Genomic DNA, 72089 nt, shown 5'->3' with positions numbered 1-72089 from the left:
GTTACAAATCCAGAGATTGAGGAATGATGTGGCAAGCTACTCAGCCCAATGAATGAATGCCACGCATTCCTCCACCACACAAGATGGAGTGGCAATCTCACGTTCTAGTGTCGTGAGACGTGAAGCACAGATCGTCCACTAGAACTTGTTTTTTTTTCATTGGACGGTTCCAATCTCAAGGAAGGGTTGGAGAGAGAGCTAAGGAAGAATGTCTTCCTTAATGAGCCCAGCACCTGCAATTACGGGTGTCAACGAGTCGGGTTTGGTTTGGACTCAGGTGGAATCAGATTCGGACCAGTTTTTTTTATTATGGTATCGGGTCCAGACCCATTTTAATCGGGTTTAGACTCAGTTCTAATCAGGTCCACTATAAAAAAATAATCATACCAGACCTAATAAAAACTACATAAACCAAACTTGGACTATACCTGGTAATTTTTTTTTTTTTTATCATTTTTACATTAAAAATTTGTAGGTCTTAATGAGAACTCGGGTCGAGTTTGGTTCTGAAATAAAATTTTACAAACTATACCCGGATCCATATATTTATAACCAGACATTTGAGTCCCAACCTGAGTCTTAATTAGGTCTTCTTATTTATCACTATACCTGAACCCTATAGGGTTTGGTTCCGTTCGGGTCTAGGTAAACCAAGCCCGTTGACACCCCTACATGCAATGGTGCAATAGCGTAGAGAAAGCATCTTTTCAATGTTGCGTGCTGGCAAAGCAGACTGTGATGCATAAAGAGAAGGCCCCCCTTCAAGATCGTGCCAAGTCATCCCTTGCCTTTGCATCACAACCGTCGGCTTTCACAATCGAGCCCGGTGAGTTGTTGCCACATGTAGTGGGTTAGGTGATGGTTAGATGGGCTTGGTCGGTGGGTTATGCAGGACATATCACATATGAAAGGTAAGGCCTCTTTTTCACAACACGCTTTGGGCTCCAAAAAATGACTTTTTTGGCTGTTGGTGCCATGTGACCACGTCACTTTTTTTTTTTTACCTCAAAAAGAGTAATGATAAAAAAAATGATGATGGAATCACCCCCATGAAAAGGTGAACTTTGTCTTCCTTTGGCACGAGAGTTTCGGTGTGGAAGAGAACTTAGTGAAGAGCTACCTGTCCCATCGTTAAATCATGAACATTAATTACACCAGATTCCATCAGAACCCTAAAGTCAAGCATGCTTATGCCACAGCAGGGGTAGGGTATATCACCATCTAAATGGTCAGATCAAACATTTGGTGGCTAGATCCCTGCAAACAATAGGGTATATCACCATAATTCATACAGATGTTGAGCTGGGCCAGATCTGAAAATTCACCCGTGGATACTGCAGAAATGCTACACTGAATCCTTCATAAAATGGGTCCTTGTAGGTCGGATACAGGACCCAATGGGCCCAAATGACAATCGCACAGTGACCCGAGAAAGAGAAAATAAACAGTGAAGATCAGGTGCAATATCATTGCACACTTTTAGTGAGCTGTTGTGCTGTTGTAATGATAGAGGGTGATCAGGTGCATGCAGTACACTAAAAGTGTGCAATTACATTGCACCTAATCATTTCCTGATTTTAGTCAAATAAAAGTCAACGACAGCCAAGTTTTGTCCAGTTCTAAGTCAAGCTCTCCTTTTTTTTTCTTGGGTTTTTTTGCAAATTAGTCCCTGCCTTATAGATGATTTATAAAAATAATCCCCGTTTTATTTCATTTTACAAATAGATCCTTATCTTGTCTTTTTTTTTTTAAGGAAAGAAAATATTCATTTATTCTTAATAGCTTCAGTTTACAATTAAGCTGATTAGAAATTGCCCATCAAAACAGAAAATCAGATCAAGTGCATCTTTGAAAATGGACGGGGGGAGTCTACGCGTTACATCATAGTCTTTAGAAGGGCCCAGTACCAAATGGTAAATATCTACGAGCACCTTGTGCACGATAGAAGAATGTAGTGGATATCGATTAAGGAAGATCCGGTAATTGTTGCGCTCCAATCCGTTCTTGAGGTTAACAGTTGTAGGCTTTCCTCGTGATACCTGTTAATACACTAACAACTATTTGATGAAGGGCATTTTGGTGACCAGCTAACCATGGTCGTGGTCATGGTCATGGTGAAACTTGACAGAAGGATCAGTTTGCATTAACGGTGAGAAAGGCGAGTACTGATTTGCAAAAATGGTGCAAGTTAGAGACTATTTTGTAAATTAGTTATAAGGGAAGGACCAATTTCGCAAAACCCCTTTTTTTCCTCCTCACTTTCTTTTCATAATTAAATAAATCAAAATTTTATATTTTTGTATATCAGACAACTGTGCGGATGACGGTCGTCGTCATCGTTGATTCATATGAGAGAGAGAGAGAGAGAGAGGACGTGGGTCTCTTTATAAAGGGAGCGATTTCGGAAGCGATTCTTTCCCATCACTCTTTCTTCTTCTTCAGTTGCTGCTGACTCTTTAAGACAAGCCCACCTCTGCGAGAGAGAGAGAAAGAGAGTTGCGTGCGGAAGAAGCCAAGGTTCCGTGTCCGTCGGAGTCCCTTGCATCCGAAGAAGAAGAAGAACAAACAACAACGCGATCGTTTCGTTCTCTGTTAAAACCGGGGGGCGATCGTCTCCCTTCGACGATGAGACAGAGGAGAATAAAGGTGGTTGATTCCTTTTCCTTTTTTCTCGCTTACTGGTCCTCCTCATTTTGGTTCCTCTCTTCTTCTTCTTCTTTTTGCGCCTTTTTTCCACCGAATTTCGCGTCAATTTCGATGTGTCATCTCGTTTTCGAATCGCTTCGTGGTGAGTGACGAGTTTTCTTCTTATATAGAATCTATTTGTTTTGTTGTGGTTTTTAAGAGAAATTTTCTTTTCCTCTCTGTTTTCTGGAGGTAGAATTAACCATTTTTTTTTTTTACTTTGAAATGTTTTGGATGAATCTGACTTGATTGAATTCGTAATCTTTTTCCATCTTCATTTTTCAAACCTAATTGAAGAAAAGTTTCGTTCGTCCTCGCTCGTCTCTATAGTAGATTTAGACTACTTACTTTTTAAGAGCTTCGCTTGAGCTTTTCCATTTCTGTTATCGATTTTTTTCTTTCGTTTTTTATTTCGGTTTTCCCTGTTTGTATACTTTCTATGCTTTGACTTGGAAATTTCGGCTTTCTCTTGATGAATTTCTGTAGATATATAACTTTCATCAATTCTTAATTGGTCACCGTCTTAGTGTTTTCCATTGTCTGTTTTTCTTTTCCTTTTTTTTCGATTTAGTCTATTCATTTAAATGCCTTTGTTGGAGATCCTGCTTTCTTTCAGGGTTTGGCTGAATTTGATATGTATCATTCTCTCTTGATTAATTGATGGCGAGTTCCTTAAGTTCCTTTAATTTATCATGATGAATTCTCTTTCCTTTATTTATTTTTTTTATATTTTTGTCCCTTTTTAAATCTTATTTAGCGCATTTAGGCTTTTCTCCTGTAGAATTTATGGAATAATAAAAATCTGTGGAAGAGTGTCTGGAATTCTGAAAACCTAGGTTTTGTTTATGTTGACTTAAATATCCAAGATCTGTTGTTTTTCTGTTTCTTTATTTTCAATTTCAGCTCAGATATATCGTCATACGTGTATCCTTTCCTCTGTCCTCGCAGAATCCCTACTGCAACCAGTGATGCAATTTGATCTGTAGAGATCGTTAAACTTTTTTCTTATGTTAACTTTTCTAGATTTTGTAAAAATATAGCATATTTATTTTTATGCACAGATGCAGATCTGGCGTAAGCATGCTTACCTTTTCATGTCTATCGAGTCTTTGCGTTGCTTATGTACTGTTTTAATTTTTACTAGCATTTAATGAATTGAAGAGATTCACTCATGGGATTTCTCCAAATAGGTCAATCATTATATCAGTGAACCACTTTGTATTCGTGGGTTTCATTTGAAGTTTGTTTTTCTTTTAGGGTTGCTTGGTTTGCTTCATTTTTTACTCACTCATTTAGTGTCCGACTCTTCAACCAAGTATTTTGTGGTTGTTATAGGTGAGGACGTATGCTTGCTTATGGTTTCTAGTTTGGTGAGCATTTACTTTATTTAGGATTTGAACTATTTCTGATTTGGCAGAAAAGAGTTTCTTGTGACCACCTCTAAAACTTGTAATTGCATGTGGTTCCTCTCTCTTTCAATTGTTTTTTTCGAAAAGAAAACAGAAGACTTATATGTGTATAGTATTCTTCTACAGATTCAACCCAAGACCATCTCACATGAGATATTGCGCTCCATATTTGTTTGGCCAGGGGTTCTGCTATATTTGTATCTGATGTGTTCCTCGTGTATTTTCTGTCCCTGGTACTTACATATATTGAATAACAGTTATTTGACTTTGTGGATTGTAAAGTTCATCGACCAACTTGGGAAACATTAAAGCTTCAAATCTCCTATGTCTTGCTTATTTCATTGCCATTCAGTGTTTTCTCTGGTATGATGCCATATGTGGCTTTTGGAAATCTCTATACATGTTTTTAAGATAAAAGTTTTTTCCCCTTTTTCTCCTTTTCTATATGGGCAGCTCGACATGCATGCATTTATCACCGAAAAATGTGCTTTTCTTTAAGATAAAGCTTTTCTCCTTTTTTCTTTCCTTATATGGGCAGCTTGACATGCATGCATTTATCACCAAAAAATATGCTTTCTTTTTAAGATAAAGTTTTTCTCCTTTCCCCCTTTTTCATATGGGATGCGTGACATGCATGCATTGATGTTATTGGTTAGGTTTTGTCCCTGAAACATGTGCTTTGCTGGTCATGAATTCTTTTAACTTTTGGTTTGTTGTGGCTTTGGTAGGCAACTTTATGTTATTATGTGCTTTTCTTCAACTTCCATGATTTGGTTCTTGCAAATCCAATTTTGACAAACTGATATTGGTGCAGATTTATTTTAGCTGAACTTTCTAAGAAGCACACTGTGTATGCAATTGCCATGGATTCCAATGCCCTTGAGTCATCAATTTGATTATGGATGCAGGTATAAGATCCAAGATATGGGATGCCTGCTATCTACACCAAGTGTCAGTGGCGGGAATAGAAGAAGGCTGACGAATGTGGGAGAAATAGCTGCTTTTGTGCCGGGGCTCCGTGTCCCCAAATCTTCAGATTTTTCTCCATTACTAGCTGAACACTTGTCTTCAAACTTGGTCCAACGCCTTTCAGCTCTCCAGACTCGAATGGTTTTGCTGGCTGACCAAGAGGTACAAATGGCTTCAAAGTCTAAGAAGAAAACAGCTACCCTACATGGTTGGTCAAGCGCTCTCTCGTGTGTGATAATTCTTCTAGTGGCATTAAGTTGGACTCTATCATGTTGCTTTACTTGTTTTTTACTATCATCTCGTTACAAGAGTATTATTTTATTTCTTCAGGGCATATTTTCTTTGTGGAAATAGTAGTCACAAAAAAACGTGTTAGCTTTCTTTTTGGGAATCAATCAGCTTGTACTATCAAAGAAATGAAACTTACATAGGGCAAAAGCTGACATACTCTGTTGAAAAATTAATTAATTGATTAAGTAATATATTTCCCCTCAGCTGATATGACAGGACTGTATTTCTTAATAGTTATTTCAGTTTGAAGCCACCTACAACGTTCTTATAGGCTTTATTTGTTTGCAGGAGGTTCCACCCAGGTAGACCTTCAACAGTCCCTTGAAGATTACCTGCCTGTGCTATTGGGATTGGTGAATGATGGTAAGCTTTCAATTATTGGAAGCTAACAACATTTGTAGATGGTAGTTTTTAGTTCAGATTGTTAGCTTTAATCTGTAAGAATTTGTTATGACTTTATTGTACAGGAAACCAGCTAGAACACTTGGTTGAGTTTGTGTGGGTCAACCAGGAGGATGATGCAGAGGTGTGGGGAATTTGGCCCTTGATTCAGTTTTTACTATTTCTGTGTGCCCATTTGTTCTCTTTTTTGTCAAATGACTAGCCTCATAAGATCGTTGCTCATGCAGAAAACTGCAGTTTCAAATGCTTGGTATGAAGTGTTGTCAGTGTTACATTTTATGGCAATGCTTTCACTATCACAGGCAAATTTGCTACTTCTACCTAAGCCAACTACAGACGGTTATCAACCAAAAATAACAGAAGGTGAGCAGACAATGCAGGACAGGATATGTTTCTTGATGAGCTTTGCTCTTACTGTAGTTCATTGCATGCTGGTACTTTTTGGATCAGGCTAATTCTTTCCATCTGATGAGAATATTGATTTTGGGCTGTTAACACGGTGTAGATTATAATGAACTGATTAAGATACTGCTTGGCAGGACTTTTTCAAAATCTGAAACAAAGATTAATTTTCTTTATCTCTAGCTTTTTTTTTCTTTGTCTTTTTTGAATCACTAGGGAAGCCTTTAATCAGCAAGTTGCTAGCCTTCGTTATTAGTGTCATGTTTGAACTTTATAGCATGTACACCAGAAATTTATATGTTTCTTCTATTTATCTCACTTTCTACCAGATCAAAGCTTGAATATATTATTTGATATCCTGAATCGTTCCGAGCTAGAATAAGTTCATTTTTTTTTCTTGTTGTTGATTGCATCGACTTTTAGCGTGTTATTGGCCTCAGAATGTGTTCAGGTTTTGTTGGGCTCTAACATTGTAGTGGTTAATTAAAAGGTTGTTCGTGATATATTTGTTGACCTATATCCAGGATTCCAAGGACTTAAATGTTTTTTTATATCAGTACAAGCCTTGACAATCTGTAGTAGAAGCTGGCTTTAAAAAGTAAAAAGAAAATCAAACAAACAACTTTTAATGGCCTGATTTTTATTTACCTTGAAGATATATTGATGGTTGCATCAATTGTTGCATTAATGGTATCCACTACTCTTTCTGATGTGAACACCTTTTCTGCTGCTCCACTCTCATACTCATTAGAAGTATGAGTGTATTGTTCCCATATCATTTGTTGTACCTTTAAAAATCTGCTTTGGGCTTACTCTTTCTTTTTTTTTGTTATGCATGTGTGTTATAGAGAGCAAGCGGACCTCTGTTGATGTTTTCTTAAAAGCGGCAGGATACCTACATTGTGCTATTCAACATGTCATTCCTCGGCTGCCTCCTGATATCAGGTTTGTTGACTAACTGTTACTGTATTTGGTATGAGCCTTTTTTGAGCCCTATGTTGATTCTCGAGGTTTGGCTAATTGATGGCAGTGTCAGTCTACTGATTGACAGTGCATTCTCTTAGCTAATAAGCACTTTCTACTGATGCAAGTCGTCTTGATAAGTATGATCCTATGTCACAATTTGTAGGAGAAATCTTCCAACTGATCTGAAAGAAGAAGTGCTACATGCTCTTTGCCTGCAGGCCTTAGGTCAGGTATGCTTTTGGAAGTTGGGACCCTTATTCTTTGTTCTTTTTAAATTATACACTGTACAGCTTATGGTATTTTTTGAATGTCATTATGAAAAATCAATTCTAGCATCAGTATTTGATATCTTTCTATTCCCTGTTCTTTTTTCTTTTTGGAGTTCTTTGGGTTACGTTTCTTTCATTCTTTCATGTTTCAGATTGTCTTTTGCTACATCAAGTTTTAAGTTCATTCTTGCTGTCTTTAACTTTTGTTGTGAATACAGGGTGCCTATGTTCAACTTGGAATGGCTATTGATAATGTGAAGGCCACACTAGCTGTCAAACGAAGGCTTGCCTGTGAGATGGTGAAGTATTGGCAGCAGGTATTACAAAATTGTGTATGCGTGAGTGCTGCAGATGATCCTTATTGTTTTGAAATAGTGTTTTTGTTTCTATTGTTTTGTTTGCTTTTTTCAGTGGCTTCCATGATTTTCTGTTATTTATGGGGTATCATTTATAAGCATAGTTGATGCCATGTCAAATTACGAAGCAATAATTGTTGCCCCGCTAATCTTTTTCAGTATAACTTCTGGTTTTACAAGATTTTTTTTTCCTGTATGTGAAGTGTCAGTTCTAGGGGTATATGAGTAGCTAAAAACATGTATAAATATTCTTATTCTTGGTATTTTTTTTTTTACACTATTGAAACAGGCTCAAGAAAGCATCATGAATGTGCCCTTACCAAGTTACTGGGGAGATAAACATGGACTCTTTATCAAGTGGAAATATGCCGAAGCAAAGGTCAGTTTCTAAATTAATAATTCCTTATTTGAATTCAGTGTTGATATTCTAGCTATTTTTCTTGTTAATTGTTATGTTTTGTCTCTTCATTTATCAAACTTTGTCTTTATGTGGTTTTCAACTTTACACTCTTGACTGTGCAAAAGGCGGCCAGGCCATGAGTGGAGATGCAAGTTTTATTATGGAACAGAGACATCTTGGCTTTCGTATCCTAGTCACTGGACTTTTCTTTTTCGATAGGCATCCTGGTCAATGATTTTGTCTATTGTCAATGTACTCTGTGAACATTAATTGTATTTCTGATTATTTTTTCCAGTACATATAACTTTGCAGCATGACCTAGAGGGAAAGTCTATGAAGAGCATAGAATATATCACTGTACGTCTGCCTACACATTTTTGTCCATTGTAGTATTTCACTCTGCCTTCAATTATAAAGGTAGCTGTATGCTTGCATAACATTCTACATAGTAAAGGAAAACAGGTTCTGCACCAATAGTTATTTAAATTTGCAGTTCTTTATGATTATTATTCATGGCAATTTGAGGTGATATTAAATGCTTTTGGTTGCTATTAACCTACTCAGCTAAGTATTTCAATATTAGTATCTGTGTGTGTGTTGTGTCATTCTATTTACAAATGACGCCACTAAAGGCATAAGGATTTGCTTGACTGTTTGTACTATAACTTACAGGCTGCAGCATACTATTTCCATGGTCTAATTCTTGATGAGACAAACACAGAGAAATCTCATGCCATGGCCATGGCTGCATTACAAGCAGCTGAGGAATTTCTCAACGAAAGTAAAAAGGCCTCAGAGCAGTTTTGTATGGCGCCTCCTCAGTCAAGGTTAGTAAGAATTCATCATTGTGTACTCCTAAATTTTGTTTTGTGCCATTTATGAATGGACTCCAAATATGTGCAAGTTCTTGTAGGGAACTTGGGTTCTATACTGTGATAATGATAATAAGAACTAGGCCACCACTATTGCATTTGATATTTTACAGAATTTAGTACTCTTTGTTCTTGATATGTGACTATATCCTTTTCAGTACTAAAATAGAAATGAGAAGGATGGGAAAAAAGACAACTTCCTACCTTCATGTTTTTGCTTGCATAATTGTTTCAGTCGGTTCACCCTTCATCCCTGATCCTCTTACAATTGTATTGGACTTTTCTCTTTCGGTCTTTCCTTTTTTCTTTCACTTGGGAAAATTTTGGTTCTGAATTCATGCATAGCTATGTCACATAGGTGCGGGTGTGGGTAATTTTTAACAGTTAATAGTAACACTAATGAAATAAAAAACAATATGGCCAAATCCCTCGGGTCTCTCACAAGTCGCAATATTGGCTTGGTATCGTGTGGAACATTCTAATGAGTATGGAGTTATAAGAAGAGGGGGAGATCATGGGGTTTTAGGGATCGTTTAACTGCGTGTCCAAGCTGACATGTTCTTATCCAGGACACACAGTCCCGAGTTACTGTTTTTTAGGAACGAAAAAGACACTGTTTCGCGGGATGCACAGAGGCGTGAAACAGCACATTCGTGCATCCTGCATTTGACTGCAACAACATCCCACACATCCGCGACGTCCTACACAATGCACGAGACACAGAGTCAAACACCCCCTTAGTGTCCAAGCAAGAGATGGTCTATCTGGTTTCAAACCCATTTGTTACAGTTTGATACACTGAATAGGTTTTTCTTATTATTAAAAAGAACAAAAGAGATTTTTCTCTTAAAATCAAGTTAGGTATGCCAACTTGGGGATTCGTATCCAAGGCTCCAGAGGGTTTAGCCCCTACTCTATAGACAAGGGGAAAGAGATTGAGAGAGAGAGAGAGAGGTACACAGAGGGTTTAGCCGAGAAGAGCGAAAGAGACAAGGGGAGAGAGATTGAGAGAGAAAGAGAATGGAGACATACCTGCCGGAATCGTCACGCCGGAATCATCACGCCGGAATCATCATGCCAGAATCGCTGCTGGGTTGGAGACGGAGAATAGGCATTGGGGTCGGGAGGAGGGGGCAAAATATTTTTGCCCTAATCCCCCTCCCAGCCCGTTTCATCCGGCGATTTTTTTTTTAAGTCCAAAAATTGGACCGCACCCGCGTCGCATTGCATCGACGCAGGTGCGGCACCCAGCTGTTCGAATCCCTGTGACATAGATGCATAGTTGATTATTTTCTCCTTAACCAGGCAAGTATTAAGCTGAAAATTAGTGCTATTCACACCATATCCTTCAGGAGTAAGAGCTCTTAGCCTCTTACTCTACAAGAGATCCAGCCGCACTTCTTGGGTGCCCCCATTTAAAATTCTTGTTTGCTATTCAACCTTGCTCTTTCTCTTTCACAGTGCTTATGGCAGATAAATTTGCAACAATTCATTGAAGTTCTCCTAGTACATGATCATTCATTTATGATGTATAAATGAATATATCTGCATATCTTATGAACAACCAAGATTCTTCTGTTATGTTTGAAAATCTGTTCTTACACATTCGGAGAATACATTGTTGCTGCAGCCCTTGACGCCTGATTTCCTGTCAAATTCTGGGCACAGTTGAGGTTTCATTAATATAATCAAACCCTTGTAGAATATTATAATAATGGATCAAAAGGCATTGATATTACATTTCCTGATAAACAATTATAATAAGGTTTAACAGAAGCAAAATTACCAAAATACCTTTGATGCCAATTATGCCTGAAAGGCTGAAACTACCTAGATGCCCTTTTAGTGGATTTATTTATTTATTTATTTATTTTTATTTTTATTTAAACATGCACCACTTTCCTTTCCAGAAAATCCTTTTGGAAAATATGAGCCGTTAGATCTTCTAACCTTATGGACTTCACCTTCATTTTCTCTAAATTACTTCAAAAAGTGATAATCATCTGAAATTGTTCAGATTGATAATAAGACATAAGGTTCATAGCTAGCAAAATCCCTTTCTGGTCTTAAGAGTACGAGCATTATAATTGTAATATTTTTTGTCTAGAAACCAGTGCATATACATTAAAGTTTCATGAACTAAGATCCGGTTCTTGGTGTAAAGACACTAGCAGGGAAAAAGGCTATGTCACAGGCACACACCATTTTGGCTGTGTCCCCGGTGACACGTTTGGAGTCTTTGGACACACTGACTCGGACACCGGCATGTACTGCATTATTTTAATATTTTTTAAATAATATTTTATTATATTTTAATTTTATTTCAATAAAAACTAGTTTTAATGTTAAAATATTCAAAAAATAGTTTTTTATTGGTTAAAAATTTGTGTCCTCGTGCCCCATTTTTGACAAAAAATTTGAACTTTCAAGTTGAATCTGAATCTCGCATCCTTGAGTCCTCGAATCAGTGACATAGGAAGAAGGTTGTGAGACTTTTTTATGTCTTTTTCTTTTTTTAATTGTTTGATTTGTGACCAGCCATTTTTGTGTTTCTTTTTCCATTTAGTAGCCTTTCCTTTGGTTGCAATTACCACTTATTAGGAACACTTTTTCTTGTTGGTGTTTCTTGAGCTTTTTTTGGGCATGCGTGGTCCAAGTGTCCAACCACAGAAGCATATCTAAAGTTATAAAAAGGTTTCCACTTGAAACAAGGAGATTACCATAGTGATGAGTTGTTGAATGGCATATCGGTCTCATTCATGTGGAGCTAGTGATAATGGCAGGGGAAATTGTTCGTGTTTTTGATGAGGATGTTTAGGGCTTTCATCTCTCACTGTACAAGTATTGGTATTTAAATATTTTCTATCCTTTTGTGGCAGCCTCCAGATTGGATTGATAATTATCTGGAAAAGATGTTATCCTCTCAGATTGAGACACATCGAGTGAAGGTAATCATGGTGAATGTTTCAGGTTAAGAGGGAGAAATATGGCATTTCTATCCCTCTGTAGTCTTTGTTGCATCCTCGGAAAATGAAGATTAGCTGTAAGACAATGTAGGGTGTGACTTTTGATAGTAGTTTAGGAAGTTTTCAGGCATTTGACCTGATTAAGAACAATTCTGAAATTAAATGTAGGGGCAACTTTGCATCATTGGGAGGTTGATACCTATATGCACAAAACACCAGATCCAAGTGAAGAGCAACAACAACAACAACTACGCCTTCATCCCAAAACGATTGGGGTCGGCGATATGAACCAAAAAAGAAAATCATTCTGGGTCTTCCACATGAATCCTTCTCCTCCAATCATTTTTATCCAATGCCATGTCCTCAGTGAGGTTCAAAGCATTCATATTCTTTCCTATCATCTCCATCCAAGTCTTCTTAGGCCTACCCCGACCACTTTTAACTAATATATTTTCCCATTTCTCCATCCTTCTAACTGGAGCATCATTAGGCCTTCGCCGAATGTCCAAACCACCGTAAACGATTCTCTCTCATCTTATTTTCAATGGTGCAACGCCTATCTTCTTACGTATTTCCTCGTTTCGAATCTTATCTTTTATTGTATTTCCACACATCCATCTAAACATACGCATCTCAGCTACACTCATTTTTTGAATATGATGTCTCTTGGCAGCTCAACATTCCGTACCATATAGTGAAGAGCACAAGCATGAAATTTTTGCTAGAAAATGGGGTAAGTTAGAAATCAACCGAGGGACCAAGATCAATGGGTTATAAACTTATAATAATACCACGGTCGTCAATAGTGCCATCTAGAATTGCTTCAGACGATCCATTGGATTGATACATGGGTGCTGGAGGTTTTTGGCTGATTTTAGATTGCTGATGGATGGTAGAAGCTAGTGTTGTCTGTGTGTGTGTGCAAAAGATAGTGATAGAGGCACTTACTGGATGTATTTCACCGGAGCTTGAATGTTTCTTTTAAGCTTTTGAAAGGTTCTGCTGATAAACATTATTCTGATTGCGTGTTTGTTTATCTCCCATGAACCATACTTTCTATTGCCCTAGCAGGAATCCACCTCCCTGGGGAGCTACAAAATATTTGTACGAGAGGATCCCTAAAGATGCTTATAGCAAGGCACACACCAACAACGAGCTCCATAGCAACCATGAAATGTAAGAAGCAATAAATTATGTGTATGGTTTCTCCGAATATGCATAATAAACCATAAAAAACAGAATTTTGGAAAACCTCCATGTCATTTTGTGCTTATTTTAGTCTCATTCTGATTCATTCGTCAAAGTTTATCATGCGTGTTTTATGCGATAGCCTCTTTTGCTAACATGGAAACCGTGTGGGTCTCGTGCAGCATCACAGAGACGGCGCCTCCATTGCCAGACTTTCCTGTGGCTCTAAAGCCTGACGAGTTTAATCTGCCTCGTCCAGACACAATTTGGGAGCTCAATGGGAGCACGTATAAAGAGCAAACTGTACAAACCAAGAGTCAGTTACGGTGATCATTTGCATGGGCTTATCAGTGTAATATGGCATTTCAGGCACACTGGTAGTCAGAGCCAGCACCAATAGCCCTGATCCAAAGTATTCCATCACATCTATCGGAATGAACTCACGCTTAGTAGAGCTGCTGCTTGCCGTTTACAGTTTTGGCTTTGATGAATTTCCACGAAACTTGACCTTGGGATCTGATGGTTGGTGAGATCGATCCACTGTATACACTAGCAACGGATTGACTGCCAAAGCCACATTGCACCATGCGATGCTGCAAGTGTTGAATTGCTCGATTGTGTCACGTCAATGACCTTGTGCAGATTTATCGATTTTGTATAGAGTTTGATATTCTACCGTGTTCACAAATGGTCTTTCAGTTGCCGTCTTTCATGGTTTTATACTTGGGTCTTTCTGCGGCACCGTCACAAATCGTGCTCAGGAAAATCTCGAGAAAAAAAATATTGTGGTTTTTTGAAACAAGACTAGTTTTTCTCAAGAAAACCTTTGGAAAAGATTGGCATACCTAAAAATATATGAAATATATAAAAACAAATAAAAATATTACAATTAATATTACAAATTTTTTATCATGATGAAACCACGATATTTTCAGAATAGGTTATATTTTGATTTGTTTTTTGTTTGGGTATGATACTCTTTTGAAATCATGATATTTTCAAATTTTCAGCAATATCTGTGACATAGGTTAGCAGCATGTTGATGCATCTTCATATTTATGGATGAGCCCATGATCCGATCTAGCTTGCTCGACGCTGAGGGGTTTTAGCTTGAAATACTTCCAGATGGGCCGGCTCCATTAATTCTGGACTCATTTAACCCACCTCCAGTAATTAAATTGGTAGGTAGGATGTGGATTTGAGATGCAGTACCCTAGAGGTTTTGGAAGGAAGCTAGTAAAAGCCACATGCATACATCCAACAGGTCGAACATGATTTGGCCTAGTTGCATACGAAACTGAACATTCATTGGCCTAAGGCGCCGAATACTGTATTCCAACTCGACAGATCAGCCATCCTGAATGGATCTGCATGTGGATTGTAATCCAGCCACACCCAAAATTATTTTCAGCCCGTGCTTGTGCGTGCCCATGCACATACCTAACCAATTAAGTAAATGATTTAAGTGTATAATCACAAATTAAATATTATTTCCTCAACTTCAATCCCACTCAAACTATTATTGGAAAACGACCATACTGTGAAGAAAAAAATGATGTGTTTTCTTAAATGCTCTACAATTTTTGAAATCTGCTTGATGTTCAAATTTATAAATTTTTGGCTTTAAAATAGCTTTTTTCACCCTTCACAAGTAAATTTTCTCAAGTTTGCACAATAAATTGGTACGCTCCTTGGGTATCACAAATTCTCACTAAAATGTAGATTTACATGTTCTTTTTTGCAAACTTCACGATGTTTACATGACCAAACTTGTTCAAACTGTCGTAACTTTGCAAATATTTCACTAAATTTGCATATATTATGCAAAGTTTGCATTATCAAATTTGCAAACTTCATGTAACTAAAACCTTTTTAGACTTTGCAAACTAACTTTGTATACATAGTAAGAAGTTTGCATTATCAAATCTGCGAACCTTTTGTAACTGAAACCTAGAAACATCACAATTTTTTTTGCTTTAAAAAGACTTTTTACCCTTCACACAAGCAAATTTTCTTTAGAAATGCGAATTTCCTCCCAAATATGCAAATATGTGAATTTTAAATATGCATTTTTTCTCCCAAATATGTGAATTTCCTCTCAAATATGCAAAAATATAAATTTTCTTTTAAATATGTGAATTTCTTCCTAAAATACATGGCTTTCTTATAAATATATGATTTTCCTTCCGAGTTTCACACGATACATCGTTACGCTCTCTAAATCTCGCAACTTCTCACTAAAAACTATATTCACATGGTGTTTTTGCAAAAATCCTGAATTTCACATAAACTATATCAGTATATTCTCATATGAGGAGTTAACCTTGTCAATTGGACCACATTCGCACATCAGAATGTGTGAATCTGGTCAAATATTTGTGAATGTCCATTTTCGAGACTTGCAAGATCCGCATAAAAATAACATGTTCATACAATCATTCATTTCATTTATTAAAAAATGAACTTACTCATACATATATTCATTACATTCATTAAAAATTGAACATACTCATACAATCATATATTCATTAAAAAATAAATATGCTCATACAATCTTCATTTTATTCATTCATTAAAAAATGAGTTTGTTACAAACATTCACAGTACATAGCAATGGACTTAGCGGTTGCATCGTAGCAATAGAAATTTTAGTACAAACTCTTTGTGCAATTGGAAGATGTGCATCCTGAGTTTTAAAGCACTCTACTTAGGTTCGGTGGACTACGTCTCATAGGGTAATTAATTGATGAAATAAGAAAAGGGTCAACATGAGGGGGTTTGATATTTGGCTTCTTAATGTCAATCGAATTACTATTTTTGTACGAAAACCCTCTATTCTCTCAAGCGAATGATTGAAGCGAAACCACCTCCTCTACAATCTAACTCTTGAGCCTGTGAATCCTGCAATCTGACTTAGGGTATGAACTTGCTTTTCCAATGGCTCATCTTCCACCTCCTCATACTCCTCAGCATCTTTCTATACACTCTTCATAACCGGGGCCTTTTTCTTCAGTTGAGGACCATAAATATCATTCACCACCTCAATATCTCCACATTGTATCTTCTCCAAAGTCCTCCCCACCTCAGCAATGACATCCCCCCTGTGTTTCAATTGTTAACGATATGCTTACCAAAAAATAATCACTGGAAATAGTTGTAGGAAAATTGCTGAAAAAAATTGTCACGAAAAACACAATGGGGCAAAAAGGGTTGAGGACCACAAACAAAGCCCTAAAATATGAAAAAAAACCTAAAGTATGGTCCAAAGCCCTAAAATATGAAAAAAAAAACCTAAAATATGAATCATCGCTTTTTAAATATCGAAGTGTTGCATTTAATGTTAATACGAACATTCACAAACTAACTTCTCATATATAGTATGAAATTCGCACAACAAAATTTATGAACTTTCTGTAACTGAAACCCATTGAGACTTCATAAATATTTCACTAAATTTGCATATATAATACAAAGTTTGCATAGAATTGTGCAGATCTCCTTTAACTAACTAATCCTCAAGGAGATATGCAAATATGTGACAATCTACATAAGTTTTTGGCATGTGAATCTTCTTACATTCGTGTGCTTGTTGAAGCATATATGGTCATTTTTTTCATTTTGTTTCTTTTTCTCGTTTGTTTCTGGAAAGAACTCTAACCCTTTTTCCTCTATAACCCTCAGTCTTTTTCCTCTCTATTTACGACAATTCTCATAAATTTCTTTTACTCTATTTCAACGAGGTTGTGGTATCCTTCACATAGACTTTCCAAGATAAGTCGAAAGGTTAGTCTCATACTATATATATATATATATATATATATGTGTATATTTATATTATTTTATTTCATTCTGAACTTTTTTCTTTGTTTATAAATATGAGCATTTGCAATGACCTATGAGTATTTCGGTTTGGTTGTTGTTGTGAATGTTTTTATATGTTTACTTGTGTTTTATTTAATATTTGTCAATGATTTATAATTTAGGGTTTGTTATATTTATGTTTTTTTCATAGATATATGTGTTTGTATTGTAGTAGATTTATGTTTGTTTTTTTATTCAATGTCTTATGTCTTTTATATGTATCTTAGGTCTTTTGTGATATGGCACCTAAAGAAAAATGTTACAGTAGAAAGAAGAAAGGGTCAATGACAACCAGCTGCGTGAAATGAGCCTGGTTGTAGAGTTACCCGAACATAATTCTATATGAACAATTTGTCGACTAGTGATGTAAGTATTAGATTTTCATGTTCGTTTATTTGTTTGTTTGTTTGTTTATGATGTGTGTATGTAAATTCATTTGAATCTAACAAGAATGTATCATATATGGTGATTGTGTAGCATCTGTTTAGATTCATAGAAAGACTTATTAAGAATCACAATCACGATATAACAGTAGAAAAGGAACAAACAAAGACTATTTACCTTACCTCATATTTCTTGGTAAATCTTCAAAGTGATAGTTCTCCTATTTTTCTACCAACTTAAATAAACTAACTGCTTAACATTGTTCACAACAAATGGTGGAATGTCTCAATACAAAATAAAGAGTTGTACTTTCTTAGAGAACGAAAATGTGTCATATTCTTTTTAAGAATGTGATAAGGCATCTATTGAACAACATTTCATACTTACATTTACATTTACATTTACATATAAATAAATTACTTATGTCTTGAACTCAATATATGTTGCAGATCTTAATTTCTCTCAACCGAGGTAATGAATATTGGGTTATGTAGGAGATGACCATGAAAAAAAAGGAGTCCAAACACTACAATTTCATAAGGTATGTATATAATGCAGATACAAACATAAAAATTTAGTACAAACTCACTATTTATTCAATAATATCTTTAATTTTTTCTCATATTAGGTATGATTAATGTTGGGTTGCAAGTTAATTTTTTTGCAGAGTGCCTTAGCCACGATATTTACTCATATTGGATGGCATGTCCCGTGAATGATATTCTGCAACAAGAGAACGAGTAATTACTTTGCACATGTGTCTAAACTTACATGTTGACTTTTTATATGATTGTTACAACAAAGATTGTAGTATATTTGTCCTGGTGTACATGTTATACTTGGGCAGAAATATGAGCCTCAATTTCATGTAGATATGTATTTATATTTCTTGTTTTATTGTATTCTTGCTATGTAAGTTAATTACTTGTTTACTAATAACCTTTTTTTCAAGCTGATGCAACAAACTGTAGAAAACATATGGTCAATTACTATAAAAAATTAAGGAAGAAGAACGAAAAAAATGCAACCCAAAAGAAGGTAGCAAAGGAGACAACAAGGCAAAAGGGACAGCAACAAAAAAAATCCCCTGCAAGGGATGCAAAGCCTACTACCTCAAAAGATCTAGAAGCCAAACAAAAGGATCTAAAGGATGAGGCATCAGAGGACTGATGTCTTTTTGATGAAATTGTAGTTTTGAAAAGATTTTTAAATGAAAAGCATGTGAAAACCAGACATCAAATAATAATAATCGGTTCTCACTAGTGGTAGAGACCGGGTCGAACTCAAGGAACGGGAATACTTGTATTCAAACACACAACTAAACTATGATTTATTGCCTAAAATGGAAAACTATGAGAAAATAAAACTACTTAACTATTACATCAAATATTTACCCTACGCAGAGGGTTTAAAATGATTTTATTACAAACCCAAAATTGAATTGAATTTCTAAATTCTAAAAGAAAAGCAAAACGTGTCTTCTACACTCGCGTCTCATGTCGCGTGTCAGACTCGCGCTGCCACGTATCTCGCTCGCTTGCCTTCGTTCTGCGCTTTCTTGCAAAACACGATCACATAAAGCAGAAAGACGAAACAAATAGTGCTATACTAAAACAATGTAAAATACTATAAGAATATACTAAATAAAAGAATGCAATAGGTAAAAACTAAACTGACCAAAATACCTAAAAATGCATAAACTATACAAAATGATATATCTAAAGTAAAACTAAATGCAAAACGTAAAATGAAACTAAAATGCAATGGTATAAGTGCAAAATAAAATGTGAAATAAAATGATTTGCCTAAGATGAAAATCACGTAAAACTCAAATTAAAAAAAAAAACTAATGAAAATAAAATAATATACCTAATAAAATTAAAATGCTAATAAAACTAATGACATGCCGTGACTTGGATAATTGCATACAACTATGAAATTTGGTCTAAAAAAAATAAAAAACACACAAGAAGATTGGTTAAAAAAAAAACACGGGTCCGTGAAAATCTGTTTCAAAAACCAATCCTTTTAACACTTGTGAAATAGTGATTGAACTAGCCGTAAAATAGGCTTTAAAACTAATGCCATGAAAGATGAACTTTAAAAACAAACATCCCGTGAAAGACTTCTTTTAACAACACATTCTGCCATGAAAAATGAACTTTAAAAGCCAACAACCATGAAAATGAGGTTCACGAAATGTACCAGTGGCTATGCTAGGCAAATGAAATCCAACAATCAGATTGGGATTCTGACCGACTGAAGCAATTCAATCTGATTTCAATTCAGTATATCAGATGGAAATCCGGTAGCCACTGATCATCGGAATTCACAACAGTGAATGCCTAAACGGTGAATGCAAAGGATTCTGGCGAATGCAAGTTACTACGATAGAAGCTAAGGAATCCCACCGGATCAAACAGAGGTTTCCCGGCAGACTAAAGAGGTTTTCACGGTGATGCAGAGGAATTCCGGCTGAAGAGACATGAATTTCGAAAGATTGGAGCACGTTCCAGCAGAACAGGAGCGATTCCAGCAGTCGCTGGAGTGATTCTGGCAAAACAAGATTTCACGATAAATCTGATAGGATGTCCCCGTGAACTCAGATTTTCACTTGAATCAGGTGTTTTCTTGGTGACATCCGATCGATCAAACTCTCACGGCAGAGGTTCACCATGAGTAACAGAAATTCAGCAATGACTTTTCACGACAGACCTTGAGGAGTTCTGGCAGATTCGGAGTATGATTTTCACGGTGGATCAATGTGGATGCAAAGATGCAGTGATGTAAAATGGAATGATGCTATGCAGGGATGCAAGAAGCGATGCAGCAGAAGAAAATCTAAAAACAAAAAAATCAGAACGATGCAAAAATCGAAAATCTCACAAACAGACTTTAATCTTTTGTTTTGTGTTTTTTTTTTAAACAACTTGATCTAATCTGAAATGCAACATTAAGGAAAAGGAAACACGTAGAAAAAGGAGGGGAAGAATTAGAGAGGAAGGAAAGAAGAAGAACTTATAGTTTTGGTTGAAAGAAAGAAGGTTGGACTCCTTCTTGCACCACCGCCGAATTTCACTCCACCGGAAAGAGAAAAGAGGAGAAAAAGAGGGAGAAGAAGAAGAAGAGGCAAATAAAGAGGTGGAGAGGAAGGGGAAAAAGAGAGGGGCTTTGCAAGGGAGAAGACAACCCCTCTCAAACCTTACGTGGGTTATTTAAAGAGAGGGGGTTTTAGAAAATGCCCCACTTATTTTCTAAAATTCCTACAAAGGGCTTAAAATAAAAATGTTTTCTAAAAACTTTAATAAAAACTACACTATTTACTAAACTACTAAGACTTTCTAAAAAACTATTTTGTCGGTTTAAAAATCTAAATCCTAAAGAAAATATCACTAACTAATTCCTAAACAAACTAATTCGCCAAATTAACTTGCAATTTATGCTTTTTTCGATATTTATCTTTTTCATGTGTTTTCTCGAAACTAATGACAAATATGGGAATTAATGCGATTATTCATTGGATCATGCATGGATTAATATAATAAAATGCTAAAATAAATGGTTGATCAAATACCCCTATGCTTATCATTTGCTAGTCATCGAGCAAATTGGAGCAAAACTGAAAGAAACACGAACTAACCAACTAACTCACTTTCGTAGGAATCATGGTTGCATTTAGCACATGCAACAAGCCATTTCAACCCCTGAGTTACCCCAATGGATGAGTAAGGTCTCATGAGGGTTTGTAGTGATGCTACCCACAAACATCTCTATCATGTATGCATAAAATTCAACTTTAAAAATCCTTAGGCAGTCAAGGAGTTTGTTTTCACAAATATTTCATGTCATTATATTATCAAAACATGATTAGAGTATTTTACCTGCCACCACAAAATAAAATATTTTCTTTAACTTTTCTAAATAGCATAATCATTTATGTTTTATTCTCAGAAATTCAAATACATACATATTATTTACTTATCCTCACTCATATGTGTTTTGCACAGGTTTTCTCAATATTTGCTTCTGAGCAGTGAACTTTTGTCTTTTTCGCTCTTTTCTTTTTCTTTTTCTTGATTTTCAATTTTTTACACATTTTTTTTCTTTCTTTTATTGAGCACTATATCAAATTTCTAGTTTTCGTGACCCGTGTAACGAGCTTTGGATCAGTGACTCCCAAGCCAGACGACCTTAGGGCACCAGATACAAAGTATCCCTCGAACTTAATTGCTCAAGTCACTAGACTTTCAATTTTTTTATAGTTTACGTATAGTCTACTTCTTTGTCATATGCAATGTCAATATCTATTAGGCTCTCTATAAAGTCCATGTAACGGGCTTTCGGGCCGGTGGCTCCCAAACCAGATGGCTTTAGGGCACTAGGTGTAAACACCCCTCAGGCTCTACTTGCTCGAAAAAAATAGGCCACAGATATCAATGTAGATAAAAAATTGACTTCCTTCATTATCCTTTTCAACAAGGAACTCAAACATTTCAACTTGTGTCTAAGCCCAACTACTAAGGAGTACGAAGATATCAACAACTAAACGTATGCTCTTTTCACCTTTTGAGCTCATAAATGCAATATTGTTTATTTACTTAGTTTTCAAAAATAAAAATGTGCATATTCATACTTGTGATTTAAAATAAACTCTAACATGCATCTATAATCATTTCTTTGAAATCCACATAAACAACCATGATTTTTTAGATTCGTGTCAGAAAAAGTTTTTCGTGGGGCTTAAAAATTCTCTAAAATATTAGATGTTGTAAAACAGTCATATAAGTTCAAACTCATTCCTTAAAAGCCTATTTTTTATGAGTTATCATAAAAAATGCAAGTACTAAGACAAAAAAATTGGGTGTGCCAACTACACCCTCCCCCATGCTTGAATGACACTGTCTTCAGTGGCACTCCCCCATACTTGCATGAAACTAAGTAAATGCATATGAGAAAGAAATGAATGAGAGAAAAGAGTAGAGGTCACCTGATCCACATTGTGAAACATTACCTGATACGACATGTGAATGGCTCTGCATAAGTTTCACCTATCTTACAGTTTACAACTCATAGAAATATGCAAAAGAATGCAATGTATACATTATCTAGGCTTGACGCTCATGGAGAAAAACTACCTAAAAACAAAAAAATACTAAAGCTATTAATGGTACATCACAAATATGGGTTGCCTCACATAAAACACTAAGTTTTACGTCCTCAGCCAGACGGATCTCTGGAAATCCTTTATCGTCCATGAGATCAATGGACATGAAGTCAGGCTCAATCGGGATCTCTATGAAAAAGAGTGTCATCTGCGACACTGCGCACTGTGTTTCCACCCACTCGACCCCTAAAAGTAATATCATGAGTCTTGCTACAGGAAGAGCAGAGGTTAGTCTCCTTTGGGAGACTACTCTCAAAAAGAGAGTCTAGGACCGATCGACTATCGATATATGCAACCTCAAACAAGTGGTGGTCATGATCCTGCTTGACTAGGTCAAGCATCTTTTGCATCAGCACCTCTTGCTTGCTAAAAGAAATCGACAGTCTGAATGCCTGGGAGACTGGGGCTCGATGAATATATGATGATTGTAGAAGTTGTGGGCCTTGCCCCTTCTCCTGGGGCCTGATGGAGGAGATCGACTCATCAGTGAGTATGACATTGGGTTCATGAATCGATTCCTAAATGGAGTGACACGCATTCCCATTCCTAAGGGATGTAACAAATTTGACCTGCGTAGGATGTGAATCTGTAGGGTGCAGGTCAAATGATATGGGATTATTTCCCTTTGGGTTGACAACAGACTGACTAAATAGGCTCCCCTCACTTTGACTGCTGAAGGCCTGAGCTAACTGTCTCATTTGAGTCTCTAGCTTGGCTATTGAATGTATGTGGGAACAGAATGTGGCCTTAATGTCAGAAAAGGCTTCTAACAACTTCTCCTGAAAAGATGAGCTCGATGTGGGCTCTTGAGGAAAATGCAAGCTAAGCGTAGGGTGGGACAGTGGCAATGTCGGATGCAAGTAACCTTGTGGAAGGTTACCCTGTCTGTGCTGTGTATGAGAGGGCTGGTGGGGTGGGTCAAAATTGCGGTGGTTTTGCCATTCCGGGTTATATGTGGGTGCAAATGGATCATGCATGGGTCTAGCAAACCCTTGGGAAACATTCACCTGCTCCTCAACAAATTCAGGATATAGCGGTGCTGCCAGACACTAAAAAATATAATGTGCAGGGCTAGCGCATAGCTCGCACACTCTTCCTACTAGACTTTGCAAAGAATTTGCTAGGAAGTGATCTAATTTCCTAGTCAACAGGTCGACCTTGGTTTGCAAATTCGCTCAGACCCTACTTCGGAAATCCTAATTTTCCTAGGACCACTAGGCACAAATGTGTTCCTATCGAGCCGTGAAGACAAGGCATGATACATCTTGCTCTCACTCAAGGTCTTAAATAAAGACCAAACCTCGTCCTCACTCTTGAGCATAAAACTGCCCCCACACGACGAATCAACCATTTGACGGTTCTTCTCAGTATGACCATCATAGAAATATTGCACCAGTTGTCAGCGAGGCACCTGGTGGTGGGGACACTTGCAGAGAAGATCCTTCATCCTCTCCCAAGTTTCGTGAAACATTTCCCCCTCTATTTGCAAAAAGTTGGCGATGGCCTTTCGATACTGATTCGTCTTACCAATTAGAAAATATTTTTTTAAGAACTCCCTTTGCATATGTTCCCAAGTGGTAATTTGAACGGTATCTAACACCATCAGCCAATGCTTGGCTTTGTCCGTCAGAGAGAAGGGGAATAAAGTCAACCTCATAGCATCGTCTCTAAAATTATTGATTTGCACTATCGAGCAAATCTCAAGGAATTCATCGAGATGACGATATGGGTCTTCATTGCTAAGGCCATAAAATGAAGGTAGCATTTGGATTACACTGACCTTAATCTCAAAGTGGTTTGCTCCTACATCAGATCTCGTGATGCAGAAGGCGAGAGTATATGTATTGGGCATGAAGTACTTCCTAAGGGGACGAATCATCTGTTGATCCTCAGCCATGGTTGCAGCTCTATGGGCTCTTCTGATAAGGGACTCGGGGTCCTCGATTGGCTCAACAAGCTCGGGGTCAAGCGAGTGTCGCCCTTGCATACACCACGAGGTAGACCGGTGCAACAACTATCCTGATTTGGGTTTTTCTACCTAACTAACGCGTCAGCGGCCAAAACACACACACCACAAAGCGAGTAAACAAAAACAAAGCCAAAAAGTGAGAAATAAACAAACACCACGCAGTTCCAAACAGCAGGGATTATGCAAAAAAATGAAATCTATGTGCACGGTACCAATCGTACACAATCACTTCTAAGAGGATCCTAGTGGGTGGGTTGTGCAGAAAAGTAAGCTCGTCTCTACGGTATGCACACACGTAGTTTCAAGCATAAATGCGAAAAGCAAACTAAACAATCCTAATTAATCAATTAAACAATCCTAATTCAAGAACTGAATTAAACTAACAACCTAAATACGAGAATAAACACAAGGCAATAAAGTTAATACTCATATTTCGCCGTTCCCCTGCAACGACGCCAAAAATTTGATGTCTTTTTGATGAAATTGTAGTTTTGAAAAGATTTTTAAATGAAAAGCATGTGAAAACCAAACATCAAATAATAAAAATCGGTTCTCACTAGTGGTAGAGACCGGGTCGAACTCAGGGAACGGGAATACTTGTATTCAAACACACAACTAAACTATGATTTATTGCCTAAAATGGAAAACTATGAGAAAATAAAACTACTTAACTATTACATCAAATATTTACCCTACGCAGAGGGTTTAAAATGATTTTATTACAAACCCAAAATTGAATTGAATTTCTAAATTCTAAAAGAAAAGCAAAATGTGTCTTCTACACTCGCGTCTCATGTCACGTGTCGGACTCGTGCCGTCACGTATCTCGCTCACTTGCCTTCGTTCTGCGCTTTCCTGCAAAACACAATCACACAAAGCAGAAAGATGAAACAAATAGTGCTATACTAAAATAATGTAAAATACTATAAGAATATACTAAATAAAAGAATGCAATAGGTAAAAACTAAAATGACCAAAATACCTAAAAATGCATAAACTATACAAAATGATATATCTAAAGTAAAACTAAATGCAAAACGTAAAATAAAACTAAAATGCAATGTTAGAAGTGCAAAATAAAATGTGAAATAAAATGATATGCCTAAGATGAAAATCACGTAAAACTCAAATTAAAAAAAAACTAATGAAAATAAAATAATATACCTAATGAAACTAATGAAATTAAAATGCTAATGAAACTAATGACGTGTTGTGACTTGGATAATTGCATACAACTATGAAATTTGGTCTTAAAAAAAATAAAAAACACACAAGAAGATTGGTTAAAAAAAAACATGAGTCTGTGAAAATCTGTTTCAAAAACCAATCCTATTAACACTTGTCGTGAAATAGTGATTGAACTAGCCGTGAAATAGGCTTTAAAACTAATGCCATGAAAGATGAACTTTAAAAACAAACATCCCGTGAAAGACTTCTTTTAACAACACATTCTGCCATGAAAAATGAACTTTAAAAGCCAACAACCATGAAAATGAGGTTCACGGAATGTACCAGTGGCTATGCTAGGCAAATGAAATCCAACAATCAGATTGGGATTCTGACTGACTGAAGCAATTCAATCCGATTTCAATCCAGTATATCAGATGGAAATCTGGTAGCCACTGATCATCAGAATTCAAGTAGTGAATGCCTAAACGTTGAATTTGAAGGATTCCGACGAATGCAAGTTACTACGATAGAAGCTAAGGAATCCCACCGGATCAAACAGAGGTTTCCTGGCAGACTGAAGAGGTTTTCATGGTGACTCAAAGGCATTCCGGTCGGAGAGACATATGAATTTCGGAAGATTGGAGCAGGTTCTGGCAGAACAGGAGCGATTCCAGCAGTTGCTGGAGTGATTCTGGCAAAACAAGATTTCACGATAAATCCGATCGGATGTCCCCGTGAACTCAGATTTTCACTTGAATCAGGTATTTTCTTGGTGACATCCGGCTGATCAGACTCTCACGACAGAGGTTCACCGTGAGTAACAGAAATTCGGCAATGACTTTTCACGACAGACCTTGAGGAGTTCTGGCAGATCCGGAGTATGATTTTCACGGTGGATCAATGTGGATGCAAAGATGCAGTGATGTAAAATGGAATGATGCTATGCAGAGATGCAAGATGCGATGCAGTAGAAGAAAATCTAAAAACAAAAAAATCAAAACGATGCAGAAATCGGAAATCGCACAAACAGACTTTAATCTTTTGTTTTGTGTTATTTTTTTAAACAACTTGATGTGATGTGAATTACAACAGTAAGGAAAAGGAAACACGTAGAAGAAGGAGGGGAAGAATTAGAGAGGAAGGAAAGAAGAAGAACTTACAGTTTTGGTTGAGAGAAAGAAGGTTGGACTCCTCCTTCTTGCGTTGCCGCCGGATTGCACTCCACCGAAAAGAGAAAAGAGGAGAAAAAGAGGGAGAAGAAGAAGAAGAGGCAAAGAAAGACGTGGGAGGAAGGGGAAGAAGAGAGGGGCTTTGCAAGGGAGAAGACAACCCCTCTCAAACCCTACGTGGGTTATTTAAAGAGAGGGGGTTTTAGAAAACAATCCACTTATTTTCTAAAATTCCTACAAAGGGCTTAAAATAAAAAAAGTTTTCTAAAAACTCTAATAAAAACTACACTATTTACTAAACTACTAAGACTTTCTAAAAAACTATTTTGTCGGTTTAAAAATCTAAATCCTAAAGAAAATATCAGTAACTAATTTCTAAACAAACTAATTCGCCAAATTAACTTGCAATTTATGCTTTTTCCGATATTTATCTTTTTCATGTGTTTTCTCGAAACTAATGATAAATGTGGGAATTTAATGTGATTATTCATTGGATCATGCATGAATTAATATGATAAAATGCTAAAATAAATGCATGATCAAGGACCTTGATGAGAAAGTTGACATGAAGTAAATGTGGAATTTTTTGAGCCATTGTTGACAATATTTGCACATCAAAATGAAATGATTGTATGAGTATATTTTTTCATAAATGATTGGAATGAATAAACAATTATATGAGCATATTCATTTATAAATGAATGAATGATAGTGTGAGCATGTTTATTTTTTATGAATGATTGGAATGAATAATTGTATGAGCATGTGTGAGCATGTTCATTTTTTAATGAATGGAATGAATGATAATATGTGTATGACAAGGTTTAATTACACGACATTTGCACATCAGATTGTGTGAATTTCAGGTCATTTACAATTGAGTACAGCCTTCACAACTAAATACTCCTAAAAAAAATTCACAAATGTATCGACGTTTGCAAAATATCAGTTATGAATGTCTTTGACTTTCACACTTACATAAGTCCTCTACAAACACAGCAAGACCTTCACAAATACATTACGAGTATCCTCATACATTGCATTCATTAAAAAATGAACATGCTCATACAATCATTCATTCATTCATTCAAAAATGAACTTGCTCATACAATATATTTATTCTATTCATTTAAAAATGAGCCTTCATACATTGCATTCATCACATTCATCAAAAAATAAACCTGCTCATACATTGGATTTAATCATTCATTAAAAAATGAACATGTTCATATATTGCATTCATTAAAAAATGAACCTGCTCATACAATTTATTTATTCAAAAATGAACTTGTTTATAGATATATATTCATCTCATTCATTAAAAAATGAATCCACTCGTACAATTATTTATTCATTAAAAAATAAACCTCTCATAGAATTATTTATTTCATTTATTCATAAATGAACATGTTACAAACATTAACACTATATATGTTCTTGTTACAAAGATTTATAGTATATACGTTTATGTTATAAATAGTGTACGTAAACAAAAAATATACCTATACAAATTATATTTGTTTACGAATGTATCTATATAACAAAAACAAATAGGAGCACCATGTTGTAGAGACAGCAACTACTGCTCTCTTGTTGTTAGCTCCTCAAGCTCTCTATCCTTGTTAGAGAGTTGCTTGAGTTTGTGAAAGCTCTTGTAAACCCAAAATAATATGGTCATTGTTAGACAACTCCTTATCCTTGGATTCAAGCAGATCCTACAGCCTACAGAGTCCAGCTCTTGCACGAGCTAAGTCTACACTCTCTCCACTTAAAGTCCTTTGTTGCTTCTCTCTTCGCTCCTATTTACATTTTCTTCATTCATTTGTAATCAATATATATGTGTATGTGTATACAATGTAATAAATTTGTAATGAAAGTAAATTTGTAAACAGAGTTAATATATGTATATATACATTATCATCTCCTTGAAGCCCCTCTTAATCATGGAATGACTTGGCAACTACTGGGTGTCATCAGGTTCATTCTCATGTGATGAAATATTATGGAATACAAGCTGATATCATCATTGTTGTCGTGCTAATTTAAAGGAGAACATAGGGCAACCATTAGACTTATCCTTTAAACAAGTTAGTATGCTTCTGCTAACGACAAGAGGGTGAGGGGTCGTTGCTGAGTATATCCAAATTATCAGAGAACTTAGTTGGTCATTTAATGTTCAACTTCATTCATGTTGTGCAACCAAATATTCTTCTTCGTGAGGTCCATGGCTTGGACAACCACATCCTCCACTACATCATCCCCATAGCGGCACCACATTACCTATGAAATAAAGTTTCATTCATGGTTATTCTTATATTGCATTATTTATAAAAAAATAACTACTTTTTCAATGTATACATACATGTGATTTGGTCAATACAACATAATTTTTGTCCTCTTCCTCTCCAGTGTGACCTAATTCATATAGCAATACATGAAAATTGAGGGACTAGGTCATGTAAAATGGGTCTTCCAATGGATATGTGCTCTCATATCTAAACCTGCAAGGATCAATACATGAATTAGTACATAAATTAGTAAATAAAGATAATAAAATCATATTTTTATATCAATAAAATCAAATCAATATTTGTACCTCCAACAACACCAACATGTCGATCATATTTTTTTTCATGCTTCACTTGACTCAATGTTGCATATAAGTGTGCAAGTGAAGTTGCTCTTTACTAAAATTCAGCGATTTTATCCAAGTCTTGTAGCAGTTGCACATATGATGTATTGATTGACTTTCCACCATTGTTGATGAATAAACAGGTGCCCAAGAAGTAGAGTGTGAATGCCCTCAATTTTCTCTCTACCTTATGATTGGTTTTCCCTCCAACATAGGGTATTTTTTCCTTCATTCTTTTGGTCTTATTGTTGTCATATGTCTTCCTCAACTAAGACAACTTCAACCTTTTACCTTCGAATGCATCCTCAGGTACTCCCAATAACACTTCACATAGGTGTTTCAAATCTCCAAACCAAGATACATTCACTGGCTTTCTGTGACACTTCAGTCTAGTGATGTGTGTCACGTCTTTCAAAGTGATGGTCATCTCAAAATTAAAGATCTTAAACATGATGGTTTTCGGGTTCCATAACTACTCTATGAAATCTACAAGACTATGAGAAATTTTCCATGGTGTAACCTCCAAGAATTTTTTAACATTTTCTCTGATAGTGTTAAGAATCAGGAATGCGTATAGAACCAATAAAACCAATGCATAAGTGGTGTTGGATCTTAGTCTTGATCCTGTGAATCCTGCAATCATAATAAAATTTGCATGGAATCAGTCAAATATCAAAATTCATAAAAAAACATATAACTTAAAATTAAAATTTTGATATAATATTATATTTTAAATTCAAAACCAAGCACACAATTAAAATTCAAATTTAGATCTAAATCTAAACTCACTATTCAAAGCATGTTTGAAGTTTAAATTTCACAATCTAATTGAAATACAAACTAATCTAGATATGACAATTTAATAAATGATTGTGTAATTTAGAATCAACATAAACACACACGTGCATATATATATATATATATATATATATATATATATATATATATATATATATATGATAATGTAATGAATTATAATTTAGTGAATAATTATAATCTAGAATCAATACAAACACACACACACACACACACACACACACACACACACATATATATATATATATATATATATATATATATATATATATATATATATATATATATATATATATATATATATATAACAAGTACCTGTTCACAAGAACTAGACCTTTATCACTGTAGCCTCTTTCTTGATACATGCACTTGCTTATCTAAGGACTCATCTTTCACCTCCACAAACTCATCAACATCCTTTTGCACACTCTACAACCAGGGTCTTCTCTTTTTGTTGAGGTACCTCATCTACAGAGGGACCCTTACTGATGCAATGATACGGTGTGGACTCGGTACACACCGATCCACGATTCAGGATCCAAACGCATGCAGAAACTTATACGATGCAGAGTTTGAACAGAACTATGAAAAATAAATTTTTGGGACCTGTGCGCTCTAATTCGACAAAGGCGGTCCAAATAAAAGTCGTGTGAGACTCACACAGCTTTCCAAAAAATCTAGAAACACTAGATTCAGATCAAGATTGTCCGTTCCACGAACTTAGAACCAGGACTGCTAAATAAGTCCAAAACAAACTATTGGATTCCAGAGATAGACTGTTTGAAGGGATTTTTGACCCCTTAAACATTAAAGTTTGCAAAAATGCACAACTGACGAAACGAAGGTCAGATCTAGACCTTTCCAGAACACTAAAGATCATAATTTTCTAAAATTTCTATGACCCGCTATGAATTTTTGAACTTATAAAATGGTAATAGTTAACGCGCATGAAACCAAAAACTCCAAGCAAAATAATAGTAGCAGAAATTGATATTTTCGGAGCACAAAGACAATGATTCAACAAACTTTCTAAACATGAAAGATGTAGGTTTAGATCTTATTTTTTCACAGGATCAAAAAATCTAAATTTCATGCACGAAATCTTTTGATAACGAGAAAATTCCGAACACAACTCTAACGATTCTATAGCAGAAAAGAGACAGTGGACTTCTGTCAGTTTGACATCTTGCTGGCCAGATTCAGATGCTTAAATGAACGAATCTCGAAAAGTGTTCAACTACAAAATTATAGAAAATTGTCTTAGCTTTTCATAAAGCTAAAGAACGCGAAAATCCATTTAGAAATGAGTCTGACATGGGTGTTTTATCAAGGATGCCTCTGTTATCTCGTAATAGTGTTTGGTCTTTTTAAAAGGATCTGAGTTCATTCATACATAGCATTAATCCGAAAGAACATGAGACCAAATAAGACTAATCATAACATAAAACACTTCTAAGTATGTATTTGCAATTCTCTAATGATTCAATACAACTTAACAACGATAAATCTAGAACAATCGCAAAATAAATGCGAATAACAGTAGCAAAGGTCTAGAACGAAGAAACTAAGGATAATATCCGGATTGGAGATGATAATGGCCACCGTTAGGAAGGAATCAACGCCAAAAATGAACCACAACCCGTAGGAATGGATTTCAGCCACCACAAACAAGTTATCACAACCACCACGAGAATAACTTCTCAAAAGCTCACTCTCCACCTCACAAGGTGATACACGGTTTCACCTTCTTCCCCAAGCAATCTTCCACCAAACATTCACACCCAAAATTCCAGCAAGAACTCACGATTTTTCAAAATGAAGAAGAAGCCTCTAACCCCTTGGTCGACCTCCCCTAATTAAGGGCTTGGATTGCTTGGGAAGGGCCACAATAAAGAGGCCATGGACCTTCCCAAGCCTTGCGCCAAAAACGAGCGTGCAAGGTCTCATTCTTGCCAAGAGAGATTAACTCACCAACAGTCCATTTTTTACTTTGGACTGGTCAAAGCAAATTTGAATGAAGTTCAAGATGGACCGCACTCATGTGGCGCCAACTAGGACCCCTCTTTGAAAGCGAATCTCGATCCAGAACTGGATCGAGGCATTAAATGGATTCTGCACCAACACATTAAAGAAGCGATAATGTAAAAAATAAAAAACTACCCTTGGACCCCATACACCCTCTAGTACCACAAAAAAATCCTACAGAGTACCAGAACTATCCAGATCCATAGAATCTGGCTTCTAAAAAATAAAAAAACATGTTTAATGTGATTCCTCACATGCCAAAATGGAATCGAAATAATAAAAATATAATCTCTAAGAAAGATGCAAAATATCTCAAAAATTTAAACATAATAATCAAAATGAGTCTGGGTTGACAGAGATCCAATTGGACCCGGATAGTCCTGCACGATTAGATCTGCCTTGGATTGCATCTTAGAATAGATCTTAGGAATTAGATTTGGATCCAATTCATCTTCAAAGCTCGGATCTTCAGGATGCTCTGCATCACTTACTCTCCTCCTTCAACTGAGGACCATCAACATCATTCACCACCTCAGCATCTTTTCCTCATATCTTTTCTAAATTCTTCTCCACCTCAACCATAGCATTCACATCACTGCCACTGCATGTGGCTACCTCTTTTGCTTCTTCTAGTAGGGCATTAAGGTTAGCAACAACCTCAGACTCAATCAATGACTCATTCAACTTCTTCACCACTGAATGCACACATGAATCTTCCTCATTCGATGCTTCTGGAATAAGAGACATGGTTTTGGCCACAAACTTCTCAAACTTTTCTTTTGCAATACTTTTGGCCACTGAAAGTGTAGGCTGCTTATTTGAGCCCAACTTTCTAGGCCTCCTCTTACTCATGTTGCATTTCCCGTGGCATATGTCGGTCACCATATTTTTTGCCACAAAGCAGGTTCATTATTTATCCACGTGTCAAGCTTCAATTATATTTCATAATATGACAAATCAGTAAGTGGATAAGGTATTTGTTACTATGTTTCATTAGTAGGTGTTGGTGTAGGTATTATTGTCTTCATGACAGTCTCTTCAATCATCATTTTATAATCAATAATTAAAGAATTTCTTACAAAAATAAAATAAATAAATTGATGATTGACACTTATTGTTTGTAGAACAAATTAAGAGGCATATGAGAAGAGGATATTTTATCATGAATCCCAAATCAAGATCCATAAAATGTATAAGAATTATGATCAAAAGTGAAATCAAGTAACATGCCTAAAAAAAAATGCAATGCATAGGATAAATAGGCATGTCTAAAAGTAAAACAAAATTTAGAAAGAGAATACAAAAAATATGTGCTTACCAAAAGAGAGAATGCCAAAATAACATAAACAAGTATAATATAAAGCAATTTTTAGAGTTGTACATTTATGTATTTATTTAACAAAAAAAAGAATACCAAAATAATTTATTCATAAAAAAATGGATTCATGACAAAAAATTTAAAAAATAACTATTTTAGCCAATAGCGATGTGCTTACCAGAATATCTCATTGTCGATGATGTCCTAGACGCTAAAAAAATCATTGATGAAGTGTCATCGAAAATACTCATTGAAAACTAATCACCAAAAATAGGCGCTGAAAAATGTAAAAAAAAAAAATTGCCAGAGGTAACATGGTGGGGCTAAAGGGATTGGGGGGCACAAACAAAGCACTAAAATACGAATATGAGCCCTAAAATGCGAATCATCACTTTTTAAATAAATATCAAAGCATCGTATTTAATGCTAGTACAAACATTCACAAAAAATGAAGAGGTTCACATTTAAGTCTTCAAAACATTTATGAATCTAATGTCCAATGTGTGAATGTTAAGAAAGACCGCAAACGAAGCACAAGATCCACATATACTATATTTGGAAATGTAAGCATACAATTGTGAATCTCATCAAAGAGTATTTACTTAACAAAGGCTCACAGGTTATAATTGTGAAGTACGCATATTTGGGAGAAAATTCACATATTTATGAGGAAAAGTGCATATTTGAAAGAAAATTCACATATATAGAAGAAATTTGCTTGTGTGAAGGGTAAAAAAAGTCCCTTTAAAGCTAAAAATTTATAAAGTTTCTTGGTTTTAGTTACAAAAAGTTTGCATATTTAGTAATGCAAACTTTGTACTATGTATGTGAAGTTTTGAAACATTTTAGTTAAAAAAATTTGTAAATTTGGTCATGCAAACTTCGTACAATACATGTGAATTTAGTGAAATATTTACGAAGTTGCAACAAGTTTCAGTTTCAAGAAGTTCACAAGTTTGGTCATGCGAACATCGTGAGGTCAGCAAAAAAAAATGTGTATCTACCTTTTAGTGAAAGTTTGTGATAATCAAGAAGTGTACCAATATATCGCGCGAACCTGAAAAAACTCCTTGTGTAAAGAAACCTGAAAAAACTCGCTTGTGTAAAGAGTAAAATAGTCCTTTTATCAGACAGACTTTAAAAAATTGTAAAGCATTTTTGAAAAAATGCATCATTTTTGTAGTACAGAACAGTCATTTTCTGAACTATTATTATCCAGTCAAATCCAATAAGATTAAGAGGGCGCATGTGGAACGAATCTCAAGTGCCCTATGATTGACCTAGCTGTCTTGGGCTCGATGTAGAAAGGTTGTTTTGTCTTCAGCTTTGGTTATCAATTTGATCATAGCTCAAGTTTAGTTTGTTACTTCCCGTGTACAGCCTTTAGAACGTCCCCACAACGTAGCTGTCAGTCCAAAGACAAATTTCATGGCTTTAACCAACAGAACAAGACCCAAAAACCAAAGAAAACAAACTGGTTTTTAGGATGAATGTTTCAAATGAAAGTTAAACCAATTCAAGGAATTGTGAAATTGGGTTTATCACTGCCTTTTCACATGCTTATTTCAACTTAAACCCTTTAGTTGTTAACCACATTGATCTGTACATTTTGGGAGAACAAGAACTTTCTTTCCTTTCTTCTTTCCCAAGGACTAAATAACAATGTATACATATCTGCACGGACGGACATGGTGAGAGCTGAAGTAATTTTCTATCCTGAAAAACTGAACTACATTTTCTTTGCCTGAATGAGCTGGAAGATAAGAGATTGGTTCAGTCAGGTCCCAAGAGAAATTGCATCGGTCAACTTACTCCCGGGATTGTCAGAAATCTTTGGTTTACTCTGATCTAATATTACAGGATTCCCCAACGCCACGTTGTTAGGCATTTGAGACTGAGCTCCTTCACATGATGAGACCGCCCTCTTCTCTGCACCAAAAAAAGAGCAACTCTGAAAGGCATCCAGACTGCTAGCAATGAGGCCACTGAGGCTATTCATACTGTCTGAGTTCAACAAACACTGGTTCTGGAACCTTGACGATGAAAAACCAAAGTCTAGCATGCATCCTAACGAATCAGGCTGCACAGAGACAAGATGGACCAAGGAATTAGAGCAGTTATTTTGATGCTTTGCAGGCTGTAACTCATTCATTAAAATTGAAAAGAAAAGATGCACAAACCCAATAAATATCTGAGATGCCAAAGTTCTTTTCACTTCCTTGGTTTTGTTTCATGTTCTGCACATCAGCTTCAACATCTTCAGAAGGGTGTTCTGTTCCATTGAACTCCTGCAAAATGAAAAAAATAAAGAGAGCGAAAAAAAAGTGATAAACTAGACAGCAGGCATGATGGTATAGCAGCAAAAAACCCTCAGTATTTAGGGCACGTTTAGAAAGTGAGGAAGTGTCACTTTCTCATGGAAACGCATACTTTGTAATATAAGCTCCAAAACTAGGCAATTGGATCAATTCCAAAGTCAATGGAAAAACAGATCTCAATCAAAAGGTAATTTTTATGAGTCCTGAAGTGCAGCTTCAGTTCTCACAAAAAATTTTGCTCTCTCGCCCCGCCCACCACCCATCACCTTGATCTCTCTGCATCAACCACTTTCAAACAAGTTGGATATGGGCATTACCACAGATCCTAACAAACCCATAAAAGACAAACAAACCCATAAAAGACGGCTAGAATTTATAATCAACCCCATTTGGATTTGGATTGCATCCATTTAATTCCATCAAATCATAAGCTCTCTCTCTCTCTCTCTCTCTCTCTCTCTCTCTCTCTCTCTCTCTCTCTCTCTCTCTCTCTCTCACACACACACACACACCTTGATCTCCCCAGAATCAACCACTTTCAAACAAGTTGGAACTGGGCATTACCACAGAGTCTAACAAACCCATACAAGACATAGCTGGAATTTCTAATCAACCCCATTTGGATTTGGATCCCATCCATTTAAATCCATCAAATCATAGGCTACCATCAGAAGATATACAAATCCAATAATTTTTAGATTTGAACCCAAGATCAAATCCAATTGAAAGGACCATGTCTATATTAAATCCTGTTCTTTATTACGTAAAACAAACATGACAAATTTGATTATGTCCCCTTTAATACAATACAAAACAAACATAACGAACTAACCCAAACAATTTTATCTACTATAATTTATTTTCATCTGTGAAAATGAATCCCTCTTTCTAAATGTGACCTTGGAGAAAGCAAAACATAAATATCATTCTGACACTATGTAACAGGGATTCAGCTAGCAGGGTGCCGCACCGCATCGACGCGGGTGCGGTCAACCCGACCTTGGGTGCATTGACCACACCCAGGGTCATTTCGGTCCATTTTTTGGATTTTTTTTTTAAATTGCCCTATGAAATGGGCTGCGGAATTTTAAAAAAAATCTTGGGGGGGAGGGGCGCTGCCCCTGCCCCCCTATAACCCCCCGCCCACTGACCGTGCAGCGGGACCCGCGTCGGGGGGAACCCCGACCTCTCTCTCTCTCTCTCTCTCTCTCTCTATATATATATATATATATATATATATATATATATATATATACACATTTTAGCCCCTGCCGCACCCCCGCACCCAAGGTTTTTGAAAGTGCCGCACCCCCGCCCCCGCACCCATGTGACAGTTCTGACATCTCTTTCAACTTCATTAACATACCTGAACCAATTCAGCATATCCTGTTGTATTTGAAAAGATATCCTGGTCACACTTCTCTATCGAAGCATTTCTGTATGAATGACATGCATTATCCTGTGAACGATTATCCTTCTGAAAAGAAAATGCATCACGTGTATCCTCTGCATCCCAAAGGGATGAATTCCAAACGTTAGTTGAAACACCAGTAGCATTTTGATGTCGGGATATATGTGTTGCTATTGCTGCATCAAATGAATCAGAACAAAATGGTGTCTGCTGAAGACACACACTGCTGGTGGCAGCACTTTGTGCTACAACAACGGCATCTGTAGCATTTGATGCTTCAGATAGAAAATCACCCATGATGTAATTGGTGAGGCTATCCGCCCACTCTGCTGTTGCCAAAGTGGCTCCACCACCTGCCGGCATGTTATCCTGAATAACGGTTGAGACAAACCATAGAATGTCAAAGCACTTACAACGGCACTATAACAGCACATGGAAAGACACCATACCGTATTTTGAAAGAGATTCCGCAGAAATCCATCCGTGCTGTCTTCACCAAGTGAGGGTGTTGGTGGATTCTCTGATGGTGTCTGAAGGTTCTTGAAAGATGTGACCGCTGTAGGATGCTTACTGTTATCAATAGAGCAGCTATCTGAAGAGCCATGGTTCTTGGCGGCATGACCAAAATGGGAATTGTCACGCTTTGATTCACTCAAAGAAATGCTAATTGACGTATTTATATTTGCACCTGCTGAACCATTTTCATTCATTGCTCGACCTTCTTCATGAGCAAAAGGTGGCATTTGATTCATAGAAGTGAAGTTTGTGTCCATGGTCAGATTTTCTTTGTCAGAATGCAAGCACACACCCAAATGATGAAATGATGATTGCCCAAAGGATCCGTGATCAGGCACTGTGCTAGAAAACCATCCATACCTTAAAAGAGAAGGATCAAAGTCAGAGAGCTTGATAATTCTTAGTAATTCCTTTTCAACAATTAAAAAAGGTAGAGCAATATCTCTTTAAGATCACCTACTGCTTTGATGAAGAAGATAATCCTCAAATTCACAATCCTATGAAATACAAACCTTAAACGAAAAACAGCTGGGCTTCCAAGATCTGAATACACATCTGCAGCACTAACAAAGGAGTCCCCCAGAGTCCATCTCTGATGACCTGCAATATTTCCTTGATGAACAGCATATGGGAAGAGTATGAGCTCCCCTGATGCTATGCTTGAGTTGCCCCATTTGCGAGTTAAATGCTCTATTATTGAGGATATCTTCTTTCGAGCTCCAACAGTGAGTTCTAAGTGTGGATTGTGGTCATCCTACAGGATGTGCAAAAAACACGTGAACATGAAAGAATCCAGTACAACAAACAACTAAATAAAGTTCCAGACCTTTTCCAATTTTAATTACCTTCTCCATTCCTTTCAGCGTACGGTCATCTATTGGGAATAGCTGCAATTTCAATTTGGGGTCTTTTGACAATAGTCCAGTACCTTGCGCTGGTTCAGATGGATTCATGATATGTCTCTGTAGAACATCAACTCCCATAATCTCACAAAACTGTGCTGTGGCCGATCCACAGTGTAGTGTTGTGTGCCTATGCCTATCTGTGTTCTCAAGTTGGATATTCCTGCGCTCTGAATAAGATGCTACAAACTCAGCTTCGGCACTTCATTGTGTCCAACGTTGTTCACTATGTTCAAGATCTTACCTTCAGAAGAGGAAGATGGCTTGCAGGGTAGCTCGCCCAGAAGTCCATCCGAGAGAAATCTATTATTGGTGCGCTCCAAGTGTGCAGCAGCATCAGCAACCAATGACACTCCAGCAATTGCAGCTTTCTCCCATCTCTTGTACTCGCTTGATGAAATAGAACCTACTAAACATCGATACACAATATTTTGCACAACAGGTTAGACTAATTAGAAATGATGAAGATGACAGAGGTAAAAGAAATCAGCAATCAAAATGTATGACACCAGTATAATAAATCATCAACCAAAATGTTCTAAGCATAAAAAATTCAGAAATGGAAATGTCATACCAGCACTGAAAATAAACTAAAAGTTACAATACAAAAACAATGTATGTGTATTGATGCAGGTTCAAAACAACTAGGTCCTAAACCAATGAAAACCATCTTAAAATGAAACATGATTGTTGAAGAGAGACAATTTTATCCAAACACAGTTGACTAGCACAAGGATGTTTGAATCCCTACATGAAACTATGGAAAAACTTGTAACAGGGCATTTTTGGACTTCCTTGTATTGTCATTAGAATAATAAAAAAGGAGAGACAGGTCTGCTGCATTAGCTCCCTTGTTTCCCTCATTTCTTCTTCTTCTTCTTCCCTTCATCTTCTCTCTTGTTCTATCTTCCATTCTGCCTTCTGTAACGTTTTTTCAGGTACAGAAACCTTTATTTAAGATGGTATCAAAGCCAATAGAACAAGGAAGACCAGGTCAAACTTACTGCTAGTTGACGTCAGCTGCTGACATCACATGTAGCCTTAGGAGAAGATTTGGTATTTGGGTATGGTAGCTTCCACCGATTTGGCATTTTTCAAGGTTCATATGATTTTTCAGTATTTTTGGTGAAAGGTTTGGGAACTATGTATTTTTCAACTATTTTCTTGTGGTTGAAGTATGAGATTTTCTTGATTTCTGGAGATTAGAGAGTTATAACCTCTGATACGGTCGAGTTTGTTTGCTTTCACATGTTGGAGTGTGTGAAAACCCAAGGAATGAAATTATTTGGTGTGGTGTTTAGTGACTGAAGGAGTTCTTGGTGCTCTTGAGGTGACAGCAGCCCCAAATGAAGGGAAAACCACATGGAGCAATGGATGTGAATGGTGTGGTAAAGGCAGTGTTTGAAACCCTAGAATCCACACTAGGGTAGTGAAAGTGCATTGGTGTTGACATAAGGTCATACTTGAGAAACCCTAAAATGGTGTCTAGAGGTGAAGTATATGCATAACCCTAGAATCCATACTAGGCTAGTAAAAGGGTATTACTGTTGGAATCTTAAAAGGATTAGATAGTAAGGTCATGGATACCCCTAAAGAAAAGTCAATCACGGCTAGTGGAGAAGCATCAAAGTGGAACCAAAACCCCAAATAGAGGATAATTTGTTAAAATGTAAAATTGTACATATATGTATATATAATAATATTATATTATTATATATATATATATAAATACATTTTTCATTTCTTTCATTTCTGTAATTTTTTTCCTTTATTTTTATTTTTTGTCTTTATGTCATCTAGTTCAGTTTGAACTAGAATGACTGTTGCTACTCAAGTCCTGTCCAGACTTGACTAGCAATAGAGCTGTTGGACTGACACATTCCAACAGCTCTTAATAGAGCTGTTGGACTGTGCCCAACAGCTCTATTGAGTCCTCTTTCAGCTGTGTATATAAAGGGGTGCAGCCCCTCTTGTATTTTACTCCAATGCTTCTTAAGCAATTGGTTTTTCATATCAATAAAGAATACATTTTTATTTTTATTTTGTTTCCAGTTATACCCTTTTTAAGGGTTATGCTTTAGTGTCATTCTTGACACTTGCTCTTGTTAATCTAAGCTCGTGTTTCGAAGATCCCCATTTCATTTCATGGTATCAGAGCCGCAGAAGTACTAAATCTTGAGGAAAATCTGCCTCGGTTTCCGTGCCCGTTTGCAAAAGTGTTCGCCACTTGAAGAGAAGTGTTTTATCACTTCATTGGAGAAGATTTCACATCTTGTTGTATTGTTTTTTTTTTTCTTTCTTTTTCATTTTCCTTCTTGTTTCTCTTCTATCCCTATTCTTTCTCTCCTTGTAATCGATGGATGACAATGATAAAGTCACCATCATGCCTATGAAACTAAGTGATACGAACTATGTAACATGGGCTTCAATCATGAAGCACCATATATGGGGAAAAGGCTTATGGGGGATTGTGGATGGTTCTGATTCGGAACCTAAGCTATCTCTTACTAAAAAGGAGGGAGATAAAGAGGTCCCTCTATCGGAAGAAGAGAAAATCAAGGCTATTGCCTCATACGAGAAGAAATGGAAAGAATGGAGAATATCTCATGCGAAGATAATGTCATGGCTTATCAATAGCGTTGACATTAAAAAATGCTCAAGTCTTGCCAAATTTGATCATGCTGATAAGGCATGGGAATACCTTAAGAATATGTATTCCCTTAAAGATATTGCACGTGTGCAACCTCAAAGAAAAAGTTCGAATGATGACACAAGGAGACAAAACTATTCGTGAATATTACAATGGGTTGTCCGAACTTTAGGAAGAACTTTCCCTTTTAGAACCAAAGTGGCATTGTGCCGAAGACATCGAGCTTCGTCAGAAACAACTCAATGCTGAACATTTTTACCAGTTTATCACTGGATTAAGGCCGGAATTTGAAACAACTAAATCGGCCCTACTTCACCGGGGAAAAATTCCTTCTATTGTTGAAACTATTGAAGAGTTAACAATGGAAGAAAATCGTCTCCGGAAAGGTTCTTTAAAAATTGAAGATGATTCCGTTTTAGCCGTATCTAGACCAGGGAATCATGTTCAATCATATAGGCCTCCTCACTTTAACCGACAAAATGGTGACTATGATAAGAAGAAAGTTATTTGTCATCACTGTCATGAACCGGGACACTACAGGCCACAATGTCCCAAACTTAAGGAGCTGAGAGAAAAAAGAGCTGCAATTGCTGGATCGGAGCCTAAAGATCAGGATGCACCAGTTTCCCTGGCCCAACTAATGGAGATTTTTCAGCCTCTCATCAAAGGTGCCTCTTCCTCATTTGAAGCTTCAACCGGCGCAGCAGCCTCATCTTTTTCTGATCTAGGTAAAATTTCTTGGCTTCTTGACTCTGGTGCATCTTTTCATATGACCCCAAATAATCAAAGTCTATCCAAATGTGTTAAAAATAAAACAAGTGTGTCAAAGGTCTTTACTGCTGATGGGACTTCTCTTGAAATAGAAGAAATAGGAAATTTTGAAAAAATTTATAAAACAAAAAAAAAAAATATTCTAGAAATTAGACATGTTCCCAAATTAAATTTAAATCTTTTATCTGTATCTCAAATTTCTGATTATGGGTGTAATATTTCTTTTTCTTCTCATGGTTGTTGGGTACAGGATCGTCAGTCAGGCAAGCTGATTGGGGAAGGCCATAGAGAAGGAGGACTCTATTACATGGATTTTTTGGAAATGCCGAAGAAAGCTTTTTGTTATAATATTCAAAAAATAGAGTTGGAACTGTGGCATAAGAGACTTGGTCACCCACATATAGCCAAAATCCAACATTTTCCAAATCTAGGGAAATTTTGTAACTCTGAATCATTTGATTGTAAAGATTGTATTCTCGGCAAAATGAAAAGATTACCATTTCAGAACAGAACATTTTTCTCTTCAAGACCACTTGAATTAATACACTCGGATGTTTGGGGTCCTGCACCAGTAATTTCTAAAGGAGGATTTGTTTACTATGTTATTTTTGTCGATGATTTCTCCTGACATACGTGGATGTACTTTCTCAAACATAAGTCTGAAGTATTTTCATACTTTCAAACTTTTCATAATATGGTTAAAAACAAGTTTCAAAATGATATTACTATTTTTCGCACAGATTCAGGGGGAGAGTTTTTATCCACAGATTTTCAAAATTATCTTAAATTGCATGGCATCACACATCAAAGATCTTGTCCTTATACACCTCAACAAAATGGACTGGCAGAACGAAAACATCGCCATATTATAGAAACCACTAGGACTTTATTAATAGCAAATCAAGTCCCGAAAGACTTTTGGGCAGAAGCTGCCTTAACTGTCACCTATCTCATTAATAGGATGCCATCTTCTTCGTTACAAAATATCACTCCCATTGAAAAACTTATGAATATTTCTCCAGACTACTCTAGACTAAGAATATTTGGGTGCAAATGTTTCATATTTACTGACAAAAATGATAAACTTTCCCCTCGTGCGATTCCCTGTGCCTTTTTAGGATATGCTGAAAACCAGAAAGGTTATAGATGTTTTGACTTCAAAAATAATAAACTATATGTGTCTAGAAATGTTTCCTTTCTTGAAAAGGAGAGCTTCTTTGATTTTAGAAAATTAAAAGACGTCACTGAGTACTCCTTTTTGCTAGATCTAACATCAACATCTGATGAATATGACCTTGACTGTAACTTTGATGATGATCAAAGAATTATTGATCTTAATGTTGAAAATGAAGAAGTTCATAGAGATACTAGTATTCAATATTCCAGGCGACAAGAGTCTAATCCTCCATGTGCACTTGAGAAATATTCTAACATTCCAACTAGACAATCAACCTGAATCTCGAGGCCTCCAGGAAAGTTTGTATCATACGAGTCTTTCTCACCCACATATAGGGCAGTTATTGCATTAATTCACTCATATGAAGAACCATCCACATATTTTCAAGCAAAAAATGATATCAAATGGATAGAAGCCATGAAAGCTGAATTAGATGCACTTGAAAAGGCTTCTACATGGAATATTCAAGATCTTCCTCCAGGGAAGAAAACTATAGGATGTCGATGGGTTTATAAAATTAAAACCAAGAGTGATGGTACTCTTGAAAGATATAAAGCCCGTTTAGTAGCCAAAGGTTATGCCCAAGAATATGGGATTGATTATGAAGAAACCTTTGCTCCGGTGGCTCGTATGACAATTGTCCGAACCTTAATTGCCTTAGCTTCTATCAAAAAATGGTCTATTTTTCAAATGGATGTCAAAAATGTTTTTTTAAATGGAAAGCTAGTTGAAGAAGTATATATGGAACCACCTCCTGGTCTAAGTATTCCTAAGGGTAAAGTCCTTCGCTTAGAAAAAACTCTTTATGGACTTAAACAAGCACCAAAAGCTTGGTATGATAGGTTTAGTCGTGTTATGATTGATATTGGTTTTCAATTCTGTTTAACTGACACTGCTTTGTTTATTAAGAATTCTGATGCAGGGATCATTGTGCTTCTTCTCTATGTGGATGATATGATCATCACCGGAAGCGATAAACAGGGAGTTGAAACAATCAAAACACTTCTTAAATCTCATTTTGAAATGACTGATTTGGGTTTGTTGAGATATTTTTTAGGCATTGAAGTTGCTTATTCTCCTAGAGGATATTTATTATCTCAGACTAAATTTGCTTTTGATATTGTTTTCAGGTCTGGTATTACTGATGATAAGAAAGTCGACACTCCAGAAGTTGTTAATGTTAAAATGAAGATTGATGATGGAGAACTTCTTGCAGACCCTACTCCTTACAGACAGCTTGTCGGGGCACTTTCCTATCTATCCATTACCAGACCAGATATAGCACATGCTGTTCATACAGCAAGTCAATTTCAACATGCTCCTACTTCTGTTCATATGGGAGCAGTCATGCGTATTATCAGATACATCAAGTCCTCTCTTTCACGAGGACTTTTCTTATCTTCCTCATCTTCTCTTGATTTAATTGCATATACTGATGCTGATTGGGGAGGTGATCCCAATAACAGACACTCAACCACTGGCTTTTGTGTCTTTTTAAGGGAATCATTAATCTCGTAGAGGTGTAAAAAGCAGCAGAAGGTATCTCTCTCATCCACCGAAGCTGAATACAGAGCCATGGCAACCACGACCATGGAAGTAGTTTGGCTCCGACGACTGCTTGCTGACATGGGAGTTGAAGCAACAAAAGCTTCACAAATGTGTTGTGACAACAAAAGTGCGATCTATATTGTCAGTAACAGAACATTCCACGAACGCACCAAACACATCGAAATGGATTGTCACTACGTCAGAGAGGAATATCTACACGGGATAATTGATCTGCCATATGTCACTTCAGAATATCAGTTAGCAGACTTCTTTACAAAGCCTCTTGCTGCTCCCCGATTTCACTTTCTCTTAGACAAACTTTCGCTCATTGTACCGTAAGTTTGAGGGGGAGTGTTAAAATGTAAAATTGTACATATATGTATATATAATAATATTATATTATTATATATATATAAATACATTTTTCATTTCTTTCATTTCTGTAATTTTTTTTCTTTATTTTTGTTTTTTGTCTTTATGTCATCTAGTTCAGTTTGAACTAGAATGACTGTTGCTAGTCAAGTCCTGTCCAGACTTGACTAGCAATAGAGTTGTTGGACTGTGCCCAACAGCTCTATTGAGTCCTCTTTCAGCTGTGTATATAAAGGGGTGCAGCCCCTCTTGTATTTTACTCCAATGCTTCTTAAGCAATTGGTTTTTCATATCAATAAAGAATACATTTTTATTTTTATTTTGTTTCCAGTTATACCCTTTTTAAGGGTTATGCTTTAGTGTCATTCTTGACACTTGCTCTTGTTAATCTAAGCTCGTGTTTCGAAGATCCCCATTTCATTTCATAATTAACTACCAACAATAGCTGAAGTTTCCAAATCACCAAAGTTAAATTCAATTGAAAAACTATGAGGCATGGTCCCAGTCCATCAAGATATCGATTGGTGCTAGAAGGAAGCTCAGGTACATTACGGAAGTATGAAGAAACCTGAGGAAGGTGATATGTGAAAACCTTTGGTTTCACTTCTTAAATATTCCAACTACTTCAATTGGAAGCATGAAAACTACCTTATCATGACATGATTTTCTAATATATGAAACCATCAATTGGTGAAACATTCATGGGTTGTGAGACTGCCAAAGAAGTGTGGGTATGCATACTGGAAGAAAACAAATGTGGTGAAGTGTGACATCATCGATAAAAAGAGTAGATGTAAGCAAGGCCGTGTCATTACTAAGTGAATACTACAACGAACTAAGGAAGTTGTGGGAGTAACTAAGTTGTCATGAAAGAGTAAAATGCTCACATTGTGTGAAGGTGCAATGAGAAGAATATAGGAGAAAAAATATGCTTGAGTTTTTGTATGGCCTTGATAGTGAATACGAACATGTGAAGTTGAATATCAAGGGTAGAGAGGAATAACCACCCATTGGGACCGTGTATATCCACCGACAAAGAGAAGAGGATCAATAAAATTACGATGACTACTAATGAACCAAGCATAGAGCAATCCTCCTTTCTTGGAGATCATACTTCTCCTAACATTTAAAGTTTAAATTGAGACAGGCAAGGGGAGTGGTGACATGAGCACGAGGGGACATGGTAGGAGTCATTCAAACATAGATGAGAAAGACAAATTGAGGTGCACTCACAGTAGGAAAAGTAGACATAGTAGAAACTAGTGTTTGGATCTAAAGGCGAGACCAACATTCCAGAGCAAGCAAAGGAAAAAGAATTGGAGCACAAAGATGAGAGTTGTAAATTGACTTAAAGACCCTCCACCTTCGATTTCCACTATCTCATATCATGCACGACGAGATATCGATGCTTCTATACAACTTGCTTCTAGTGGACGGGTAATAGACTATGATGAGACCAACCACATGACTAGTATGAGATTGTTAATCACTTATTATGATACTTCTGATCCTATCAAGGACCTGAAATTGACATGTGTCTCCAACTCTCCATTTCCAATTCTTGAGAAACGAACTATTTACGCCCATTGTCTCCCTTTTATTATGTACTTCACACCCCATTCCTGTCAATTTTCTATCAAATAGAAATATTAGCAAAAAATATCAATTTTTCAGTGGCATTCTATCATTTTTATTGTTTTTTTTTCAAAACTTGAAGATGGCAGAGTTTTTGGTCGTGAACATGAGGAGAATGGGACATACACTTTGAAGATACCACAAAGATTGATATCTAGTAGTGATCATGTATCATCTTAGTCAAAGTCCATTTTGTTTTTGCACTTGAGAGTAGAATACTTTCCCCTTTCAAAGTTGCAAATTTTGCACTCAAATGTAGTTAAGTCTAAACATGGTCATGTCATAAAATGTGATACCTGTTAGAAAGCTAACCAACATAGAACCACTTTCTCTATGAATCAGTCTAGGAGTACCTCTCCTTTTGAACTAGTTCACTGAAATGTATCAGGTCCTACCTCTTTAGTGTCCAACCTTGGATATAAATATTTTTTTCTTTTGTTGATGGCTTCTTAAAAATACCTACAATTTATATGTTAAAGTCTAAAGATGAAGCATGTTCTTTCCTGTCTATCACGAAATGGTTGCAAATCAAATATCAGGCATTTTTTAAGATATTGTGATCTGATAATGGGACAATATACATCCAGGAAAGTTCAAAACTACCTACAAGAACATGGCATTGAATCTCAAACTACCTATCCTAATATTTCCCAACAGAATGGGATGACAGAAAGGAAAAAATAGACGTCTCCGTAACTAGGACCCTGATGTTTGAAATGAATGTGTCTAAGGGGGATACTAGTCAAAGGGTGTACTAATTACAGCTTATCTCATAAACTGTACGCCATCAACCAACTTGAATGGGAGATCTCCCTTTAGTATATTAAAATTGTTATGTCTCGGGGATACTAGTCAAAGGGTGTGTACACTTATCTCATAAATCATATGCCCTCGAACAACTTGAATGGGAGATCACCCTTTAGTATATTAAAACCTTAATGAACCCCTTTTTCATCTTGCACCTAGGGTCTTCAAGTGTCTGAGACTCTGCTACATGCATACTCCCTCTATATATCGGGATAACCTTGATCCTAGAGACAAGAAGTTCATCTTCATTGAATATTCCTCAACCCAAAAAGAATATAGATGTTATGATCCTACTACCAAGAAAAGATTAATCTCAATCGATGTCACATTCTTTCAAAATGTGCAATATTATAGTACCCAAGAAGGAGGTGAAGGAGAGCAATTTAATGGGATAATAAGCAATCCTTTTATACCTTGTTTGCCAAGAGTGCCTCTTGAGAGTTCATTTCCTAATAATACCAACCCTGGATCTAAAGTTAGTAAGCCATATTATAGCAGTGAGAGAGGTATCTTTATGCCCTCAATGTCCATGGTGGAAGAGATTCTGACTCAAGGAACCTAGAAGATAGGCAACCTCAGGAACTTCAAATTTCCCCTCAACAAGAGGATGACCTAGACCTTAATATGGAAAATTAGTACTGGCCAAGGATATAATCATCTTACAGTTGTTGCTTTTCTTGGGTTTCACATCAAATCTTTGGAATGATATATATTTGTTAGTTTTGTTATTTTGATATATATTTTCCTATTTTATGTGCGTACATAGAGTGTTGCCACTTTGGAGTGGCATATTTGTACTTATTGTTTATTTGTTTGGTTTCCTTGACCTCGTCCCTATTAAGGCTTCTTATGTTAACACAAAGTTCCATGTGTTGCCCCATGTATTAGAGGTGAATTTGGGCCAAGAGTTGTGATGCAGGGCAGGATCCAATTGGGCACATCGTGCCACTCGATCCACCACACAGGGCAGATGAAAGACCCCGTGACTATGACTCACCTGCAGGGACGGAGCCACGACGCAGGGAGGTACCCCTGCGCACCTACGTCAGGCGTGGTGGAGCTCGCGCACCCCAGAACCAGCTGCAAAGAAGGACTGAACCGGATCGTGGGTCGGATCCAAATCTGGACCCACGACCCGGTCCAGTAAACACTCTTTAAAAGGCCTGTCTAGGGTTGCGTGAAGGATTATTTGAAGATTGAAACAGCCCAGCCGACTGCTTTTTCTGCAACTTTTCCTATTCTCTATTTTATTACTGTTTTCCCTTTAGATTTCCTTACTGTTTATTGCATATTCCCATTGTTTATTGAACATTTCTAAGTTAATAAAGAAGTTCAGCCACACCGATTCACGGTGGGCCATTAGTTTTCACTCCTCCTCCAACGCAGTTGCATCAAAGTGGTATCAGAGCCGGCGTTCCACCTTCATCAGCGGTATGGCTTTTGAGGCGGGAACCGATCCGGTACAAGGCGAAGCGCGTGAGGAGGCGAGCAGCGAAGACCCAATGCTGCGTGTCATGGAGGTGTTGACGAAAATACAGGAAAATGTGTCGCGTATCAGTCGGGACGTGGCAACCATATCACGGCGACTTGATGGGGTCGAAGGCCGAGTCGCTGCCCTTGAGTCGTCGGTGGATCCCTCTGCGACCTCAAGGCAAAGACTGGGGGTTGCGCTAGAGGTCGTAGCAGATGCAGCAGCAGTCCAACCGACGTCCTGTCAGCCCGACTGTGTTGCTGCCCAGCAACTAGCGTTCCCCCCTCCATTCCCAGGTTCGACAGCAACAGTGTCACGCGCAGTAGGTATCCCCCATCTGAACCAGGAAGATAGGGCAGGGCAACCCCACGTCGTGGGTGCAGTTTTGCCCTGGCCTCGAGCCATGGGGGCTATGCCGCCGGCAGGGCTGGGCCTGCAAGAACCCAGCGTCACGCCGGGTCCTGCCGCAGGTTTGGGTCCGAGTGCACCCCAGACCAGGGCTCGGTTTCCTGTGGGTCTACCGCAGGTCGGGTTGGGTCCGCAAGAACCCAGCAGCACGCAGGACCCCGCTGCAAGCCCCAGCGCAGCGGCCCGACCCGGGAAAGAATTGTTTCTCCCTCCTGATCCCGCGCACAGAGGCATTGCGATGACCAACCAACGGGTGGAACCTGGCGGACCCGTGTGGATGGGCCCGAACCCGAGAGGGTCCGGGCCGGAACAGTTTTCAGCAGGACCCAGGCCTGGATCTCGAGGACCATCCTTTGGGTCCCTGGGAGCGGGTCCGGGATCCGAAACCCCTTACCCAGCCAATCCAATTGGGTTTGGTGCGCGGTTCATCCCGACTCAAACCCAACCCATTAATTTCGAACCCCAAAATGAATCCAGTACCGACCCAGACCCATATCGGACCCGGACGGAGCTCCAGTTTGGATTTGAGCCGGGTCAGAACCAGACCCATAATCTCTTGGATCGAGGATCGAGTTCAGACCAAGCCTATTATCCCCAAAACTCGAACCTCGATCCTTCCCATCCATATCTGGGTCCGACGAATAGTGTAGGAGTGGGCCCGATTCACATCCCATCGGGCGAGTCAACCCATCCATATACCCACCAAGCCCCATACCCAAACCCAAACCAACCGGTTTACCCAAACCTGACCCAAAACCCAACCCAATATCCGGCCCAACACCATACTCCTAACCCACAACCATATTATACCCATTCTACCCGTCCGGAACCAGAACCTCAACCGAACCCTCCCCCGAACCTGGGACTTCCCGTCATTCCAGTACCACAATACCGACCGCAGATGGTGCCTGCCCACGGGCAAACCCGACCGAGGCAATGTCAGCAGGAACCGGCGCGCCCCGACCGCCGACCCCCCATCGGGAGAGTTCGACAACACCAGCATCCCGGCGAACAATACCGCCATATGGGCAATGAAGCAGCTTGGGACAACGACATTTTCTGGAACGAGCATCCTGCAAGAATGGTGGAGCCGCGACAACAGAGACCACCAGACCACTCTTCCACCTATGGCGTGAAATTGGATCTTCCGGAGTTTGCGGGGCGATTCGACGCGGAGCAGTTTTTTGGCTGGTCTTATGCAGTGCAGTTCTTCTTCGATTATCACACAGTTGCTGAAGATCGTCGTGTCTCGTTAGCTTCTACACGATTGAGAGGCCTAGCACAGACATGGTGGGTGGAGCTACAACGATCAAGGGAGCGGCAGGGATTAGAGCGCGTACAGTCGTGGGAAGAAATGCAAAGACTGATGCAGTCAAAGTTCGTGCCTTCGGATCACGCCGAGCGAGCCTACAAGGAATACCTAACCCTGCGCCAAGGTTCCCGAACTGTAGCAGAGTACACCGCGGAGTTCCATCGTCTTTCCCTACGTGTGCAGATCGAGGAAACAGCTCGTCAGCAGGTCACGAGGTACATTTCGGGTCTCCGCCCTGCTATCTCTGATGATTTTAGTTGTGTCACAGTCGAAATATTAGATCAAGCCAGCAGTTATGCCATGAACATCGAGGACAAGCTGAAGCGGAGGCAGGAATATCGGACGACCCGTAGTGAGCCCCCCAGCCGACCCAAGCCGAGTTTCCCAACCAGGGGAGCAAGCTCCCCTAGTGATTCAAAACCTAGGATCGACCTTAGCAAATCTGACCAGTCAGGTCCAGCTTTCCACACCCGGTCCAAGACCAAACCTACTGAGTCGACCCTTCGTTGCTTTAGGTGTCAAGAGTTAGGACATGTCGCGTCCAAGTGTCCGACCGTGAGCAAGAACACCCATCTGGTTGAAGGAATTGTCGAGTCCGCAAGTGAGAGTGATAGTGAGGACAATTCATTAGTTGAGGTTGAGGATGAGCGGGGAGTTATAGAGTTCGACGGCAACGTCGAAAGCTTGTTGTCCATCCGTCATGTGTTGACCACACCCCGAGAGTTGACCCCATCGAAATGGCTAAGGAATAACATTTTTAGGACCCGATGCAACTGTGAAGGTCACGCTTATGATATCATCATTGACACCGGAGCATGTGAGAACATGGTATCTGAGAGTGTGGTGTCTACCTTGAAACTCAACACCGAAAAGTTGTCCCAACCCTATAAGATGGCCTGGTTCAAGAAAGGAAATGAGGTTCCCATCACTCAGCGTTGCCTAGTCCGGTTTTCCATGGGGGAACACTACCACGATGAGGTGTGGTGTGATGTGGCCCCTATGCATGCGTGTCACATTCTTTTGGAACGTCTCTGGCAGTTTGATCGCCAGACCACTCACGATGGCCGCAAGAATACTTACTCTTTTATCTTTAATGGCCATAAGATCGTCCTTCTACCAATCCGGGAGACAGGTTTCCCCACAGTTGACAGACCCGAGCGAGTCCCCCGACTCGCAGGCCTCTCGTACCGGCTTTTCCTGGACCACTGCCAGGAAGATGGCTATTGTTATGCCCTGGTGGCTAAGCCAGTGATGAGTTCACCTGTGTCCATTCCCGCGGATGTTGCCCCTCTTCTCCAGGAATTCCGCGACGTTATGCCGGATGACCTTCCTGATGGATTACCTTCGACAAGGGTGGTTCAGCATGCCATTGATTTTGTGCCCGGGTCGAGTCTACCCAACCTTCCCGCTTATCGCATGAACCCCTCCGAACACACTGAGTTGTTAAGACAGGTTCAGGAATTACTGCAAAAGGGTTTCATTCGTGAGAGTGTTAGTCCTTGTGTCGTGCCTGCCTTACTCACTCCTAAGAAAGATGGGTCCATGCGCATGTGTGTCGATAGCCGTGCGATCAATCGCATCATAGTCAAATACCGTTTTCCCATTCCTCATTTAGATGATATGTTTGACATGTTATCCGGTGCCTCCATTTTCTCTAAAATTGATTTAAAAAGCGGATATCATCAGATTCGTATACGCGAGGGAGACGAGTGGAAAACAGCATTTAAGACACGTGATGGATTGTACGAGTGGTTAGTCATGTCGTTTGGGTTGTCTAATGCCCCCAGTACCTTCATGAACATGATGACCCAAGTCTTGCGTCCGTGTCTTGGGAAGTTTGTTGTCGTCTACTTTGACGACATCTTGGTCTATAGTTCTTCATTGTCTGATCATTTGAGTCACCTGCGTCAAGTCTTAGATATTTTGAGAAAGGAAAAATTGTATGCCAATGCCAAGAAGTGTGAGTTTATGACACCCAGTGTCGTGTTCTTAGGGTTTATTGTGTCTTCTGATGGCGTCAAGGCCGACCCTGCTAAAGTCCGAGCGATTGTCGATTGGCCTACCCCAAGGACTATAGGAGAGATCCGTAGTTTCCACGGGTTAGCCACCTTTTACCGACGTTTCGTGAGGAATTTTAGTACCCTTATGGCCCCCATCACGGAGTGCCTAAAAGGTACTAGCTTTCAGTGGACGCCAGCGGCTAGCAAAGCCTTTACGATCATCAAGGACAAAATGACCAGTGCCCCTGTCTTAGCCCTCCCCGATTTTAGTGCAGTCTTTGAGGTTGAATGTGATGCCTCTAAAGTGGGGATTGGCGCCGTCTTGAGCCAGAATCGTAGGCCTGTCGCCTTCTTTAGCGAGAAGCTGACTCAGGCCAGGTGCCAATACTCCACTTACGATGTGGAGTTTTATGCCGTTGTACAAGCCCTTCGTTATTGGAGGCATTATCTCATTTATAAGGAATTTGTTTTGTACACGGATCATGAGGCATTGAAGTACCTGAACAGTCAGAAAAAGTTGAGTGTTCATCATGCCAAGTGGGTCAGCTTCTTGCAAGAGTACACCTTTTCGCTTCGACATCAATCGGGTACCCTGAACAAGGTGGCTGACGCTCTTAGTAGGAAGAACAGCCTGTTGATGACTATGTCGGTGCAGGTCATAGGTTTTGAACAATGCAAAGAGTTATACCATACGGACCCTGATTTTCATAAAGTCTGGGAAGGGTGCACCTCCTCCGCTCGCAACCTTGACCCCTGTTTTTGTATTCATAATGGTTACCTCTTCCGTGGTAACCAATTATGTGTACCCAATTTCTCCCTCAGGCTTCAGTTGATTTCCGAATTACATGAAGGAGGGTTAGCAGGGCATTTCGGGCATGATAAGACGTTCGCTCTCTTAGATGAACGATACTTTTGGCCCAAAATGCGCAAAGATGTTGTCAAGTTTATCCAAGGTTGTCATGTGTGTCAAGTGTCCAAGGGTCATCGTCAGAATAGTGGTCTGTACACCACGTTACCCATTCCTGAACGACCGTGGGAGCATGTGTCCATGGATTTTATCGTGGGCCTTCCCCGCACACCACGTCGTTTTGATTCAATTCTAGTAGTTGTTGACCGGTTCTCCAAAATGGCTATCTTTATTCCGTGCAAACGCACCACCGATGCCTCTTTAGTCGCTTCATATTATTTCAAAGATGTTGCCCGTTTCCACGGTCTACCTCACACAATCACTTCCGATCGCGACACGCGTTTTATGAGCCACTTTTGGAAATCGTTATGGGCCCTGTTGAAAACTAAGCTCCAGTTCAGTAGCGCGTATCACCCCCAGACTGATGGCCAAACCGAAGTCGTGAACCGCACCTTAGGAAATTTGTTACGGAGCTTAGTAGGCGAAAATGTCAAAACTTGGGATCTCGTTCTGCCTCAAGCCGAGTTCGCCTATAACAACTCCATTAACCGGTCCACTGGTAAATCTCCGTTCCAAGTAGTGTATGGTCGGTCTCCCACCCATGTCGTTGACCTCGCCCCTGTGTCAGATCTCTCAGCTCCAGCTCCGGATGCCTTTGATGCCGTTGAATATATGCGTGACATTCACAGACAAGTCTGGACCAAACTTGTTGAAAGCTACGAGACCTACAAAGCTTTCGTAGATCAGGGTCGTCGTGATGTCCATTTCGAGGTCGGTCAACTTGTTTGGGTGTACCTACGTCCAGAGCGTTTTCCCGTCGGTACCTATAGCAAATTAAGTCCTAAGAAGTATGGCCCCTTTTCGGATCCTCCAGCGGTTAGGTTCGAATGCTTACCTCCTTGAGTTGCCCGATGATTGGCATATTTCCCCTATTTTTAACGTGGCTGATCTATATGCTTATTGTGGCAACAACAAGTCGACAGAGCCGATTTCTTCCCAACCAGGAGAGAATGATGCAGGGCAGGACCCGATTGGGCCCATCGTACCACTCGATCCACCACACAGGGCAGATGAAAGACCCCGTGACTATGACTCACCTGCAGGGACGGAGCCACGACGCAGGGAGGTACCCCTGCGCACCTACGTCAGGCGTGGTGGAGCTCGCGCACCCCAGAACCAGCTGCAAAGAAGGACTGAACCGGATCGTGGGTCGGATCCAAATCTGGACCCACGACCCGGTCCAGTAAACACTCTTTAAAAGGCCTGTCTAGGGTTGCGTGAAGGATTATTTGAAGATTGAAACAGCCCAGCCGACTGCTTTTTCTGCAACTTTTCCTATTCTCTATTTTATTACTGTTTTCCCTTTAGATTTCCTTACTGTTTATTGCATATTCCCATTGTTTATTGAACATTTCTGAGTTAATAAAGAAGTTCAGCCACACCGATTCACGGTGGGCCATTAGTTTTCACTCCTCCTCCAACGCAGTTGCATCAAGTTGCCTCTCATCAAGGTGATTCATCTTCTCCCCTTTATCAAATTTATTAGTTGGGACATGAAACGGTGTAATTGGAATCAAGAAAGAATTGCGCAATGGTGTCTTCATTACCAAGGGGGGACAACATAAACCAAGAGACACATAAGGGTCGATAGGAAAGCAGAAATGAGGTATAATTATAACTCATCAAAATGGAATGCATCGCCTTTGTGCTAATAGCCCCTTCTGGGTCCAAATACGAACCACCAATTAAGGTTAGTGCATGATACAGAGGTGGCCATCGGGCCGGGCACCTAACGGACTGTCGTATACATAGCTTGATTAGAGGCAAGCTCGGGCCACATTTTGAGGACCCAGCCACAAACATGTTGGGTCGGGCCCAACCTATGTAGTCAAAAGCAGTAGGTGGTGCCTAGTCGGTGGACCCCTAAAAAGCCTAGTCAGAGACTAGGTGGATTAGTCGGTACCTTAATTAAAAAATTAATAAAATATAAAAAATATGCAAATGAACTGCTAAAATTAGTAACAAAATGTACGCAACATAAATCAATCAACAATAAGCAATAGACCAAAAAACACATGTCGAACATTACAAAACCTTCCCAAATATTAACAACAATTGAATAAGCAAAGCAAACATCAACAAATACCAAATAATTTCAAAATAATCTAAATTCTTAAAATAAAGTGATAACACTAACAACAAACATGTATCCAACATAAAATTAATCAACAAGTGCACAAAGCATAAGATATTGCTATCGTCAAGCATAGTAAACATGTTATATTACAAAACCTGACAAAAAATTAAGACACATTTATATACATAAGCAAACACACATAACAATTCAATGTCACATCTACATAAACAAACACACATAACAAATTAATTTAAAACAAAAAACAAAAAAATGCACATGACAAGTTGCAGGGTATCGATTTTCCCACCTAGGCAGCACCCATGCGAGAAATTTGGTACCCCTGAATGGGGAAAACTAGGAATCCGGCCGATTCCTAGTTTTTCCTTTGACTAGCCTGACTAGGCACCTAGTCAGCGCCTTTGACTATATAGGGCATCGAGCGAGTATCGGACATGAGTAAGGGCTTGACGGCAATAAGACTCGGGTCCAACCCAACAAGACAAGAGTTGGGTTGGGCTTTTGGCAGCCACGAGTCTTGTCAGGCCCTAACGGCCGCTTGTGGAGCCAAGCCAGGTCAACCCGATGTCACCCCTACATGATACCTAGACAAATATCTTAACAACCATTTATCAATGTTTCATGACTATTTAATCGTTATTTGGGGTACACAATGACGATGTGTATGAATTGCTCAGTTAGAGAACAATTCCAACTAAGATAAAATAGTAGGATAAAAGAAAGAGAAGGAAAAACCAATATAGCACACATGTCCATAGAATTCATACCCACATGGTCCTTTACATACAACATGAAGAGATAAATCATAAACTGCATGTACTCCGAAGATACAACTTGCCTACTTCAAAACTACTCCAACATCCAGAGCATATAAAACTTGATCCAACATTAAATGATCTCAAACTTCAATGCCATACTATCATAGATTCTGATTGAGGAATACTGAATGCATCATTTTTATGCATAGTATTGAACTATACATGTTCTTCTCACTTAAATTATTGAAGTTAAAGGGCTTCTTGATTGCTGCACATTATTGCTTAAGAAATATGTTTAGGTCTGCTACTTATTTAACTGCCTAGCAGGTCAATTGCCAAGATGTGAATCCACATACGACCGAAATGAAGGATTGAGCCAGTTGCTTACCTTTAAAATGGACGTAAGTTAATAAAACCACAACAAGGATTGTCAGATGTGCCAAACTATGCAGTTGTCAGGTAAAGCAAAATCAACACTTTATAAAGATATTGCAGATTATTTTTATCTTAATGTTGCCATACACAGCAAAACTAGAATACTCATGATGAATACAATACCTCTTGCCCTTCTTCGTTGCCGAGCTATTTTTACCGTGGGAATTTCATCTTTGCTGCCGCTAGTACTTGTCATCAAGTTACGTTTCAGTGAGTTTCCCCTTCCAGTTCCTGTTTTTTGAGCACTATGGCTCTCCAGGGTCACAACTTTCTGTCCACGGGGTTCATTTCCAGATGCCTTACTTGGAACTGGAAGTGTAACCAATGGTGCAGGAGAAACATGCTCACCTTGAGAAGCTTTCCTTTTTGTCTTCTTCCGGTCCCTCAGAAGTTGGTGTTCCTTCATTTTTCAGGGCAAAAGAAAACAAGTTATCAAAACAATTGGAGGAAAATATCCAACACAAAGAAAGTGTAGAAAAGCCAAACCAGCCATTGCAGTTACAAAGAGGAACCACCTACGAGATGAAGCTCTAAAGCAAAATAATGAATAATTTTGTGGGGAAAGAAGCATGTGAATCCGAAACTAACCAGTGCAGTTACAAACGTTTTGAACCGTCTTGGCTTCAAATGAAGCTTTGAAGCAGAACAACTGTGTTTCTCAAGTAAAGACCACCTATTAAAAGAGAAACATATGCTCAATTAGAGGCCATCAATGTTCAAGGTTCCAACCAACTTAGCAGCCAATATATAAAACACTGTACATAAGTGATATACTGCTAAAAATGGATCAAACTAAACATAGTTGAAAGACTATATGGTTGCAAAGAGTGCACTTGCATAAATAGTTTTAAGCACAATAACTGGCTCCATTTGAAGAAAAGTAGCAAGAGACCTAAGGCAAGTCAAAGAATTAAAATTTCTATAAAACTCTGAAATTAACAGATACAATGCAGTGTTGTGAAAAATGTGCTTCAAGGTGCAAAATGCATGCCTTGCCTCAAGGTGAGGGGATTTTTGCCTTGAAGCGCAAAGCTAAGGTGCAAATGTGTATGAAGCGTGTGCCTCATAAACCTTGAGGCGCACGCCTCGTAGCGAGGTGCACCTCAAGGTGAGGCGCATGCCTCAATTAAAAAAAATAAAAAGAAAAGGGGGAGGGAGGCCCGATGTTAGGGCACCCCTCCCCCTTTCGTCTCTCCTCCCTTTTGCTCCCCAAGCCCCACCCTCCTCACCACTGGCGGCAGCTACCACCAGAGGCAGCTACCACCAGCGACAGCGACCACCAGCAGCAGCTACCACCGGGTATGTACTTTCTCTCTTTCTTTTTCTTCTTCTTCTTCTTCTCTTCTTTTTTCTTCCCTTCCTCTTCTTCTTCCCTCCTTTTCTTCTTCTTCTTCTTCTTCTTCTTCTTCTTCTTCTTCTTCTTCTTCCTCTGTGCAATTAATTGACTGTGCATGTGATTATGTACATGTAATTAACTGTGTATGTGTTGATTTTTGTAAAGATTGTGTGTCCTACTCCTATTCGTGAATATTCTATTGACTTTTTTCACTTTTCACCTTTTTGCAATTTAAATCTGGATCTGATGGTGCCTTAAAATTGTGTCTATTTGTGATATTAGAACACAGAAACTGAATTATATTGTCAGTAGGGGGGGCATCAATAAACTGGAACTGGTTTAGTGGTGTTAAGATTTTCATAAACTGGAATCATAGGCATGTATTAAGTTAAGATTTTCATTCCTGTAACTTTGGATTTTTTCTGTATGCTATTCTTTAAACATGTATTAAGTTAGTGAACATGTATTAAGTTAAGATTTTTTTTTCTGTATGATATTATTACTGATTTTCTTCTGAGGAAATTTTTTTTAGCCAGCTTGTGATTCTTATATTATATCTTTCAAACTTTTTTCTGGCTTGGCCTCTAGAAATTGCAGTCCAACTTATGATGCTTATGTTATGTCTTTGAATTTTATTGTCTGTTAGAAGACAAGTCAGTTTGGAAATAATCTGGAAACTTATTGGTTGTTGTTTCATCAATAAAGCATCTCTTCTATTTATTTGTATTTAGATATTTTTTAAATATTTTTTAAGTTTTAAAAAAAAATACTGAGGCTTACGCTTTACGCCTTGAGGCTTACACCTCGCTTTGGTTTTTGGTGAAGCGCCTCGCTACGCCTCAACACTTTTCACAACATTGCTACAATGTCATTTAAGAACAGAGTCAACATCTCTAAAGAACTCAAACTGCAAGCATCCAACTTGGATTAGGAAATGCTTAAGGTACCGACCAACATTTGAACAGCCAAAAGTCGGATATACATAGCTTACACTTTTTGTTTGTACATACATAGTTTATATTTCTTGTTTGCGTGCTCCGGGATTTTGCAGCTCTAGGAGTTTGAAGCCTTTATGTCCCAAGTGGATAGCAGAAGGTTCAAAGTTTCCCAGGATTCCTCTTCACCAGTGAATTCATTATCGGTGAAGAGCCCTATCATATATATGTACTTTCAATTAATGGTTAATTGATTACCCATTTTTTATTTAGATTTTTCAATGATGGCAGTCTGAAGACACCAAAACAACCCTGCATGGTCATACTGTGAAACAACTAAGCATGGGAGATCATTGAGATGTAGTTTTGTAGTCTTATTATTCCCAGTGGACTCTATGCATTTTAAGTGTCATGTTACAAGCTGCAACAACCCTGTATGTCCGTCATTATCCATATATTCCAAGTGATGTTCATGCTGGGATGATTACAAGATAGAACTTGATGGAAGAAGGTTACGAGCTACACAAATGCTAAAAAAATTCATGATTTCGAAGACAAAAATGACCCACCACTGTCGCCTCCATCAACTTCAAGAACTAGACAAAGCAATAATGCTTAGTAAGGAGCAATGTAGCGAGACATCCATGAAATGTTCAAGATTACAGCCAAAAATATTTTAATCAGTTTGTTCAGGGTGTTCAAACGTTAGAGTAAGATTTTAGAACAAAAACATAATATTAGACTATCAGATGCAATCTTTATGTATCATGAACTGTGCATTTTAGATCAATGCTGTTGTAATTATGTAGAAATTTTTCAATTTTTTATTCTTTTGAATTTATGTCATGCAAGATTACAATTTTTATGATATTCTACAATATGTAATCTTCATTTATAATAGTCTTATTTGACTATTTATATATTGAATATATATTTGCCATTAATTTTAGCAATTTATTTGTTTTTACTTTTTTTTCTCAACTAGGCTGACTAGTCCCGCACAGGTGTCAACTAGGACTTTTAGGGGCCTGGCACCTAGGCACCGATTAGCGGTTTTAACTACATAGGTCACAGGGAGAAGCAAGAAACAACAGACAGTTGCAGGACTTAGCACTTAAGCAGAGCACAAGTATATGGATTCTGCAATAGCCAAAACTTCTAAGTTAAGACAACTATTCACAACTCTTGGTTAGCCAATATTTTGGTCTGTCTTGTATTGTGACAATAAGGGTCATTTGAATATTTATGAAGTCATTTCAGCATAATAAGACAAACTACATAAAGCTGGATAAGCATTTTGTTCTAGAGAAAGTTGAGAGTCAAGAATTCCAAACCAGATTTATGTTTGGAGGGCATCAAATGGCTGACCTATTCACCAACGCATTATCTATATACTAACAGGGCGCCGCACCCGCATCGCACCCATGCGGTTGCGACACTTGGACACGGCTTCCTTTGTGTCAGGTGAAGTCAACCACACTAAGGTCCATTTCTGTCCAAAAGTAGATTCAGTTAACCCTAACCAAGTCCAATTTTATCTATATTATATATATATATATAGATACATAAATGTGCACATATGCATGCAGTGTTAACTTAAAACTGTTAAAAATTATATATATACCCTCCCCGCACCCCCACACCCAAGTTTTTTTAAATTGCCGTATCCCCACCCGCATCCGCACCCGTATCTGCACTGCACCCGCACCTATGTGACATAGTACAAGCATTAGCTATTGAAACTCCATGTCATTTATGGTTCTCACCCACTTACAGATTCAGGAAGCATGTTAGACCTGACATTAATGTTAGACTTGAAATAGAATGTGTACTTTTGTATACCCTATTTCACACACACACACATGCACGCACGCAAAGAACTCCAGAGCCAAAAAATCATCTGATTTCTCCCTCATTGTTGCCCCCCCTCCCCGCCCTTTCTTTCTTCAATCATACTACGAAATTTTACAGAAAGATGCAGTGACAATATTATTAGGAAACTCATATATGTGCATGCATGCATTCAAAGATCTTGACATAACAATCATGGAAGCTTCACTAAGGAAAACCTGAATGCGTAATTACACGGTCTGCATATGTTATGAGCTCACTAGCAATATCTGATGCAATCTTTCAATAGCATATTCAAGAACCTCCAAAATAATTGATCCACAATTCTTCAATTTACCATCGAAGCATTGCAGCATTAGCATCTTTTGAATTTTTCGCATCGAGAGTGAATGCATGGCCCAAAAGCTTGTTTATCCGTTTAATGAGACGATAATAATAGTGTCTAACCTGCATATCCAGAAAATAACCACATATCCCTTAACAAGAATCAAAGAATCAAGAAAAACTAATGTCCCAAAAAAGCAGCTTTATGATCAGATAACGAAGATCATACTTATATAAAAGCAAGGGTTTCAGATTATAATTACTTGATTCCATGGTAGTCAACTGCATCTAATTTCAATAGCAAGAATGTAAAAAAGCTTTTATCTTTGTTACTGATAAACGTTTCTGTTGTTGTCTACACCTGGGTACGGGTAAGACATGGCATTCCAAAAAAATGTGGGTATATGGACATGGCTATATATATATATATAAATACAAAATAAATTCAAAATAAACTGAATATAATCTAAATATATAGGCTATATCTAAAATATATATTATATACTGAAAATATAAAGTTATAAACTGAAAATATAATTATAATTATAAATTGGATGCAAACTTGTATGTACGGAGGTTAAAATGGCATGTCTAGGTGTCTAAGTGCGTTGACACATCGACGGGCGTGTTGACACAGGTACAGAGGGAAAAATGTTGTGTCCATGTGACATAGGTGGCTGCAAATGATTGAAGTCTTTTCTCATTGCTATTGAATTCGATAGCTGAAGATGTTGGTTTGACATAACATTTGAAATTTCAAACCACAGGTATACAAATTTCAGTAAAGCTAGCTGCACAACAATCAAATGAGTGGACAAGCTATTCACTTGAATATGGACCTCTTTGCACAAAATTAGTTCATCTGATTATCCAACCAAACAATTGTATGGTACTAATCCAACTTCAGTGGGCATCATCATGACATTCTTGCATTGAAAAACAAATACCCTTTGTAGCGGCATGATGTCCTTCAATGTCTACTTTGTTCATTGATATGGCATAAAAGATGGATGAAAACAAAGGAAATGTTGAAAAGATGAACTGGGTTGTGGTGGAAAGAAGTAGCTTTCTTTGACATCAAAAAATAACAATCACAAAACTAATATGTCAACAAAGAAAGAGATGGGATGACTTACTTGGAGAAAGACAACCATTTGAGAGTCGAAAAAGGAAAGTCAAAGGTTTCTATTCTAGGGTGATGGTGACTCTTAGCAGGGAAACCTTTAAAGAATAATATTGTACATATATAAATTTATGATACTAGGGAAATTTTGCAAATTCAGGTTGCACTACACTATTGTACAATTTAAAATTTTAAATTTCAATCTCAAACTCACTACAAAATTTACATTCAGCATTCAAAATTTTTTCTGTAAATCTAGCTCTATGCTCTTGTTTGGGATTGGAACATACTTTTGTTAATTTTGTCTAAAATTACAGGAGTCTTGATGACTATTAATGGGTTTAACTAAATCGTCTTTAAATTAAATCATCCAATAAAGATTGATGAACCTTATCATATCTTTTTTAGATTTTTATGGATTTCATTCGATCTTATAGATATGATCGGAATGGATTGTTTAGCTGAACATGGGTTTTACATTATGGGACTGTGACATGCATGCAGGTTTTTCAAGAGCTTCAAAAATCAACAGCAACAATACACCAAAAATTTATGGTTCAAAAAAATCATATTTTTGTCAAAGAAACATGATCCATATTGTGAAACCTGGCAAACAGATCATGCGGAAAAAATCTATGGGATCAGATTGAGTTGGCACTGCTGCAGCTAAGATTTCCAATTAGATATCATGGATCAGTCAAATCTACAAAATATATATATATGTGAAAAGGGGGATGGTCCTACCCTTTTTTTCGTTAGGTCCCACTAGGACCTTCTGAAAATTGTAGTTTCAAGTATTTTTTGCTCGATCTGTACCATTAGATGTGTTTGTCATCGTTTTACTCAATAGGGAGCATGTTATTTGATTAAGATTTTTTATTCTCAAATGTGTATTTTAAAGAGGTAAAAAAGTCAAAGGTTGATATTATACTAAAATTTGATGATTAAATACTTATATTTTTACATCAAATCAATTTGAAATAAAGCATGTTTCTTATTAAATCAACAATGGTAAACACATCTAATGGTTCAGATCGAGCAAAAAACACTTCAAAGTATGATTTTTAGAGGGTCCTAATGGGACCTAAAGCAAAAAAGAGGGCATTCTTTTTTTTCTGGATACTTCTATGTTACAAATAAAGTGTCCATGTCGAGTTTAGGAGAGTCGATGTCGGTATCAGTGTCCAGAAGTTTCAAACACCAACACATTGGCCCTCTAGAAGTGTCAAGGTAACATTTTGTTATCACACTCCAACAATGAATTCTCTAAGAACAGATAAGGACAGCACCACGGATCATGCTCTTATTACATATTTAAATTGGGCAAAATCATGGACTATCATGACCCTCATCTCATGCATAAAGTATGACCATGCCATAGAGATGGTAGTTGGCAATAAAGCCTATTGAGCATAAAATAATTGCTAATTCCAAGCAGATAAAATTACTCGCATTTATCATGTCTGAATTGGAAAACAAATTCCCAGTGAAAAGCCATTAGAAATGCCAATATGTTGCAACAAAATGAAAAATAACAGGTAAAACAGCCTACTTGATCCTTATTTTTACTTTGGACGCGGCTAGTGATCTTCTCAAAATTCTGCAAAGCCATGCATCAAGAAGACAGTCAAAAGGTGAATTTATTCACGAGAAAGAAGTAAGCAATCAAGATTCATACCTTGCCGACTTGTCGCAAGGCATTGAAGAAACTCTCCTCCTCTTGCCGAGTCCATGCAGCCCACTGACGTGTTGTTTTTTTCACTGCCCAGAAAAGCTACTAATTGGTACACCTTATGAGGAATATTAACATTTCATAAAACATAGGATGGAACCTATCATGCTGTAAATGGAAAGACATGAATAGCAATTTTGTCTGCTAGACTTCATATCAGGAATCAGGACTTCTTCTATTTCTCGATTATTAGGTTATGAAAGTCCATAGTATCATTATGCATATGCAGAAACAGCAAGGAGTCTCAATGTTGGCAATTATTAAATAGGGAACATGGAGAAAATCCATCGTGATTTCAGTTTATCCTAATTGGTCTTCATAATGATCTATAGAAGCGTAGAGAACAAGTGGAAGTGACATTATGGATGCTAAACTTGGCAGATATAAATAGGGAGCATCTACATGATTGCATGTGCAAGGGTATAGCTTTTCCCTAGAAAACAATTTGGCAGATTAAGCACCAATTTGTGCAATGCAATCTGTACAAAAAGTTGTCAATGAGCTTTAGAAACTCAACAAAAAAGGAAAAAAGGAATCACGACTGATTATGAGTTATGCCCATAGATGAACAAACTTATGAATGCATCAAGCTTCAGCTAATACAAAAAAATAACAAACTATCATTGGGTTCAAATGTCATCCAAATCCAAAAGACACCATTCAAGAATACAACTCAAGCATAATGAGCATTTCGATAGACCCAATCCTTGTCTTATGAGGGATGATGATATCCAAATCAGTGCATTATGGAAGCAAGTGCAACCATAATGATAGAAATCAAAGAACACCATTCACTACCAGGTATTTGAGAAGAAGGGGCGCCATTGGTAGCAGGCGGTGAACGAGGAGGATTTCCATTGGCATCTCTGCGGGTCATCACATTCTCATTTAGAGAGATAGATGAAGATGCGGCCGTCAACGAAGTCGTCTGCAACTCTGGATTCATGATGACGACATAACAAGCTCTAAATCCCTCTCTCCGTGCCCGAGTACGGTTTCCTACTCTGAACTCCGTCCTAGATGGCAAAATCCAAGACCTTCAGAAGCAAGAAGCAGACATAGTTCTAGCAAAATTCTAAAGGGAAGAAAACGCAAAAATTAGGAGAAAAAGAAGAAGAAAATGAAGAAGCAGTAGAAGAAACAAGTATCGACATTAGAAGAAATCGATCGGTCAACAGATCAAAGAGAAAAAAGCATAATAAGAATCGGATAGAGCATAAGAGATATGAATCAATGTACGTGCTGCAATTAAAACAACACAAAAGAAGAAAATAAGCCGATTGATAAAAAGCAAAACATGCAACCGAACGGATTCTTCAGGCCTAGATGAGATTCAAAAGCCTCCAGAGAGGGGTTTCTACGGGAAAATTTTCCAAAAGAGAATAGAAAAAGGCCTCTTTTTACCGGAACATTACAAATCAACAACAAAAATTTCTCGTAAAAATAAGCAAGAAGAAGAAATAGAAATCCCCTTCCGAAAACAACGACCAATAGATCATACAGAAAGTAACCAAAATAAATCAGGTCTCGTCGAAAAACAAAAAAAAAATTACGAATCACGGCTCTCTTCCACAGCTCGTAGAAGACAAATTTATCAAAAAGAAAAGGAATTGCTATCCGAAAGAGAGCATAATTACACGCAACCAAACAGAAATTCCGCCGTAGACCAACTTCAAGAGCCTCCGGAAATCTAACGATAGATTTCCAATTGAAAAGAAAAAAAAAATCAAGTCGAAATTTTCAGGAACCTACTTTGGAATTAATAAAAAAAAAAACAAATCTAACCCAAAAATAGAAAAAATCTTTTCTTCTCGATTTTGGTTTCGTAAAAAAAACGACAAACCAAAAAAAAAAGAAACGAAAGAGGGAAAGAAAAAGGGAGTCAGGAAATACCGACGTAGACTTGTTCTATCTCTTTTTTTCCCCGATTTCCTTCGAGAAGCACGAAACGAAAATCTGACGACGACGATGATTGGTGGTTAATGACGAATAATAGAAGAAAAGGACGAATTTTATTTTTCTGACGAACGGAAAAGTAAATCCAGGGAGTGGGGGCAGCAGTTTTTCTTTTCTTTTCCTTTTCCTTTTTTTTTAATTATTTTTAACAGGTGGAAGGAAATAGTTCGATGAACACCGGATGAAGCCTAGGTAGAAAAATCTTTTACTTTATTTTGTTTGTTTATTATTTATTTCTCTAGCTTAACGGTGCTGGACCAAAAAACAAAATAAAAGCGGGAAAAAGGGCTGAAAATTGAGGGCGAAAAAAGGAAGAAAGGGTTTCTGGTTTTCGGTTTGCCGGAAAACCGCCTGCCGAATAGGATCAGGCTGCCGGCGGAAATTCGGACAGTCCGATACAAGCGCTTGTTTTTCGGTTGTTCTGGGCCCCACCCCTTGGGTCACGTTTTTTTGATGGAGAAGGGTGGTTTCGTGGGCACGTAGCTCACGTAGTTTGTGTGAGCCCTCGGGACAGCCACTGGATATTGATGAATAGGATGCGGAGAGGGCCCACTTTAGATTGTTTAAGTAGGTGACGAATCGAACTTTTCTAGGTATTGATTAATTAAGGCTATCAACGAGTCCGGGTTGGGTCGGTTGTGGGCATAAAGTGAAAACCAACGTTATCAAATCAAATCGAAGCGGGCACAAATGGATTGGCTTCAGGGTCAAATAGCGACCTACTCAAAAAAATCGGACGATTTAACCCTACAGAGTTTGAATCGGGCTTTTTCATTTTTCTTAAAAGCTAGTCCCCATGAATTCAACTGTGTCGATAGCATGATCGATTTAGTGAGAATCGACTCTTGGATCATGTTTTTTCAACAAAAATACATGTTTTTATCAGCCCAAAAAAACTGGTACCTTCGTAACCTTTGATTTTGGATCACCAAAAAAACCTGTATGCAGGTTAGATTTCAGCGATCCAAAAGCCGGTTCCCACTAAACAAAATCTATAGATCACATATGTGGCGTTAGAAGTGAAAAAAATCTTAAAACTACGATTTTTAAAAGCGCCTAACGAGACCTAATGAAAAAAGGGGCTTAAGGAACGCATTACTCTCTCTCTCTCTCTCTCTCTATATATATATATATATATATGAGAAAGGGCATATTGTTGAACGCCCTTCCTGTCCAACAATAGCAAACACATTTGCACCACCGATCGCGCATGATCAGTGGTGAAAAAAAAGGACAGCCACTAAAGCTCTTTTTTGCGAAAAAAACAAATGTGCATGCAGCTGATATCATGTTGGATAGAAGCCCACTGTTAGGATATATATATATATATATATATATATATATATATATATATATATATATATATATATATATATATATAATTATTTGCTACTAATGAGCTAGAAATCATAAGTACAAGTTGTATGGACTTAATCTAACCACATAGATGTGTTCAACATAGTTTGTTTGCTAAGGATCAAGCCTTGGATCGTGCTTTCTTATGTTAAAATATAGTCTTTTGAATTATGAAATTTTGGCACATTGTAGGCCATTGATTTTTTTATCCCTTTAAAACCTTAATTACTTAATCATATGATTCAAAACAAGTTTCGGGCTAAACAAACCATGTAGATCACATCTGTAACATTTGATCTACAAAAAGTTTAAAAAAAATTAAGAAAAGAGTTATTTCTACTCATTAGTTCATTGCCTTAGTTAGTAGCCAATAAATATATATATATATATATATATATATATATATATATATATATATATATATATATATATATATATAAACTGAACATATTAGGCTCACTTTTCTCATTCTACCCATTAGGCCCCATAGTTTGAAGTGTTTTATGATAGCTATGAACCATTAGATGTGTTTAACATGGTCAATTTAGTGAGAATTGACTCTTGAATAATGTTTTTTCTATTAAAAACATATTTTTATGAATAAGAAAAACTAATACCTTCATAGCTATTGATTTTGGATCACTGGAAAACCTATATACAAGTCAAATTCTGATAATCCAAAAGTTGGTTTCCACAAAACAAAACCTATAGATCACATCTATGGTGTTAGTTGTAAGAAAAAACACCAAAACTATGATTTTCGAAGAGGCCTAATGGGGCAAAACGAGAAAGTAAGGCAAAACCAACACATTACTATATATATATAAACTATTATAGCAATATATATAGGGGTGCACAACAAGTCGAGCTCAATTCGGCCTTGACCTGATTAAGCTCGACTCGAATTCGTTTGACAAAATAAATGAACCCAGATTTAGGCTCTGTTCACATAAATGAGTTGAGCTTGAATAGGTAATGGACCTTGGTTAAACTCAAATAACCTGATTAAGCTCAATTATTAGTAGTTATATAAAAAGCCAAGTTTTGTATATGTAAATAATTTATTCACTAATAAGCACAAAAATATGTTTTTGCCGGTTGTTAAGACATTCCGTTATAAAGGGAGAGCTATTGAGTTCGCTTCTCTCTATTTATTCTTATTTTTTTAATAATTGATGTTCAACTCAAGCAAAGTCAAGCTAAACATGAACAAAGCATGTTCAAGCTTAGCTCAAGCCGAGCTTAAATAACTAATTTTTTTGCTCAAACTCAGATTGTGTGCAGTTTTAAATATATATGGATTAATCTAACATTAAACTAGTTGTATTTAACATTAGATGAATTCAACCTTATTAAAACAACTAAAATACCCTTAAAAGAATAGCTTTTTTGAAAAATGTATGGCTACTTTTTGAGATAAAAAAGCTAAAATATATTCTTAAAGTTACTTTTTTAGAAAAGACGTTTAGTTTTTTAATTTCCTTCAAGTTCAAAAGACCTTTTAATGCTCAAAAAAGTAATCATATATTTTCAAAAATACTATTCTTTTAAGAGTATTTGAGTTATTTTAATAAAGTTAAATTTATCTAATGTTAAACACAACTAGTTTAATATTAGATTAATCATATATATATATATATATATATATATATATATATATATATATATATATATATATATATATATATAAAGAGAGAGATAGGAGTAATGTCGAACAACTTTACGTTGAACATGTGTGCATTATTGATCTTACACATGTTATAAGAGAAAAAACCATTTAGCAAGGTTTTTTTCTGACCAAGTCTTCAACCGTGGTGAGAAACCGCCATGGTGAGAAATCACGTTTGACCCTTGTTCTGCATTACTCCAAACCACATATATAAGGAAAATGATGTAAAATGCCTTTTTGAAAGAGATATAAACGATGAGATTTGAACCCATACCCGTGGTCCATTAAGGTAAGACCTCTCTTTTGTGTTAATATTATGAACAAAATACATAAATATATAAATCTATTTTTTATATAACTACATAAACCAGGCCTAAACAAGTTTACTAAGCTTATTTGAGCTGGATGGCTTGTTTAAGATTTGAGCTAGATGGCTTGTTTAAGCTTGGCTCGTTTATGTATATTGAGCCTGAACCATTGTTCAAGCTCGACTCATTGTGCATCCCTAGGTGAAAGTTATATCAACTCAATCTACCTACATAGATGTATTCAACATGGTTTGTTTGCTAACGATCAAACCTTGGATTGTACTTTTATGATGTAAAAATGTTATCTTTGAGTTATGAAATTTTGGCATAATGTTGGCAGTTAATTTTTTGACCCTTTTAAAAACCTAATTACTTATCATAATCACATGATTCAAAACAAGTTTTCCACTGCATAGCATTTGATCTACAAAAACTTAGCAATTTTTTAAGAAAAGAGTGATTTATACTCATTAGTAGCCAATATATATATATATATATTGTGTAGGTTTCAGACCATTTTATCCCTCAAACCATCTCACATCCTTTTAAAAATGCACTTGCATGTGTTTTTTGCTTAATTCAAACCTATAGATGTGTTTATCATTACTTATTCACTAAAAATCATGATTTGGATCAAATCAATTTAGAAATAATTTTTAGTTAATCAAGTTCTTTGTGTAATATAAACCGTTGATTCTTTTTGTTGAGCGAAAAACTCATGTAAACATGAAAAATGTTTAAGCTAATACATGTTTTATAGTCAATAAAATATAGAGAACACATTTATGGGTCTTGATTAAGTAAAAAACACATACAAATATGTTTTTTAAGGGTGTACCGAACTAAATGAGCTAGAACTTAAACATAACTTTATATATATATATATATATCATCTTTCTCATAAACTATTAACCTTTAGGTTCCAATTTTACAATATAATAAAAAAAACTTTTTTTCCCTCATGTGGTAGTTTTGATAAAAGTAAAACATCTTCAATGGTAATTCAAAATATCCCATTCACCTAAAAAAATATCACATTCACAAGCTTTTCCACATGGATTAGTTCGTTTTTAGTAGTTTTTCTTATGGTTTTTATAATGAAAAGATTTTATTGACCAAAAGGTCTAGCTGCCAGATACACAAATTTGTGTGCTAGCAATTAGCCTAATAAAGAAGATTGTGAAGCCTAAGCCTCCAATTTCATATTGTGATCTACAAGGATCTCAAATCAGCTAGTCATTTAGCATTGATATTCAACATCTCTACTTTGTTCCTTCTTGGTTTAAGAGTCTTCCTCGAACTCTCTGATACAAGCTTAATTGGAGGAAGCAAGGAATGTGTTTTAACTGGATCTTGCTTAGAGGGAGAAGCACACACTTTGTCTCTTTTGGGCGTTAAGGTACAAAGAAATTTTCTAGAGACAAGTCCCCTGGTCTTTTTATATGGCTCCATAACGTGCTGATCCGATATTTGAGCACGACAAAATCCCGGAGGGTAAATTGGGTCTATGTTCATAGTGACTATGAGTGAGGGTGTATATTCCCGGACCATAACAGTGGTGGGTCCTAGTGTGATATACAACAAGCAAGGTCGATGGATTCAAGATAGCAGCCCGAGCCCGAGCCCGAGCCCGAGCCCGTGCCCGTGCTAAGTTGAAATCATTCAAGTCACCATTCATCGCACTCAACTGCACATGGATTGGTACAGTAGGCATGCTTCTTATGCCCTGCATCCCTTTGTGAATAGGGATGGCAATGGACCGGGGCCGGGGCGGGGGTGGGGGTGGAGACCTTGTCCACCGCCCCGTCTCAAAACCCGAACCTCCATCTCTGCCTCGGGGATGGATTTTAACCTCCACCTCCACCCCCGCCTTCATCCCTGTTTCATATCCTCCATCCCCGGTCCAAACGGGGGGCGAGATGGGTTAGGGCCCCATTTTTCCTCGGTCTATTATCATCCCTTAGAAGCATTGGGGGCAGGGCGGGGCGGGACGGGGATCGGGATGAGAACAGGGTGGGGGAAAGTGTAAGTCCATCCCCGCACGAGGATGGATTTTAACCTTCATCCCCACCTCCATCCCCGTTTCATGCCCTTCATCCCCAGTCCAAATGGGGCGAGGTGGGGCGGGGCCCCGTTTCCCCTGGGTCCACTGCCATCCCTATTTGTGAATGTCTTCTATGCTAGGAGACGCCACAAAAACAGTCACCTCCCATGCACTCGTCTCTTGTGCACCATTCTCAATTGCTATGAGATCGGTAGAGCC

General features: G+C 37.7%; 2 protein-coding genes across 9 annotated transcripts; one reads left to right on the top strand and one right to left on the bottom strand.

The window, feature by feature from the left end:
• The first annotated feature begins 2323 nt into the window (after positions 1-2323).
• On the top strand, positions 2324-13863 carry LOC149842334 (uncharacterized). The gene is made up of 12 exons (XM_089999074.1): positions 2324-2646; positions 5003-5271; positions 5643-5717; positions 5822-5880; positions 5984-6119; positions 7007-7103; positions 7288-7354; positions 7612-7710; positions 8039-8128; positions 8822-8976; positions 13059-13163; positions 13358-13863. The coding sequence occupies exons 2-12, from the start codon at positions 5019-5021 to the stop codon at positions 13503-13505; spliced, it is 1284 nt and encodes a 427-aa protein (XP_089855200.1). The 5' UTR covers positions 2324-2646; positions 5003-5018; the 3' UTR covers positions 13506-13863.
• A 21337-nt stretch (positions 13864-35200) lies between these two features.
• LOC149842333 (TSL-kinase interacting protein 1-like) lies at positions 35201-66881 on the bottom strand. Of its 8 annotated transcripts, none has more exons than XM_089999067.1 (14): positions 66431-66881; positions 65336-65612; positions 64484-64566; positions 64358-64405; positions 61696-61805; positions 57825-57909; positions 57360-57636; positions 39075-39239; positions 38774-39000; positions 38441-38682; positions 37862-38288; positions 37368-37781; positions 35864-35971; positions 35201-35763 (listed from the first exon to the last, which is right to left on the bottom strand). In XM_089999067.1, exons 2-14 carry the CDS (start codon positions 65481-65483, stop codon positions 35461-35463), a joined length of 2637 nt encoding a protein of 878 aa, XP_089855193.1. In that variant the 5' UTR covers positions 65484-65612; positions 66431-66881; the 3' UTR covers positions 35201-35460. The 8 variants fall into 8 exon arrangements, with proteins under 8 accessions (XP_089855193.1, XP_089855194.1, XP_089855196.1 ...); XM_089999068.1 differs by having other exon boundaries at positions 65336-65553; XM_089999070.1 differs by having other exon boundaries at positions 65336-65553; positions 66435-66881.
• Positions 66882-72089: the final 5208 nt, after the last annotated feature.

Source organism: Nuphar pumila, chromosome 3 (assembly GCF_984573655.1).
Source record: "Nuphar pumila chromosome 3, dmNupPumi1.hap1.1, whole genome shotgun sequence".
In the NCBI taxonomy this organism is placed as follows: domain Eukaryota; kingdom Viridiplantae; phylum Streptophyta; class Magnoliopsida; order Nymphaeales; family Nymphaeaceae; genus Nuphar; species Nuphar pumila.
The sequence above is the reverse complement of the archived record's forward strand: the minus strand, read 5'-3'. Positions and strand labels throughout refer to the sequence as shown.

Bases quoted from the DNA above. Each gene is read 5' to 3' on its own strand.
- LOC149842334 (XM_089999074.1), top strand. From the start codon at position 5,019: ATGGGATGCCTGCTATCTACACCAAGTGTCAGTGGCGGGAATAGAAGA. The intron at 7,104-7,287 runs GTTTGTTGACTA...CACAATTTGTAG, and splicing joins CGGCTGCCTCCTGATATCAG to GAGAAATCTTCCAACTGATC. The intron at 7,711-8,038 runs GTATTACAAAAT...CTATTGAAACAG, and splicing joins TGGTGAAGTATTGGCAGCAG to GCTCAAGAAAGCATCATGAA.
- LOC149842333 (XM_089999067.1), bottom strand. From the start codon at position 65,483: ATGAATCCAGAGTTGCAGACGACTTCGTTGACGGCCGCATCTTCATCT. The intron at 38,683-38,773 runs GTAATTAAAATT...CACATCCTGTAG, and splicing joins CGCTGAAAGGAATGGAGAAG to GATGACCACAATCCACACTT. The intron at 37,782-37,861 runs GTATGGTGTCTT...ACCGTTATTCAG, and splicing joins GGAATCTCTTTCAAAATACG to GATAACATGCCGGCAGGTGG.